The sequence below is a fragment of the Lathyrus oleraceus genome, chromosome 7, assembly GCF_024323335.1.
Source record: "Lathyrus oleraceus cultivar Zhongwan6 chromosome 7, CAAS_Psat_ZW6_1.0, whole genome shotgun sequence".
Lineage (NCBI taxonomy): Eukaryota > Viridiplantae > Streptophyta > Magnoliopsida > Fabales > Fabaceae > Lathyrus > Lathyrus oleraceus.
In genome coordinates this window covers 150,289,127-150,361,215 of record NC_066585.1, presented here as the reverse complement: position 1 = coordinate 150,361,215, position 72,089 = coordinate 150,289,127, and the positions used below count along the sequence as shown (strand labels likewise).

At 40.1% G+C, this 72,089-nt stretch overlaps 1 protein-coding gene and 2 pseudogenes across 1 annotated transcript; all 3 read left to right on the top strand.

The window, feature by feature from the left end:
- The first annotated feature begins 30,804 nt into the window (after positions 1-30,804).
- Positions 30,805-31,518, top strand: LOC127102524 (probable LRR receptor-like serine/threonine-protein kinase At1g06840). Its single transcript, XM_051039884.1, has one exon. It carries the CDS (start codon positions 30,805-30,807, stop codon positions 31,516-31,518), a length of 714 nt encoding a protein of 237 aa, XP_050895841.1.
- Positions 31,519-40,849: 9,331 nt separating this feature from the next.
- On the top strand, positions 40,850-41,568 carry LOC127102522 (2-oxoisovalerate dehydrogenase subunit beta 1, mitochondrial-like; annotated as a pseudogene).
- A 364-nt stretch (positions 41,569-41,932) lies between these two features.
- LOC127102521 (plasma membrane ATPase 2-like) lies at positions 41,933-42,355 on the top strand (annotated as a pseudogene).
- Positions 42,356-72,089: the final 29,734 nt, after the last annotated feature.

Here is a 72,089-nt window from a genome sequence, read left to right as displayed (position 1 = left end):
CCGAAGCGGAATACGTTGTCGCCGGTAGTTGTTGTGCTCAAATCCTATGGGTTAAGCAACAATTATTGGATTTTAATCTCAAACTCGAATGTATTCCCATTTTCTGTGACAATACAAGTGCCATTAATCTTACCAAAAATTCTGTGTTGCATTCTCGCACCAAACATATCGAAATTCGACACCATTTTCTTCGGGATCATGTAGAGAAAGGTGATATTGTATTTGAACATGTTGACACTAAAAATCAACTAGCGGACATTTTCACAAAGTCGCTAGCTACTGAGCCTTTCTTTCATATGCGCCGAGAACTTGGTATTCTCGACATTTCAGAACGGGCGTCATAAATTGCTTGCTTTATCTTATTTCATTTAAAACTATAGTCTTGTACTTCTAACAAGTTAATGTTGTTGCAAGCACAAGTATATTGTTCATCAAGTTATTCCGGCATCGAGGTGATATTGTTCCTTTACCCTTCTCTCTCTCCCAACCTTCATGGTTAAATAGTTGTATTACATGATAATATTGTATATATATGACTTGTTTCTTATACCATATCTGTTTGGATGTTTAATGTTGTGTGGCATTCTATTTATGCATCAAACATGTGAGCATATGTGCATAACAGTGAAAATTTGCAAAATTTGCCTGTATGAGTCGACCATAACAGGGCAATGGTCGACACACACCTTAAAAACTTTCCTTTTTCAAAAAATTCAAACAGTATGCGTCGACGCACGCAGAGGGTATGGTCGACGCATCGCGCGAAAAATCAGTTTCTCTGCATAAAACGTTCAAACTTCCTATGCATTTGCATTTCAAATTCTCATTAAGTGTGCATTTAACCCACTACATTGTGAGTTGCACCTACCTACTGCCTATTTTCTCTTGGCCTCTCCTCTTCCCAAAACCCTAAATCTTCATCTATAAAAAGGGCAAACCTCCTTCTTGCAAATCACTCTCAAAATCTTACACTAAGCTTCACTCTCTACCTTTACAAAAAGCTTCAGAATCATTACCCATGGCTTCCTCATCCCGCAGACCTACCGGTAAGAGATCAAGGGGATCATCCTCTGCCTCCTTACCCATTATCGCTGTCTCATTAGTTCCACCAGCTCTTGTCGACACCTTCAACAAAGACATTGGTCAAAGAGGAGTTGTGAGGCAACATGCCTTCTATAAACTCACAGCAGAACGCATGCATCTCGGAGATATCATGACTCTGCTACAGTATCACGGTATTGTTAAATTCCTGGAATGCAATGCCAAATATAGCGAAGACCTGGTCCGTGTGTTCTACACTTGCCTTCATGACAAATTTCGTGGTCAAAATTTTCACTCCAGGATCGGCACAAGAAAGGTATCTTTCAAGTCTGATGTTTGGAATAAATATTTTGATCTGACATTGGCTGCTGATGAAAATCCTCCTCCTGAGGTAACTGATTCTCACACAATAGAAGGATATGAGTTTAAGAGCGCTTTGAACGCTATGCTGAAACGACCCTACCCAGACCACATTGTGAACAGTGATGCGTTCCCACGAACTGTCATTGCCGATAAGCTGAAAACAGGTGAGCGCATTCTCCAGTGGATTGTGGCGTGCATCCTGCGGCCTAAGAAGGGTGGCCTTTCCCGAGTTGAACAGGCTGAGGTTCATCTCATATATATCCTGAAAAATCAGCGCAAAATAAACTGGCCATACTACATTGCTAGTAGGATGTTCAGTTTACGAGACTCCGGACGAGGCACTGCTCTTGCATATGGATCTTTTATTCAAGAGGTTCTTACTGCAGCCGACGTTGATTATACGTCCTTTCCTTATACCTCCATTTCCTCAGATAAAGAATTCAACCCAAAATTTTTCTCTATGATGGGATACTTTTGGTGTGATGAGCGAAAAACATACAGATTTGTTCGCAGGGCGAATATTCCTAGGATTGTTGAAGAATATGATGAAAGTGAAGAAGAAGACCAAGAGGAAAACGAAGAAGAAGGAGCAGGACAAGCATTTGAGCAGCATGATAGTCCTCCACAAGCAGACACACACGACTACACAAACACCGCCTGGGTTCAGGATACCTATTCGACTGAAGAAGATGCCCCCAACCATGGTGGTTGGGGTGAATGGCAACATATGGGTTGGTCAACACAACGCCAATTCTATCAGTCGTATCAATATGGTGCTGAAGAATCTCCACCGTCTCCTCCGCAGCAAGAAAATTCTTCTGAACTTTTAGATATGATGCGAGATATGCAGTTGGCTCAACAATCATTCATACAAACTCAGGATGAGCGCTATGCTCATATAAGCAGCCAACTTCAAGCACAAAATGAGAGGCTCGATAGCCTCTCAACCATCATGAATGAACGGTATGCAGCATTCACCGAAACATTTGCACGACAGGAGCGGTTCGTCGATGTGGGCCTCAAGTATCTTAATAGTGTTGCTGACCAAATGACTTCTTTAGCAGATCCTTACAGAAACCCGGATGTTTGTTACGGTCGAGGACGAGGCTATTAGGGCATAAAACTGCATGTGCATCTGTAGTTTTGTTGTTTGACTGAACTTATTATCTGTTATGCTTGTTTTTTAATCTAGTTTAATATTATCTCCTTTTCAATTTGTTCAGTAATAATATTTGGTGTGGTATTGTTATATGATTCGATATCTCCAGTTGAATATCATGTTATGTTGAATAATAGTTCTCTTTCTCTTTTTGATGTTGTCAAAGGGGGAGAAGAGCATGTACCAAAGCCAAGCCAAGATTACAAAAGAAAGGGGGAGTGTGTGTAAATATTGCATGTTGTTTTTCTTTGGTTTCACACAGGTTGTCATCATAAAAAAGGGGGAGTATGTAAGGGCAAACTGTCATACAACATATGATCAAAGGTTTCGATGATGACAAATTACCACCATGGATGAATCGGCATTGTCGATTCCACCTCTACAAAAAAAATGCAACATATCACCTATCATATCCTTTTATATGTTCATCTAAACTGTTATATTTCATACAACATATGTGGATAAAATGTGGTCATGACAAAATGCATGAAAACCACAAAAATTTGATTTTTTGCAGATTTGCAGGGTTTGAGTCGACCGCAGGGTCGGCGCATAACATAGTGCATTTTCTCACGGGTCAGCGCACGAAGGCTTGAGTCGACCGCAGGGTCGACGCATGAAGGTTTCACTTTCCCACGGGTCAGCGCACGCCGACCTGTGGTCGACGCATACTGATGTGTTTTTCAGATTGTCCAAAACTGCAGGCTATGCGTCGACGCATAGACCTGCTATGGTCGACCGTTCGCGCGCAAATACAGTTTTTAAGTAATTCCCACTTTGTTTGAAAAGCTGTTAAGTGGGTTGGTTGGTTTATTACTATAAATAGAAGTTCAGTTACTTGTATCAACGAACATTTGACAAATTGATTCAAGTGTACAAAGAACAAGAAAAAGTGAAATAGGTGTCCAAGATTCTTCGTCTTCATCTTCAACATCTCACAACACATCAATTACACACAACCATTTTTGAAGTGCTTTGTGTCGCATCCGCGAAAAACAACCGGCGGGCTAAAACAAAAACAACACAGAGTCGCCACCGTGCGTTATTTATCCCAAAAGAGGGAAAGGAAACGCTCGAAGTAAACCTGGGAAAAGCATGGTCTCGCGACCAAAGAGAAAGGGATCGGGAGTCGGTTACGCAAGGGGAAGGTATTAGCACCCCTCACGTCCGTCGTACTCGACGGGATCCGCGCTCTAAAAGAAAGAAAAGGTTGCTAAACAAACATCACACACACACACAAACTGAAGACAACACAGGTGGGGAAAGAGAGGAGAGGGCTCGCTAGGACATCGCATCCTATGCCTACGTATCTCGTCTGGAACGAGAATCAGAGCTGCCGTAGTTCGGCTCACGCACGCCAAACAGGACACACACAAACACAGGCAAACATGGAACCCGAATGCCAATCGCTGGACTTACATCGGCTTCCGAACCAAACAAACACAATCAGGATACGGACAACCAATCGTCGGGCTTACATCCATATCCTGACACTCAAGAAGAAACAAACAAACACACTCAAAAAGGAAAAAAGTGCCCGGAGAGACCTCGCACGACCTCCTGCCTACGTACCTCATCTGGTATGAGGATCAGGGCGACGTAGTTCCCCTGAACGGGAAAGAAATTCTAACCATATACAAAGGGAGACACACTACTAGGGAGCTGTACTCGAGCCTAGGTGTTATCATGCATCATTGCCCTATGTTATGGTTCTCTATCTACTTGCACAACAGCAAGCTAATCCTAACCAGGAAGAAGCAAAGCATGCAAGCATAAACAAAGCAAAGCAGACATTTCAAATAGCACACACTATATCCAGTCAAGTGAGGCTCAAACAAAGGGTTAGACTGCCAAGGCAAGTCATCTGTACAAGGGTGGTGTTAGTTCTTAACCCTGACATTGAGAGTCAGGGTGAAGTAGAGGAAAGGTGAGTGAAGATGAGACTTCACAGCTCTTATCCCTGGCCAGGGAGAGCTTCAGACAAAGGAGCGTGGGTTCAGGAAGTGGGAACCCTTCTACACTCATGACTCTGACTCAACTGTACTACTGTACAAGATCTTGGGTTAATGTCCCAATGCATCAACACAGTGGTGTGAGCAGAGGGACGACTCAACAGAATAGCGGGAGATAGATTGCGTATCTCTTTTGTCCGCCAATTGCCTTAACAAAGGTCTTTACCTGCTTGGGGACAAAGTTAAACAATCACAAACATCGCCTCTTAAGGAGGACTTCAGACAGTTGCCTGGCCAAGTAACAGGCCAGGTCTTCCAGACTACATGGAGACAAGAGAGTCTACCTCAATTGGTTTATACAACCAAGCAGCAGCACAAGCAAGTTCAAAGATGAACTGTTAGCGACTAAAGTACCTGAAATCAATCTAATTCAGTCAGTATACCAATCACCAAGTCAAAACAAACAGTATAAAAACCAACAGACAATGTGCAATCAAACAATGCAATGTGCAAAGCACAATCAACTCAAGTGAGCCAAGCACAAGCTCAAAGCAAGTGAGCCAAGCATCCTACAAAACACACAAGTTAGTTCACAACAATTAACCAAATTCAATCAACTTGAATTAACATCCTCCTTAAGGCATTTGCATCTTATCCTGAAAAGCCAAACTCAAATATGAGAAACTAGACCACTAGGACAAGCCTAGGGTCACAAGGAGATGAAAAATTCAAAACAGCAAGTGAAAATTATCCAAAATCACAATCAAACAATTTAGAAACAAAACCAATTGGTCCCATGCTCATATCATTCATTATCATCATTTCATAAAAGAAAAGGCACAAAACATGCAATTTGCAACCTCAAAGGACCAAACAGAATGATCTCAATCAAATCAACATCAAAATATTTCAATAAATTCCACAAAAATTCAGGCCTAAACAGAACACAATCAATGAGCATCATATCAAATTTCATGCCATTTGGACAAGAGGAAGTAGGTAAATGAAAATCAGAAAGTCCATACAAGTTCAAGCAAGCCAACACAAGGCATCAAAACAAGCATCAACTTCCATCAATCATAAAACAGTGACAAAACATGATAAATGAATGGGATCAAAGCCAAAATGACCTATAATGTGTCTAGAATGCTCATACCAAATTTCACATCCATCCAATTAATGACCAGAATTTCACAAAGCAAATACAAACATGTGTCACAAAAGAATCAACAAATGACCAAACAGGGGAGAAAATTCCAATCAAATAGGAAATGCCATCAATAAATCCAGAAAAATTCACATGTAATCTCAACATCCATGTTCTCAATCATGCAAAAATTTGGCTCAATCCAATGTCCACAAACATATTAAATAAAATCATGAAATTCACCAAGCATGGTGTGACACAAATTGTCACACCTCTAATCAAAAATTCATATCTCATCAACCAGGGATCCAAAAATTGCAAACTATACATCAAAATCACCAGCAAAGAGTCCAGAACATGCATGCAAAATTTCATCAATTTCTATGGAAGCATCATTATTTTATGAATGATATGGTGAGCATGGTACACAAATGATACATTCAAGAAATCCCTAGGCAATTTATTTTTTCATACGTGCACAAAAATATTAAAATTCATCATAAAAAACTACACATCACAAGGAGAAATATGCAAAAAGTCTCATCAAATTTGGACAAGAAATGAAGAACTTATGAATTTTTGAAGATCATTGATCAAAATGAAATGAAAAATGAAAAAGAAAATGAAATAAAATGAATTAATATTGAAATAATGGCAGTTTTGTAAATAGGAGCAACGAAACCAAAACGCTGCCGTTTTCATTAATTTGCTGGCACTACGCTATTGGTTGGAATCCGCGGTAAACAGAAGATTCAAAATGAAACTCAGGCAAACGGATCAAACACATCTCAATGCGCGTTCTTTACCATGTTCAGCAAACAAATTTCCAGAAAATCACATATGAACAAAATTTCACTAAAACGAACAAATCATACCTCGTTGGAACCGTCTAAGCTAGTACATCATGGATATGGCAAGCATTTGACCTAACTCTAAACATATCAACCGGATCGAGCGAAAAAAGGTTTCACATCCAAACTTCTAATCAAGATATCTCACTCGATTCTCAACCAAATTCAAAACCACAAGTTGCATGCTATTCTATGTTGAGAGATCTATCTAAGCCACATCACAATTCAAGCAATGGTTGAGATCGAAAATTTACCTTATGACGATGGCAGATGAGAATTCGTGCTCCTCAATGTCCAAAACACCAAAACAGAAGCAGTTCAATGATGTGGAAGTTGAATGGAATGAGTAGTTTAGCTCAGTGATGCTTCAGATCCAAGAACCTTCGATTTGCCATGGATGAGCTTGCTTTCAACAGTCCAAATTCTCCACTCTTTTGCCACGAATTTGTGAAACAGATGCACACAATCACTGGTAGATGATAGATCAAGCACGAATTCACACTATGGATGATGAATCTTGATGAAAATGATGAAAAAGTGTGTGAAAGTTTTGAGAGAATTTGGAGGTTTTTGGAGGGAAAATTGGTTAGATCTGAAAATGTGAAGTGTGATTATGCATTTTCTGTTATGATTATGCTTTTATACCTCATGCTAATCCAAGAGTTAATCACAATTAGCAAAATGGAAGTGATTAGTGAAATGTAGTTTTATGCATAATTGGCCAAAATGCCCTTTTCTAGATGCATCCAATGTAACAGTGAAAACCAGTGCAAACAAGTTCTAAATGTCATTTGGAATGTGTTGAAATGAGTTTTGTATGGAAATGCCATGTATTTTGGAAATTGCCTATTTTTCCCACCAATTTTCAAATAGTTCACTTGAAAAATGACTTTTTGCTATGATGATTTTTGAGGAAATGTGATAATGCATCATGAAAGTAAATGTAAAATGTGGTTTGCTCAAAGAAAAATCACCCAATTTGGCCATTCCATTCAAAAGTTATGCCACTTTGAAATTCAACATTTTTGGAAAATGATTTGATCATAACTTGCCAACCATACATGAGAAATGAGTGTTCTTGGACTTTTTGGAAAGGTGAGAGCAAGATCTACAACTTTCATGTTGAACAAATTTTCATTTGAAGCATTTTTGGACACGTAATTTTGAGGAGAAAACTTTCCATTTTTGGCAGTTTTCAATTACAAGTCATTTTCTATTTTTGGAAAGTTTCCACCTGACTTTATTTTCTTCATTCTTGATCTTTGAAATGTCAAATGAAACTTGTTTAGACATGAAATAAGTGTCTCTAACCCTCTCCCTTCTCCAAATCCATCAATTCAGGCCCAGTTGACCACAGTTGACTTTTCTGACTGATAGATGAATTTCAGCTTGACTGATGAACTTGAGCCTCAAACTCCTGATGAAATGGCTCAATGATGAAACCCTAGCTTCCATAAGCTCAATATAATCATATGATGATCCCCATATCCATTGTAGACCCCATCTCCTTGCCAAGCCCTGATTGGCCCAATGCAGATGATTCAACTGATTAGGGTTGACCAGTGGTCAAAACCCTAATCCCAAGGTATCTGATCAATCTCTTGGTGATGACAAAACCATGATGATGGTGATGTACCATTGCAACCAAGATAAAGCTCAATCTCTTTGAGAATCAAGAAACCCTAATTTGTACCACACATCCTCAGATGATTAATGATCAATTCAATCAATGAAACCCTCAGGCTTGCATCTCAACCTCTTTTATCTTCTGATCAAGACTTAGGAGGATGACTTGCTCAATGTAGACACATGATATGCAACATGCTAATGACTAATGACCTACAAATGAAATGCAATATGTTAAGCTAGTCCCAAGAGAGGAGGGCAAATTTTGAGGTGTTACAGCTGCCCCTATTCAATCCACTGTGAACCTGTCGATATGAATAGCCTCGGCTTTCAGATGATCAGGATGAAAAGTGATTGAATACCAAGAACATACGAACAATTTTCACTCTGATGGGAAAATAATTAACAATGCCTGTCAGAATCGGCAAAGAAACAATCTTGAAGAAAAATCCGTCTGGTACGGAGAAAGTCGGCCTGAATACCGAAAAACAACATCGACCTATGTACCAAAATAAATGGTAACACAGGGATAACCATGGCCTGAACACCACATCCGCTGGGGATTATCATCTTTTTTTAATGCTTTTCTTGAACCCCGAAAATTTTAATAATCTTTTTTCATTTTCTTGAACCCCGAAAATTTTCTTTCGCGCAAATGATCCCGGATCACTGCATTAAAACCTCGATATCTTGTTTGCCAAAATAATGAACCCCATTCTCCATTTGAACCCCAGTCGCCTGACGATAACTTGCGATCGCCATTGTGAACCCCGTTCTCCAGAAAATGCCTCAACATTTCCCTTTCTCCATTTGAACGCCGCTCTCCAGAAAATGCCTCAACATTTCCCTTTCTCCGTTTGAACCCCGCTCTCTGCTTTCTTGTGATAATTCCGCTGACAACGTCGGAAATAACACCAAACACCACTCTGAGGGCGACATATCAGAGGGTACACCTTCACAAAAGGAAAGTAACATGTGCATCTCTTCCTCAGAAGACACCCATAACGACCTCCGTTGGCCTCAGCCAAAGTCTAAGGTGGCACATGAACAGAAGACAATCCTGCGGACCTCATCCCGAATTTAATCTTTAACTCCAATCTCCACTTGGACCCCACTCTCCAGAAAATGCCTCAACATTTCCCTTTCTCCCATTGAACCCCGATTGTCGCGCTGATCGCGTAGCGTCCTTTGATTTTACTTCCATCTCCGTCCGACGGAAAAATTTCCTCCAGTATCGCACTACTGGGGAACATTGTTGATCTGACATCATGATGCTAAACTCCTCAGAGTAACACCTTCACCATCCGGCGAAACTAAATCTCAAACGGTAACCACGGCTCGAGTCGCGCTGATCGCGTAACATTCCCATCTCTGTTCGACAGAAAAGTTCCCTCCAGTATCGCACTACTGGGGAAGTACTGTTGATAAAAAAACGGTGCCAAACTCCTCGGAGCAACACCTTCACCCTCATAATGCCACTTCTCAAATGGTAACCACGGCTTGAGACTAGCTCATACTTGCAATATGATGCATGATTGATTTTTTCAGCGTAATGCTCCATAATCATGGAAATGCTACGCGATTTATTATGCAATATGCTATGCCATTTACATGATGCATGTATAAAAAACATCCCCCTCAAGGGACTCTTCTGAGGAGCTCGAGGGACTCTGCTGAGGAACTCGCCACCACTCCAATCTCCACCTTGCTGGGGAACATCACTGCTGCTGAGAAAAAACAACCCTTGCTGGGGAAAAACCTCCTTTGCACCCGATCCGCTTGGGGAATTGCTGGGGAGAGATCCACCAATGCACTCTGTGGGGATACACCAGTCTCTGACTTGCTGGGGATATAAATCCCGACTCTGTTTGAGACACCACCACACACAGATACTTCCACTGGGGAAACTGCAACCTTCAAGCCTGACGACTGGGGAAGCATCAATCTGCAACCTGCTGGGAAAAAACAACCCTTGCTGACCCTGCTAGGGAAGCCACAGACCTCGAATCTGCTGGGGAGTTAGTCGTTCCGACTCTGCTTGGAGAGATGAGGAAAATCTGGTACTGAACACCAGACGACTCGTCGAACCTTTGGTATTCATATCCAACTCCCATGTCAGCTTTCCAATTTTGAGAACTCCCAGACTCGTCTGGACTTTTCTGCTCCATCATCTTGTATTCCAAACCGCCCCGTACTCGACGGAGAACGAACTCCTGGGATTTATACAGACTTTCCAATCTTCCGAATTTGAAGAGTCTTCTTGATTAATTCTCAGGATCGTCGTACGTCCCTCGTCGTCCTATCACCATTCTTCAATTCATTCGTCCCTGATTGGACTCCATGGGGACTGTTTTGTCAACAGCTTCCACATCACAACCTGCAAGTGAGTGAAAAGATCTAACAGTACCTGCAAAAGAGATCGTTAGATAAAAGCATGCCCCAGGCGTGTCAAGATTTCAACACTTGGGTCACTCATCCTTCCAAATAAGATTTCAAGCTTTCAATCTTATAAGCATGCATTGGAAGGGACCTGTATGTCTTAAAATGCAAGATTCTTTATCAAAAATAATCGGATGTTTTTGCAATCAAAGCGGTAATGAAAACAAAAACAAAATTATTTGACTGAATATGCATTTTATTGATTGAAAAAGTGTGGCTCAAATTGAGCAATACAAAGAAGCAATTCCTGAAAAGAGGTAATTGCGCACAAAAGGAAAAATCTATCCTAATGGCAATGTGAAACCCGATCTCATCGAGTTCCAACTCGGTTACACCCCATATGTCCTCAGACTCTCCGTGCTTTCTGCCTTCTGAATAAGACGCTTCTGATTGATCCCTACCGGGGATTATCCATGATGCTTTAACCAAAGCGCAAACGATCATGCCAGACGCAGTTGTTCGTTTCAATCCCTCTTTTGCCTGGACCGCCCTTTCGGGTTTTCAGTCCACCGGGATACCCTTTTTTTCCCAAGTCGCCTTTTCAGGTTTTCGACTTGCCGGGTGTACAATTTTCCTTTTATCCCTAATTTTTGCCCGAACCTTTCTTTCTGTTTTTTTGGTTCGCCGGGATGCCCATTTTTGCCTGGACTATTTTATTCTTTTCGTCCAGCGGGTCTTTTTATACGAAGTATTTTTTAACTGCGTCCGCATTCACAGGGGATGAAAAATCTTCGCCATCCATGGTCATTAGCAACAAGGCTCCGCCAGAGAAAACCTTCTTGACCACGAATGGGCCTTCATAATTGGGTGTCCATTTGCCCCTTCGATCGTTTTGAGGAGGAAGGATCCTTTTCAGCACCATATCACCCACGTGATATACCCGAGGTCGTACCTTTTTGTCAAAAGCACGCTTCATCCGCTGCTGGTATAACTGCCCATGACAGATGGTTGCCAGCCTCTTCTCCTCTATCAGGCTCAGCTCCTCATACCGGGTTCTTACCCATTCAGCCTCTTGCAATTTCACGTCCATCAGGACTCTCAAAGAGGGAATTTGAACCTCAACCGGTAGCACGACTTCCATTCCATATACCAAGGAGAAAGGCGTTGCCCCAGTAGATGTACGCACCGACGTTCGATACCCATGCAATGCAAATGGCAACATCTCATGCCAGTCTTTGTAGGTCACCACTATCTTTTGCACAATCTTCTTTATATTCTTGTTGGCTGCCTCAACCGCCCCATTCATCTTCGGACGATAGGGAGAAGAATTGTGATGCTCAATTTTGAATTCCCGGCACAGCTCTGCCATCATCTTATTGTTCAAATTAGAACCATTATCAATAATAATTCTCTCGGGAACCCCATATCGGCAAATGATGTCTCTCTTGAGAAACCTGGCAACAACCTGCTTCGTCACGTTCGTATAAGAGGCTGATTCCACCCACTTGGTGAAGTAATCAATAGCCACTAATATGAACCGATGCCCATTCGAAGCCGTAGGCTCAATCTTCCCAATCATATCAATGCCCCACATAGCAAACGGCCATGGGGACGACATTAAGCTCAATGGATTTGGAGGCACGTGCACCTTGTCAGCATAAATCTGGCATTTATGACACTTCCGCACGAAATTGAAACATTGGGCCTCCATTGTCATCCAATAATAGCCTGCTCTCAGCAGCTTCTTCACCATTGCATTCCCACTGGCATGGGTACCAAACGACCCCTCGTGAACCTCTTTCATCAATTGGCTTGCTTCTCTATCATCGACACATCTGAGCAAGACCCAATCAAAATTTCTCTTGTATAGGACCCTATCCTTATTCAGATAGAACACCATGGCCAACCTCCGCAGAGTCTTTCGGTCCTTCTTAGATGCTCCCTCAGGATACTCTTGAGTCTCTAGATAGCGCTTGATATCGTAATACCACGGCTTCTCATCATCAGACGCTGTATCAACAGCAAACACATAAGCCGGTCTATCCAGACGACCTACTTCCACACTGGGGAACTGATTCCACCATTGCACCTTGATCAAGGCAGCCAGAGTAGCCAAAGCATCTGCCAAAGGATTCTCTTCTCTGGGCACATGATGCAACTTCACCTTGGTGAAAAACGTCAACAATCTCCTCGTATAATCCCGGTATGGGACTAAATGAGATTGATGCGTATACCATTTTCCGTTAACCTGATTTACAACCAGAGCTGAATCTCCATATATGACAAGGTTCTTAATCCTCAAATCAATCGCTTCTTCAATCCCCATTATACAAGCTTCGTATTCAGCCACGTTGTTGGTGCACTCAAATGTTAGCCGGGCAGCAAAAGGAATATGAGATCCTTTCGGCGTAACCAAAACAACACCAACACCGCTACCATTCACGTTAACGGCCCCATCAAACATCAGAATCCATTCGGATTCAGGGTCAGGCCCCTCCTCCGGGATTGGTTCCTCACAATCTTTCGATTTGAGAAACATGATGTCCTCATCAGGGAATTCAAACTTCATCGGTTGATAATCATCAATGGGTTGCTGAGCGAGGTAATCAGACAATACACTCCCCTTGATTGCTTTCTGAGAGGTATACTGTATATCATATTCTGTCAAAATCATTTGCCACCTCGTAACCCGTCCGGTCAATGCTGGCTTCTCAAAAATGTACTTGATTGGATCCATCTTGGAAATTAACAAAGTGGTATGAACCAGCATATACTGCCTCAGTCGGCGAGCAGCCCAGACCAAAGCACAACAAGTTTTCTCGAGCAGTGAATATCTTGTTTCACAGTCGGTAAACTTTTTGCTAAGGTAGTATATGGCATGCTCTTTTCGACCAGACTCGTCATGCTGCCCCAATACACACCCCATAGACCCCTCGAGGACCGTCAAGTACAGAATTAACGGTCTTCCCTCCACAGGAGGCATCAGAATCGGAGGCTCTTGCAAATACTCTTTTATTTTTTCAAATGTCGCTTGGCAATCATTATTCCACCTGACCGTTTGATCTTTTTTCAACAACTTGAATATAGGTTCACACGTGGCTGTTAGATGAGATATGAACCGTGAGATGTAGTTCAATCTACCTAAGAAACCACGAACCTCTTTCTCCGTCCTCGGTTCAGGCATTTCTCTTATCGCTTTTACTTTCGCAGGATCAACCTCGATTCCTTTCTCACTTACAATGAACCCCAGCAATTTACCGGACCGCACTCCGAACGTGCACTTGTTCGGATTCAACCTCAGTCTGAATTGTCTCAGCCGGTCGAACAACTTGGCCAGATCTACCAAATGCCCCTCTTCTGTTTGGGACTTTGCTATCATGTCATCAACATAGCATTCAATTTCATGATGAATCATATCATGAAACAAAGTCACCATGGCCCTCTGATAAGTAGCACCGGCGTTCTTGAGACCGAACGGCATCACCTTGTAACAAAAGGTGCCCCACGGTGTAATGAACGTTGTTTTCTCCATATCCTCTGGCGACATTTTGATTTGATTATAGCCAGAAAAACCATCCATGAAGGAAAACACCGAGAATTGAGCTGTATTGTCTACCAACACATCTATGTGAGGTAATGGAAAGTCATCTTTCGGACTAGCTCTATTCAGATCTCGGTAGTCCACAAACATTCTCACCTTCCCATCTTTCTTCGGGACTGGCACAATATTCGCGACCCACGGCGGATAATTAGTGACAGCAAGGAAACCAGCATCCCACTGCTTCTGCACTTCCTCTTTGATTTTCATCGCCATATCAGGTCGAGTTCTGCGCAACTTCTGCTTTACTGAAGGACAATCTGCTCTCAACGGTAGCTTGTGCATAACGATATCGGTATCCAACCCTGGCATATCTTGATAAGACCAGGCAAAGATGTCGACATATTCTTTCAACAATGCCACCATTCTGCTCTTGACACTTTCCTCCAAAGCAGCCCCGATTTTCACCTCTTTCTTGACCTCGTCAGTACCCAGATTCACAACCTCAATCGGTTCCTCATGCGGCTGAATCACCTTCTCCTCTTGTTTCAACAACCTGGCTAATTCCCCTAGTAGTTCACAATCTTCTTCGTCTTTTTCTTCAGCATGATAGATTGGATTGTCGAAGTCATACGAGGGTGTAACAGGATTGTTATCAATGAGATCCGGAGAAGAATCGCATCTGCATGAATGTGGATTCATGCATTGCTTTAGAACCGGTGCGAGACAAATCGAAAAGAAAAATGAAAACATTGCCATTTTTATTTTGTTTATTTTTAAACTGCAAAAATAAATGAAAAACAGGGAACACCGCTTTTAACTGAAAAACATCCTTTTATTAATGATGCGAATTTGCAAATTTTAAACATGAGGTGGCCCTTACAATGAACCATTACGTGTCGAGCAACACGTATGGCTTTCATGCATATAAAAATCAAAACAGGAAAAATATTACTCTTCCAACAGAGTGACCCGGATGATCTTTTCAGCCTTCCAGTTCTGGATTCCCATCCCTGGTGCGCACGGCTTTATCCATTGGTCTATTTCGCAGTCGCTATCAGCTTCCTCACTCATCATACAGATGTGATCCGGATCCAGCATTCCGGCACTAGTGAAGGTGACTGACGTACGGCGTCCTTGTCCTGAGCCTCGGCCCGGCTGGTACCCCACTCCGAAGCGGTCTTTCTTTGCAGAGATATCCATCATCCTGCCCCAACCAGGAGCCTCTCCATTCTTCACCACCTCGGCGGCCTGTTTGTACGAAGCGATGGACGGTTTTTCCTCTTCTTTTGCAAACAAAGCATTCTCCACCTTGACGGTTTCAAATGCTTGACTGGGCGTCTCCCATATCTCGCCGTCCATTTCAACGTACTTAAACGAGGACAGGTGGCTGACAAAGATGTCCTCTTCTCCGCACACAGTGACAACCTGTCCTTCCCAGATATATTTCAGCTTTTGATGCAAAGTCGAGGTCACTGCCCCAGCAGCATGGATCCACGGCCTACCCAACAAGCAACTGTATACCGGCTGAATATCCATGACATAGAAAGTCGACTTGAACACCTCCGGGCCTATCTTCACAGGAAGCTCAACCTCTCCAAATACGGCCCGCTTCGACCCGTCAAAGGCCCGCACTATCAGATCAGTAGGAGTCAAAATCAATCCGTCACAATTCAGCTTAGCCAGAGCTTTCTTCGGCAACACATTTAATGAGGAGCCAGTATCAACCAGCACATGCGAAAGCACGGCTCCTTTGCATTCCATTGCTATGTGTAACGCTCGGTTGTGATTCCTCCCATACACAGTCAAGTCCATGTCAGTAAAGCCCAACCCATGGCTGGCATGCACATTGGACACTACTGTCTCCAACTGGTTTATAGTTATCTCTTGAGGAACATAGGCTTTCTTCAAGATCTTCATCAAAGCCTCTCTATGCCCCTCAGAGCTTAACAGCAACGACAGAATCGAGATTTTGGAGGGAGTCTGCTGCAGATGGTCCACCAACTTGTACTCAGACTTCTTGATGATCCTCAAGAACTCTTCTGCATCATCATCAATTTTCTCTTCCGACCCCACAGGCGCCGGTGTCACATCAGGAGTACTAACATTCGCCACTGCTTTTTTACCTTTCGCCCTGGCTAAAGCCTCGGCCTTTTCTTTTTTCTCTTTTTCTCCTTCTCCTCCCCTCAACGCGTCAGGAGCAAACAGTCTGCCACTGCGAGTGAAACCGCTGGGACCGGCATTATCCACCTTTGAAACGGTGGTTTCACTTGCAGTCTGATCTTCCACCCTCTCACCATTACAATACACTTCTCCCCCATAATGCCATGGCACGGCATCATCTTTGTCATACGGAATTGGTCCAGGTACCGTGATGGTAACTGGAGCCGCCTCCGCCAGAGTAGACAAATCCACCGGATCAAAATAAATTGTTATGGTGGAGACTTCATCTTTTCCCATATCAGCCCTCTCAATCAGAATACTCCCATTGTCCATCAAACCCTGGACAGTCCTCCTCAACAAATCACACCCATTGACAGAAATAGGGCACACAGCACAATCAATACCACAGCCCGGGTGAACCCCATTCAACATCAACTACCGTTTAACCTCAGCCAACGGAGTCTTCAACTGATCAACAGTAGACAACCCAACCCTACTCTCCTCAGAAATAGCATTCACCCCCCTTTGACCATGCGCGGGCATGGGATTAGCATTGACATTGGGAGATGGTGCGAAGTTGATTGCCTTCGAATCCACCAGGTCTTGAACTGTGTGCTTAAAAGCTTTGCAGTTCTCTATATTGTGTCCGGGCGCACCTGAGTGAAATTCGCATTTTGCATTCTCATCATAATTGGCTGGCCTTTGATCAGGTCTCAAAGGTGCCAGAGTCCTCAACTGTACCAGCCCCAAGTCTTGCAATTTCTTGAACAAGAAAGAGTAAGTCACAGGTGGTCTATCAAAATGCCGATCATTCATCCTTCCCCTGACTTGATAACCAGCCCTCTGAGGCCTCTGCTGAAATGGTTGTCTTTGCTGTTGAGGTTGCTGTTGTTGTTGTTGCGGTTGCTGATTATCAGCAGGAATAGTTACCGCAGCAGTGTGCTGAAAGTAACGATCCCTACTGGGTCCTCTCTGAGCGTAGACCGCGCTGGTATCACCCTCTTTCTTCCTCTGGCCATTACTGAAAGGCTTCTTCGACCCAGACGACGAAGCATTGCCACCCTGTATTTTTCCGAGCTTCAGCCAGCTCTCTATCCTTTCACCAGCCACAACTATATCTGAAAAATTGGTGACCGGACAACCAACCATTCTCTCGGCGAACGCCCCTTGCAAAGTACCCATAAAGAGATCAGACATCTCTCTGTCCACAAGTGGAGGTTGCACTCTGGCAGCCAATTCCCTCCATCTCTGAGCGTATTCTTTAAACCCTTCGTTATTCTTCTGAGACATACCCTGCAGCTGGGTACGACTCGGGGCCATATCAGCGTTGAACTGATACTGTTTAAAGAATGCGTCCCCAAGATCTTGCCAGTTCTTTATATCAGAGGACTTGAGCTTGGTGTACCACTCCAGTGAGCCTCCGGACAGGCTGTCCTGGAAGAAATACATCCACAGCTTTTGGTCCATGGTGTACGCAGAGATCTTACGAACAAACGCTTGCAGATGAGTCTCGGGGCAGGAACTCCCATTGTACCTATCAAATGCGGGCGCTTTAAATTTCTGCGGGATCACGATCCCCTCTACCAACCCCATATTTGACATATTGACCACCCCAGGAGTGGCATAACTCTCCAAAGCTCGGATCTTCTCAGCCAGCAGCTGAATCTCTTTGTTCTGTGGTGGGGCACCATATTGACCGAACGGTTCGTTGTGTATCGAGAACTGATCAGCTTCTCTATCTTCCTCTCTGTCGTCATCAACCCCGAAGAAAGGCGGGAATAGACTATCCTTCAGATTCTGACCAGGTTGACCACCCGCAGCACCGAAACCAGCAGCGTTATTCACTATACCCACGGTTGTTCTTTTGCCACCATCTCGAGAACCACCCAGCCCCTGGTTGGAGACACCATCCAGGTTCACACCACTATTAGCCGCTGAAGCCCGCTCGAGCTTCTCGACTTTGTCAGCTAGAGCCTTCTGACCAACTGCAAAACCTTGCATGATGTTGATCAGCTCGGTCATCTTGTCTTTCAACTCGAGAATATCTGTGTTCGGGAGATCCATTAGTCTGGGAGTATTGCGTCAAGTAAAGTATCTGTGAGGGCGTGTTGAGTGCAAAGGTACAATTCTGCGAGCACGAGCAATGATTCCTGAAACAATCAAGCACGTTAGAACTGATACCTGCAAAATAAAAACACAAGTTATTATGATCATGCATGAATGCAGTATTTATCCACATGAGGAACACTTTATCTCTCGATCCTGGTTTCATCGAGATAGATAATAACCCGGCAGCAATATTCTGACATTCAACATTCAATTTCATCATACAGATCAGAGATATATGATTTAGCAAAATACCCTCAACCATGTGTGTGCTGTGTGAGTGCATACGGGAAAGCAAATAAAGCTTGAAGATCGATCACTGAATGAAAATAACCATCACATAGCAAAATGCACAATAAGCACCATAGTCATACATCAAATCAGATACAAATCAGATACAATCTTCCAGAATCGGGAAAGAAATACAAGCAAAATGAATTCCGTCAACAAGCCTGACGGTAATCCACACAAATGATAAAGCTAGCCTGATGAGGGTCCCACAAAAGGCCCTATATCATCAACCATCTTCGTGAACTCTGCTGCGAACCTGATCTCGGTATTCTCCTGCTGTAATCTCCCCACCTCCTTCTGATGGATCTTCATCTGCCTGAAGTAATGATCTCTCTCAGCAATGTAATGATCTCTCTCGGCGATGATCTTCACATTCTCTGCTTCCTTAATCTTCAGTTTGGCCTCCCACTCAGCAATGAGAACCCTGACTCTGTCATCCCTCTGATCCCTCACGAGGATTTTCCTCCTCTTCTGATCTTCAATGACCTTTGAGGCTCTAGCCAATTTCTCTTTGGTGATGTCGTGCTCTTTTGTTGAAGATGCCAAAGCCTGACTGACCTTCCCATAGTAGGCAGTATCCATCTCAAAGCGCTTTGCTTCCAAGGCATGTCGCTTGTCTTAATCTTCCATCTTCACTCTAATCTCCTGATTAGCCGTCTGAATCCGAGCAACACTCATCTCCAATTCTGCTTTTTCTGCAAGCAACTGATCTCTGGCTCTCTTCATCTCGAGGAATTCTTCCATACTGACAGAAGAACACGGACCCTCAATCATAGGACACCAAGGATCACCTCCCGGAAATGGTAGATGTGTGATCTCGATCCTCTTCCGAAGCCAATCATCGAATAGAGGAAAATACCGGCTATTGACCTTGCCATAAGGAACCTTACCCTTTCGCTGAATGTCGCGCCATTCATCCAATACTTGCCTTAGCTTGTCCTGATTGCCCTCAATCGGAAAGTAAAAGGACTCCTGAATCTCTCGTCCAAGAGGAGGACCCTCCACAACAAACCCCATCTGTCTCCTGAGAAGCACCGGGTTGTAATTGACGCAACCCTGAACTCCCACAAGAGGCAAATTGGGAAGACTCCCACAACTGCATATGAAATCCCGTCCTGCCATACCATTATGAGTCCACGCTATATCAGCAGCCCGCAAACCCATCAATCTGAATGACCACTTGACAGTCGGATCAAGATGAGCAAAATCACCTCGGGAAGGCAAATACCCCATAAACCACCTGAATAGCATCTGAGCACAACACCTGATCAAACCACCACGCCGCTTCTCGTTCCTGTTATGAACCGAGTAATAGACATCTCCAATCAGAGTAGGAATAGGGTTCCTCTGCATGAACAATCTGATAGCATTATGGTCGACAAAGCTCTTCTGATTAGGAAACAGAATAATCCCATAAATGCTTACAGCAATCAAAGCACAAACCGTCTTCCAATTACCCATAGCAGCATACTCCTTGGCTTTAGCTTCCAAGAAACTCAAGTGAAAACCCGGTAATTTGCCCTTTTCCTTCAAACCCTCTTTGATCATTTCCGGACTCAAATAAAGAGCACGGGAAATCCCAAGGACGTCAGGCTCCACCATAGTAGCATGGAAAGGAATCTGATCACGGATCGGAATACCCAAGATGCTAGCATAATCCTCCATCAGAGGCCCCAACAAATAATCTGGAAACACAAAACATCTCAAGCCCGGGTCATAGAACTGAAGAAGAGTATGAATGGCGCTCCTGTCGCTGTCTGAGAGTCTGAAAACCATATTCAGAATACCACCGTATGACTCTTTGAACATCCCCACATGGTCGGGTGTAATCAATGCTATCATATCTCTCAACACATCAATCTCTGGGTTGAAGAAACTGTAGACAACATCGTCCTTCAAACCGGTCCTCATATCTGAGCAAAGAAATCTCTCAACCAGGATCTCGATCAAAATGTCCCTGCATATGGATAAACATGTGTTAGATGCAGGTAAATGCAAAATGTGATGATGCTGATGAATGAATGCAATGCATAGTGCCATCCTCCAAGTCATCTGAACATCTGTTGCCCTGAATCACAACCCTGATCTCTGAACCGATCACAACCATCTGAGGGAAAATGTAGCCACAACTCCAACTCAAGGGTTCCGAAATAAACGGAAGATACATCACCATCATCATCAAACAATCTCTGAACAGATCACCATAACCAACTGAATCGGCCCGGGGAATCCTGAAATAAACGGATCCCCACTGATAAATAACTCGGACAACGCTCCGGCGTCTCAGAAATAAATGACCATAAATCCGACTTATAAATAGGACTCTGATCAACTATTGAATCGATAGTCACCATCAAAGTCACCATCTGAACATGCATCTGAAAGAATCACCCTCCCCTCACAGGTAAATTATAATCAGGTCATCCTAAGGCGGATAATAGTCTCGACAATCGGGCAGAGATACTCAATGGGTTTGCCCTTTCGGGTGTGCCATTGTAGCTCTCCTGAGATCATCTAAACCAAAGATCCGGGAAATGATCGGTCACCAGAGTCAATAGCTCAGATGAAGTGACTCAACCAGAGTGGAGTACCCCACAAAGGAAGAGCACTGTCAAATGAACCTCGTCCGGCTTGTGGTACATCACATTGCCAAGCACATGTTAACCTAACATGAAGGAGGCAACATGAGACCACACTAATCCTAGGTGTATACTCGGGCCTGGGTTTTAGCCCCACTCAGAACACCCACCCCAAACAGAGGAACCACCTGTACAGAGGACAGCAGAATGATAGTATGATGCATGCAAATATTTATGCAAATATATACACAATCAGAATAATAAATGCAATAAATAAAGCGGCACAAGCAACCTAAACTATCCTAGAACGCTAGGAGAGACCCGCTTAGGGAAGATGGACCAGCATAGGTCAACATCTTTTTTCCCCAGCAGAGTCGCCAGCTGTCGCATCCGCGAAAAACAACCGGCGGGCTAAAACAAAAACAACACAGAGCCGCCACCGTGCGTTATTTATCCCAAAAGAGGGAAAGGAAACGCTCGAAGTAAACCTGGGAAAAGCATGGTCTCGCGACCAAAGAGAAAGGGATCGGGAGTCGGTTACGCAAGGGGAAGGTATTAGCACCCCTCACGTCCGTCGTACTCGACGGGATCCACGCTCTAAAAGAAAGAAAAGGTTGCTAAACAAACATCACACACACACACAAACTGAAGACAACACAAGTGGGGAAAGAGAGGAGAGGGCTCGCTAGGACATCGCATCCTATGCCTACGTATCTCGTCTGGAACGAGAATCAGAGCTGCCGTAGTTCGGCTCACGCACGCCAAACAGGACACACACAAACACAGGCAAACATGGAACCCGAATGCCAATCGCTGGACTTACATCGGCTTCCGAACCAAACAAACACAATCAGGATACGGACAACCAATCGTCGGGCTTACATCCATATCCTGACACTCAAGAAGAAACAAACAAACACACTCAAAAAGGAAAAAAGTGCCCGGAGAGACCTCGCACGGCCTCCTGCCTACGTACCTCATCTGGTATGAGGATCAGGGCGACATAGTTCCCCTGAACGGGAAAGAAATTCTAACCAAATACAAAGGGAGACACACTACTAGGGAGCTGTACTCGAGCCTAGGTGTTATCATGCATCATTGCCCTATGTTATGGTTCTCTATCTACTTGCACAACAGCAAGCTAATCCTAACCAGGAAGAAGCAAAGCATGCAAGCATAAACAAAGCAAAGCAGACATTTCAAATAGCACACACTATATCCAGTCAAGTGAGGCTCAAACAAAGGGTTAGACTGCCAAGGCAAGTCATCTGTACAAGGGTGGTGTTAGCTCTAAACCCTGACATTGAGAGTCAGGGTGAAGCAGAGGAAAGGTGAGTGAAGATGAGACTTCACAGCTCTTATCCCTGGCCAGGGAGAGCTTCAGACAAAGGAGCGTGGGTTCAGGAAGTGGGAACCCTTCTACACTCATGACTCTGACTCAACTGTACTACTGTACAAGATCTTGGGTTAATGTCCCAATGCATCAACACAGTGGTGTGAGCAGAGGGACGACTCAACAGAATAGCGGGAGATAGATTGTGTATCTCTTTTGTCTGCCAATTGCCTTAACAAAGGTCTTTACCTGCTTGGGGACAAAGTTAAACAATCACAAACATCGCCTCTTAAGGAGGACTTCAGACAGTTGCCTGGCCAAGTAACAGGCCAGGTCTTCCAGACTACATGGAGACAAGAGAGTCTACCTCAATTGGTTTATACAACCAAGCAGCAGCACAAGCAAGTTCAAAGATGAACTGTTAGCGACTAAAGTACCTGAAATAAATCTAATTCAGTCAGTATACCAATCACCAAGTCAAAACAAACAGTATAAAAACCAACAGACAATGTGCAATCAAACAATGCAATGTGCAAAGCACAATCAACTCAAGTGAGCCAAGCACAAGCTCAAAGCAAGTGAGCCAAGCATCCTACAAAACACACAAGTTAGTTCACAACAATTAACCAAATTCAATCAACTTGAATTAACATCCTCCTTAAGGCATTTGCATCTTATCCTGAAAAGCCAAACTCAAATATGAGAAACTAGACCACTAGGACAAGCCTAGGGTCACAAGGAGATGAAAAATTCAAAACAGCAAGTGAAAATTATCCAAAATCACAATCAAACAATTTAGAAACAAAACCAATTGGTCCCATGCTCATATCATTCATTATCATCATTTCATAAAAGAAAAGGCACAAAACATGCAATTTGCAACCTCAAAGGACCAAACAGAATGATCTCAATCAAATCAACATCAAAACATTTCAATAAATTCCACAAAAATTCAGGCCTAAACAGAACACATTCAATGAGCATCATATCAAATTTCATGCCATTTGGACAAGAGGAAGTAGGTAAATGAAAATCAGAAAGTCCAGACAAGTTCAAGCAAGCCAACACAAGGCATCAAAACAAGCATCAACTTCCATCAATCATAAAACAGTGAAAAAACATGATAAATGAATGGGATCAAAGCCAAAATGACCTATAATGTGTCTAGAATGCTCATACCAAATTTCACATCCATCCAATTAATGACCAGAATTTCACAAAGCAAATACAAACATGTGTCACAAAAAAATCAACAAATGACCAAACAGGGGAGAAAATTCCAATCAAATAGGAAATGCCATCAATAAATCCAGAAAAATTCACATGTAATCTCAACATCCATGTGCTCAATCATGCAAAAATTTGGATCAATCCAATGTCCACAAGCATATTAAATAAAATCATGAAATTCACCAAGCATGGTGTGACACAAATTGTCACACCTCTAATCACAAATTCATATCTCATCAACAAGGGATCCAAAAATTGCAAACTATACATCAAAATCACCAGCAAAGAGTCCAGAACATGCATGCAAAATTTCATCAATTTCTATGGAAGCATCATCATTTTATGAATGATATGGTGAGCATGGTACACAAATGATACATTCAAGCAATCCCTAGGCAATTTATTTTTTCATACGTGCACAAAAATATTAAAATTCATCATAAAAAACTACACATCACAAGGAGAAATATGCAAAAAGTCTCATCAAATTTGGACAAGAAATGAAGAACTTATGAATTTTTGAAGATCATTGATCAAAATGAAATGAAAAATGAAAAAGAAAATGAAATAAAATGAATTAATATTGAAATAATGGCAGTTTTGTAAATAGGAGCAACGAAACCAAAACGCTGTCGTTTTCATTAATTCGCTGGCACTACGCTATTGGTTGGAATCCGCGGTAAACAGAAGATTCAAAATGAAACTCAGGCAAACGGATCAAACACATCTCCATGCGCATTCTTTACCATGTTCAGCAAACAAATTTCCAGAAAATCACATATGAACAAAATTTCACTAAAACGAACAAATCATACCTCGTTGGAACCGTCTAAGCTAGTACATCATGGATATGGCAAGCATTTGACCTAACTCTAAACATATCAACCGGATCGAGCGAAAAAAGGTTTCACATCCAAACTTCTAATCAAGATATCTCACTCGATTCTCAACCAAATTCAAAACCACAAGTTGCATGCTATTCTATGTTGAGAGATCTATCTAAGCCACATCACAATTCAAGCAATGGTTGAGATCGAAAATTTACCTTATGACGATGGCAGATGAGAATTCGTGCTCCTCAATGTCCAAAACACCAAAACAGAAGCAGTTCAATGATGTGGAAGTTGAATGGAATGAGTAGTTTAGCTCAGTGATGCTTCAGATCCAAGAACCTTCGATTTGCCATGGATGAGCTTGCTTTCAACAGTCCAAATTCTCCACTCTTTTGCCACGAATTTGTGAAACAGATGCACACAATCACTGGTAGATGATAGATCAAGCACGAATTCACACTATGGATGATGAATCTTGATGAAAATGATGAAAAAGTGTGTGAAAGTTTTGAGAGAATTTGGAGGTTTTTGGAGGGAAAATTGGTTAGATCTGAAAATGTGAAGTGTGATTATGCATTTTCTGTTATGATTATGCTTTTATACCTCATGCTAATCCAAGAGTTAATCACAATTAGCAAAATGGAAGTGATTAGTGAAATGTAGTTTTATGCATAATTGGCCAAAATGCCCTTTTCTAGATGCATCCAATGTAACAGTAAAAACCAGTGCAAACAAGTTCTAAATGTCATTTGGAATGTGTTGAAATGAGTTTTGTATGGAAATGCCATGTATTTTGGAAATTGCCTATTTTTCCCACCAATTTTCAAATAGTTCACTTGAAAAATGACTTTTTGCTATGATGATTTTTGAGGAAATGTGATAATTCATCATGAAAGTACATGTAAAATGTGGTTTGCTCAAAGAAAAATCACCCAATTTGGCCATTCCATTCAAAAGTTATGCCACTTTGAAATTCAATATTTTTGGAAAATGATTTGATCATAACTTGCCAACCACACATGAGAAATTAGTGTTCTTGGACTTTTTGGAAAGGTGAGAGCAAGATCTACAACTTTCATGTTGAACAAATTTTCATTTGAAGCATTTTTGGGCACGTAATTTTGAGGAGAAAACTTTCCATTTTTGGCAGTTTTCATTACAAGTCATTTTCTATTTTTGGAAAGTTTCCACCTGACTTTATTTTCTTCATTCTTGATCTTTGAAATGTCAAATGAAACTTGTTTAGACATGAAAGAAGTGTCTCTAACCCTCTCCCTCCTCCAAATCCATCAATTCAGGCCCAGTTGACCACAGTTGACTTTTCTGACTGATAGATGAATTTCAGCTTGACTGATGAACTTGAGCCTCAAACTCCTGATGAAATGGCTCAATGATGAAACCCTGGCTTCCATAAGCTCAATACAATCATATGATGATCCCCATATCCATTGTAGACCCCATCTCCTTGCCAAGCCCTGATTGGCCCAATGCAGATGATTCAACTGATTAGGGTTGACCAGTGGTCAAAACCCTAATCCCAAGGTATCTGATCAATCTCTTGGTGATGACAAAACCATGATGATGGTGATGTACCATTGCAACCAAGATAAATCTCAATCTCTTTGAGAATCAAGAAACCCTAATTTGTACCACACATCCTCAGATGATTAATGATCAATTCAATCAATGAAACCCTCAGGCTTGCATCTCAACCTCTTTTATCTTCTGATCAAGACTTAGGAGGATGACTTGCTCAATGTAGCCACATGATATGCAACATGCTAATGACTAATGACCTACAAATGAAATGCAATATGTTAAGCTAGTCCCAAGAGAGGAGGGCAAATTTTGAGGTGTTACACTTTGTGATTGGTTAAAGGTGATAACGTTCGAAGCCGAGATTGGGGAATCCGGTTTGGGTTGAAGCTTGCGACAGGTTTTTTCTTGAATAAAACCTTTAGGGTTTTGTCCTCCAAGATTGGTTTGATTTTGGGGTTTTTTTTTTGGACGATTTCTTCATCAATTTTCAGCTGAGCGAAGGTGATTGAGAAGAGGAAGTCTTCATCAATCTAGTAGCGGATTCAGTGATATTGAAGGGAAGATTTCGGGTTCGATTTGTTGTAGTTGAGATCAGTCGGGCCGAGGGTTTGAAGAACTGAGAGTTATTCAACAAAGGGGCTGGAATCGAAGGTCTATCAACAACAATCGAAGGACTTGATTCACCTTGAATCAAGGAACAAGGAGTGGAAGCAACATTCAACGTCTTGAGAATTCTGTTGTATATTTGCTTTTCAATCCTTGTATAAACTGTTATACTCAACAGGTGATATCTATTAAAGCAATCTCAATTCTAGTTTTAGAATTGAGGGCAGACGTACCCCGAAGCGAGGACGACGGGGGAACTGCCTCATCAAATCTTTGTCTTCTTTATTTTTCAGCATATTTGTTTTGGCTTAAAAATAAGTGATTTTTGTATAAGCACTTTTATCAAACCTTGATATTAATTGAGTAAGAAGTTAAAACTCTGTTTTTGAATCCAAAGTACAATAAGATATTGTACTAGACTAATTGGAATCACTTACTCAACATAAATATCACTTGGAGTGTTTTTGCACACCAAGTGTTTGATAATTTGCCTAAACCAAAATTATCTTAGTTGTGTATCTAGTTTGGTTTGCTCTTTGATTCATTGGAACTAGGAATCCTAGCAAGTGAAATAAATCATTGATAGTGTGACTAGTGTAGTGATTCTTATTCTACATTATCATTAATCCATAGGCTAGACGCATATCCGGTTTTCCAATAACCGTTCGTTTTAGACTATATTTTCCTCGGCCGCTTCCGCACTTAAAACCAATTTTTAATTGGTAGCGCCGACTCAATTTTTAATTGGGATCTATTCAACCCCCCCCCCCCCCCTTCTAGATTCGTGCCATAGTCTTAACACCTATATCCTTAGTGATGGACAATGAGTCTTCCATGCTTATTATAGGGTTAACCCCTCACTAGCATGTTGAAGCTATCCTCACATGATAGATTTGTGGTTTTAGGTTGAGTTTTCTCCCTTGATAACAAAAGACCTTAAGGCTTTTGGACCAATCAATTCACCCACTCATTTTTGAGATTTTTACCCCGAACTACGAGGTTTTGATCCTAATCTTTTTTAAGATGGTACGTAGGCAATGGGTTTATCCATCCAAACACAAAAATGTAAATAACTTGTATATTCTCTTCTCATCTCTTCAATCATGTTTGCACAAACAAATTTTTCACAAAATAACAACCTTACAACAAGTGTGAAAAGGTCTCCCTAGGAGTACCTAGGATGTTTTAGGTGCCTAACACCTTCCCATTGCATAACCAACCCCCTTACCCAGATCTCTGACTCTCTTTTACTAGTTTTTGATTCGATAAAACTTTTAGGTTTTTATTCGCTTTCTAACCATTCCTTTGGATAAATAGAAGTGCGGTGGCGACTCGACTTGTATGATTTACCTGGGATTTAGTCAATATCTCTAATGGTAACGAATACCCCGCTACAGGATCCTGAAACAATAACATGTAAGCATGCAAAAGGAAATGGTCACTTGAATTCAAAACTTGCCAAAACAAACCCAACAAAGGAACCATGCGCAAGTCCCTCAATTCTTGTCCAAATGAGGCGGTCTTGGAATTTTTAGAAAGGTGACATTAAGGGGAACAAATTTTATGTGGAAATTTTTTCCATTTGGAGCTTGGATAATGATGAATTTTGATGTGGAAGTTGGAGAAATCAAACATAATTGAAAATTTTCTAAGTACAAAGTCAAATGACCACTTCTTCCACCTTGAATAACTTTTGATATGAGCTCCAAATGAAAATGGTTCCTTCACCAAAGTTGTAGCTATTTCATCCCTCTTAAATTTGGTCACATATTTGACATAATTTGGATTTTTCATAAGGTAGTTATGCATTTTAGAAGTTGAGGAAAATTGCTTGTTCAATGGTAATGGCTCAAAATGACCAATAATGTTTCCTCTTGGCGCATGCCCTTGCAAGTAGAATTTGAAATTTATCCAATAATAAAAGTTGGATAAAACATATTGAAATTGATCATGAATCTTGGATGGCCTTCATATTATAAAAATTGAGAAAGTTATGGTCCTTGGAAGTTGACCTCCTAACTAGGGCACAAACAAAATGACCTATAATCTTTCACCATAAAAAATGACTTTCCAAGCAAAAATAGCTCTTGATGTCAACATCAAAGTTGTTTGAAATGTCATAAGTAGTAACTTTTCTCTTTTAATCATTTCCATATGACAAACATTATAGGAGATAGGGTCTAGGGAACCCCAGTTTTGACCAAATGAAAATGGTTCCTTCACCAAAGTTGTAGCTATTTCATCCCTCTTAAATTTGGTCACATATTTGACATAATTTGGATTTTTCATAAGGTAGTTATGCATTTTAGAAGTTGAGGAAAATTGCTTGTTCAATGGTAATGGCTCAAAATGAACAATAATGTTTCCTCTTGGCGCATGCCCTTGCAAGTAGAATTTGAAATTTATCCAAGAATAAAAGTTGGATAAAACATATTGAAATTAATCATGAATCTTGGATGGCCTTCATATTATAAAAATTGAGAAAGTTATGGTCCTTGGAAGTTGACCTCCTAACTAGGGCACAAACAAAATGACCTATAATCTTTCACCATAAAAAATGACTTTCCAAGCAAAAATAGCTCTTGATGTCAACATCAAAGTTGTTTGAAATGTCATAAATAGTAACTTTTCTCTTTTAATCATTTCCATATGACAAACATTATAGGAGATAGGGTCTAGGGAACCCCAGTTTTGACCAGTTGACTTTCTCTAATCAACCTCTCTGAACCAACTTTCAAACTTGAAGTACTTTTGATATTTGGGGCTTATGGAGGATCATATATGCATAAGGTAATGTAAAATGAAGTATCCCTTGATATATTTTACCAAATGTTGAAGAAAGTTGTTAAGGAAATCACACAAGATACCCAGATGAATTAGGGCTTCCAAGACAAACAAGCTTCAAACGCTTGATGAATTCTTGATCAAAATGGTAAATTAAGAACATGGGGATCCATATATGATGTTTAGAACCAATTTGAATCTTTACTTGATTGATCTCTTGCACTAAGGGTCTCAAACCTTAGTTGTGAGCTTTATGAGGCTAATGTTTGGGACTGTGCCCAAACACCTATTTCTTCGTCTGTTTGGCTTTACCCTATAGCGGTGTTCCTACTAGCCCGTGTACTGGTAATAACCACCTTACTATTAGGTTCATATTTTCACCCTTGTTGGAGTTTAAAACATTAATATTTGGTTCAGGCCATATTCCTATCACGCTTCTTTTCACCTCCTGCCTCTAGTTCCTTGAACTACGAAGCTCTGAATTCCTTATTGCACTATGAGGATACGTAGGCATGAGGACCCTAATCCTCACCGAGCACTTTATCTATTTCTCTTCCTTTTCCCATTCTTTTGCGAGTAAACTTTATATATAATACCTATTCGAGCGTGTCATACCCCGATTTTGGTCTTGAATTTTTTATGTTTGTTTAGCATGCTTGGCCTAACCTTACTTTGGTTTTATATGAGGATTGGTCTTGGTCCAAAGTCATGGTGTTTGTTCATGTGATTGTTAATACTCATATGGTCTTGGTCATCCAAAACAACCAACCTTCTTGTGTCACAAGCCAATTGCCAATCATGCCATTTGATTCATAAATATCCCTTTCAAATCCTAATCTTATACCATCATTTCATGGCCCTGTTAACATATATTGCCTGTCAAGTTATGTTCCTTTTTAAAAAAGGGTCAAGCACTCAAGTCATAAACAAAACAATTTGGAAACCAACTTCAAACCATTTGTTAATCCATTTCAATCTATTTCATGTCATTGTAAACCATTACATGTGAGTCCATACAAGAAAATACAAAATTTGGCATTTTTGACCAACTGTTGACTTTGGTCAACAGTTGACTTTTTGGTCAACTTTGACCAAAGTCAACCCAAATCCATTAAACCCTAAATTCACCCATAATTGTCCATTGAATATCCATTTACAAAGAAATCATAAAGACAACACCCACCTCGTTGATTTCCCATCTTGCCCCACGTCTATGCCTCTTTCACTCTCTCTGGGAGAGATATTTAAAGGGCTGTGTTGTGTTGATTTCTACATATTTCAAGGATGTTTCTTTCAGAAGGTCACAAGTATCAAGTTGTTTTCAGTTTATGGTTTTGTTTCTATTTGGTGCTTATTGCTGCACAGGATAATATCACTGACCCTACCGAAGTTGAAGCATTAAAAGCCATAAAAGAAAGGTTGATTGATCCTAATGGAAATTTGAGCAATTGGATACGCGGAGACCCATGTATATCTCGCTGGACAGGAGTTTTATGTTTCAATGAAACATTAATTGATGGCTATTTACACGTTCAAGAATTGCAACTAATGAATTTGAGCTTGTCCGGAAATTTGGCACCAGAAATTGGCAGCTTAGCTTATATGGAAAGATTGAACTTCATGTGGAACAAAATAACTGGGAGTATTCCAAAGGAAATTGGCAATATCAAATCTTTAGTCCTCTTGCTATTAAATGGAAATCTATTAACAGGGTCACTGCCAGATGAGCTTGGCTTTCTTCCGAACCTTGATAGAATACAAATCGATCAAAATCATATATCAGGACCTCTACCAACATCATTCGCAAACCTGAACAAGACAAAGCATTTTCACATGAACAATAATTCAATTAGCGGGCAAATCCCTCCAGAACTCTGGCGATTACCAAAGCTTGCTCACTTCCTTCTTGACAACAACAATTTATCAGGATATCTTCCTCTTGAGCTTTCCAAACTTCCAACCATAACCTACAAAAAACCAGTAAGCAACATCAGGTAGCAGACCTAATTTGTAACAGTAAGGCAAGATGAGAAGATAGAGCTAGCGGGGCTTTTGGACCGTGTTCCCATTCCCGTCAAGGAAGGTTCGGAGGATGCAAGTGCCAAGATTAATGTTTTACTGCAATCATACATTTCCCAGCTTAAGCTTGAAGGACTCTGATTAACATCTGATATGGTCTTTATAACTCAGGTGGCTTGGATCCCAATCTGTTTTACCTGTATCTTTCAGACGCATAATCTTACCTGAAAAGTATCCTCCACCTACTAAACTATTGGATCTGCAGTCACTGCCCGTGACAGCTTTACAAAGTCCTTCATATACAAGTCTTCACAGTTCTGTATAATTCTGATGACGGCGTCTTAGTTGCTGCTCCAACCGGGAGTGGTAAGACTATATGTGCAGAATTTGCAATTTTGAGAAATCATCAAAAAGGGCTTAATAGTGTCTGAGGATGCAGGCAATGACAAAACCAACTTACGCCGCAATTTCTCAACATGCCAAGAATGAGAAACCTGCCCTTGTATTTGTACCTACAAGAAAGCATGTTCGATTGGCTGCTATGGATCTGATTACATACTCAAGTGCAGGCACGGGAGATAAGTCGTTTTATTGCGGTACACAAAAGAACTTGAACCTTTTCTTAACAAGATTAGTGATAAAATGTTAAAAGTCACATTACGTGAAGGGGTTGGCTACTTGCACGAGGGCTTGAACAATCTTGATCATGACATTGTGGCACAATTATTTGTCAGCTCATTTGGTGGTTGTGATGGGCACACAATACTATCATGGGCGGGAGAATGCACCAAAAGACTACCCTGCAGCACCATGAAAAATATGCAAATAAAGGCAGCTCAAAGCAGTTACGGTATCACCTGAAACCAATAAAAAAGGACAAGTTTAAATTTCAAAATTCACAACAACAAAAAGCAAGTTGGCAGCATATAATATAACCGTTTGAAACGCAACAACACACATAAACCTACCAAGTAATGCACCATAACCAAATGCATGAGAATCACGAATTGACCTGCCACAATGAGGCTGCAATCATCAGTAAGCCAGAGTCCAAACACAACAAGTACTTGGCAAGGCAATGGTAGTTCAGCAACAGTGTTTCAAAATCTACAATGCAAAAAAAACTTCCAATCACAAACAAAGTTAACCCACTGTGTTCGGACTATTTTCTTCAAGCTGTGCCGGATAATCAGAGGGAATTGGTGCCTGTCATACCTTATCTTCTAGTACCTATGCAGATTATCATATTAACAGCTCTTTAGCTACCTGTGACAGTGGTTTTGTGCAGTGCCAATATAAGATTGATGATAATGAATTAATGGAAATCCAAAGAAGGCGTTTATCAGATATAAGTGATAATGAACGTAAGGATCAGATCTTCTCTGCGAATCATAAGCAGGCTTTCCATTCCCTTGCCAAGCAAGAACATGCTTTTTCTGGGGCGATGGCTGGAGTATGTGTTAGCTGTTGTCTGCATCCTGTTGACACAATCAAGACAGTCATTCAATCATGTCATGCAAGTAAAAAAGGAACACATGGAGATGAAAAGCATACAAAATTGATTACAATAAGTAGAAGACTCAGAATGCTACTGAACAATAGGAATATGGGCGTAGGTAAGGACGGCCTTTCAAATCCTGTCGGGGGTTAGTATCAAATGTTGGATCACCCCTTCAAGCAGGTGGTCCTCCTTTTCCTCGTGATGATACGGATATGCTAACAAAGATGAAACTGGCTCGGTTACAACACCAACAGCAGAGGAATGCTAATCCACAGCAGCAGCGTGCAATCTTGTGTTTAATCACACCTGGCTTAATTGACCGGTTAAATGTCATGAAGAACTTCATGTTGATTAGCTTATCGGCGCACCATCCTCACACATCCAAACTGAAATCACAAAGAACCCAAAACCGAGTACACCAACAAGGCCGTGAGAACCGAAACCAATGCTTCAGTTTTCACTGCAGTAAAAAACACAAATTAATTAGTAAAAGATGCAGAAATCCAGAAAACATCCCAAAACAGAATAGAGACAAAAACAAAGAAGAAGGCACATGCTCAGGTTACCTGTTCCAGATCCAAGTATCAAACGAGATGGACCAATTTCTGAGCATCAAGAAAGTGCTTTGCAGGAACGCCTCTTTTGAACATCAAAGACCCCCTTGGAAACCCTAATCAAGGAACATAAATAGAGAGGGAGAGAAAATCAACAACAGAAAATCGGAGGCGGAATTGAAAGCTGGCAAACAGAAAAACCCTAACCTTAAAATCAAAGAAAACCTGGTTGAAGAGCGGGAGGAGTTTGAAGCTTCATCATCAACGTCATCACCGCCGAAGGTGAGCTCTTTTTTATCCTATCCATGAGTTCTTGCATGTCCTGTTGTGTTTGAGTGAGAAAGCGCGATTGAGAGAGTTTCGGTGAGATAGAGAAAGCGTGATTGAGAGGGTTTCGGTGAGATAGAGAAAGCGCGATTGAGAGGGTTTTGGTGAGATAGAGAAAGCGCGATTGAGAGGGTTTTGGTGAGAATGAGAGAGAGCGATTGAGGGGGGACCGTGCAAATAAGAGAGATTGTTGAGAGGTGAGCGAATGAGAGGTTGTGAGGGATTGTGAAGGATGAGCGAAGGTTGACGGTGAAGGTTGGGGGCGCGAGAGCAGAGGGAGTTTTCAATGAGAGCGATTGAGAGTGTTTCTTTGTGAAGCAGATTGAGAGAGGAGGACGATTGGGATTCTGGACTTTCTTTCGTGTCCTCACCTTTTCTTTTTTTTTTCCTTTTTTATTATTTATTCATTATTGTTTCCCTTTTTTAGCAGAGCCTTTAAATCCCAATGGTTGAACGTTTAGAGTTTCAAATGATCATTAACTATAGTTTATTGGTATTAGTTTTAGTTAAATGCCATTTGGTGTTCCCAATTCCTAACCATTGAAAAACCCAACAGCCAGGCGGCTGGGTTTAACTACTGGCAGTCCAACAGACTCTTTTTTTATTTTAGTTTTTATTCTAATGTTTAATCTATTTTGATTTATATATTTAAAATAGCATTAAGATAATAATTAATGATAAATGGCTTAGTGGAGAGAGGGTAGTTTCATAATCTTAAATGGAGAGGGTTCAATACTCATGTGTAGCATTTTTTTTGGCATTTTATTTCTTTTAGCTATGTTATTTTCTTTTAGCTATGTTATTTTCTTTTAGCTATTTTATTTTCTTTTAGCTATTTTATTTTCTTTTAGCATTTTCATTTCTTTTTTATGTTTATGCCTTTATTATACTCATAGTTTCATTTGTTAATAATGCAAATTTATTTTCTTTTAATTTCATCATTCATTCAAAACCATTTTTAAACTTATAAAAATCATATTTTTCTCGATTTAATATCGAGCCCATTTTCACACCCTTGTAAGTCGATTGCTTTTTAAGCATCGCCATCAACCTCACATAGCTTACTCTTGGGCTTCCTTACAATGAGACATGTCCCTTGCACTTACACTCATACATTGTTTAATGTTTCATTATTTCATTTCTTTGATTATTTGATTCGATTATATACTTGTTTATATCTTACTTGTTTGATTAACTGTGGCCTACTTGTATGGTGTATGAGGCATGTATTATTATTGTTTGTTTGCCATGAACAATCCCCATTCATAACAAATGTATCCCTCTCCCATGAAATGTATAATATTTTTTTCATTCTTTATTCATCTGTAAATACAAGAATTAAAATGAGCATTCGATAACCATTTCAAAGCAAGATCAAAACCTCGATCCAACGTCGAGTAATCATTTTTTCAAAACCTAACAGAACCAGCACGTATTCATCCACCCTTTTGTAAGTCGATTGCTTTATGCATCGCCATCAACCTTGTAAGTCGATTGCTTTATGCATCGTCATCAACCTTGTAAGTCGATTGCTTCATGCATCGCCATCTACCCTTATCCCTAACACTTCTCCTTGCTCCATTCGTCGATTCTTGTTCCGATTAGGTAGCACCCATTAGATAGAACCTTTTGTATGATAACATAGGTAAGATTCTCATATCCTTTTGTATGATAACATAGGTAAGATTCCCATATCCTTTTGTATGATAACATAGGTAGGATTCCCTTATTCTTTTGTATGATAACATAGGTAGAATTCTCATATTCTTTGCATGCTAACATTAGGTAGATATTCCCATTTGTAAATCCTAACACTTAAGTACATATTGCATGACAACTCTAGGGCAGAGCTCCCCCACTTCTAGACCTTTCCGAGCGTCTCCGATCTTGTGGCATGTAGTCCGTTCTATTGCAAAGAGGTAACTGCCTAAGACTCGATTCAGCGAGCTGCGACACCTACTGCTAGGACATGAACACATTGCCCACTCTCCTTTGACACAACTGGTGTCCTCCTTTGTAAGTCCATGTTCAGATGGCAATCCCTATGTAGCCGAACTACGGCAACTCTGATTCTCATGTTCAGATGAGATACGTAGGCATAAGATGCGATGTCTTGTCGAGTTTGACTAACGACTAACAACTAATCCTTGTTTGCTTTCGCCTTTGTTGCGATCCTTTCTCTCGCCCTCGTTGCGATCGAGACCTTCCCTTTCTCTTGCCCTAGTTGCAATCGAGACCCTTATTCCCGTAGTTATCTGAACTACATTTTGCTCTGATTCTCATTCCCGATGAGATACGTAGGCATAAGACGTGATGTCTTAGCGAGCACACTTATCCTTAACCCATAGGTAGCCGAGCTACGAAGACTCTGATTCTCATTCCAGATGAGATACGTATGCAATGGATGCGACATCTGTGCGAGTCATTTTTCTCTTGACCCTTTTAGTAAATAGTACATTAGATAAACACACACCCTTTAGACAAGAAACAACAAGAGTGGATCCCGTAGAGTAATACGGATGCGTAGGGGTGCTAATACCTTCCCTTCGCATAATCGACTCCCGAACCCAAGATTTGGTTGCGAGACCTTGTCTTTTCCTTTCCTCTCTTCAGGTTTACTTCGAGCGTTTCCTTTCCCTCCTTTGGGATAAATAACGCACGGTGGCGACTCTTCTGTCATTTTTCTTTCGCCGGTTGTTTTTTCGCACCACTGTATTTTTCAGGCTGCGACAGAGCGAGACCAATCAAAACGGTTCCCATGGAGTACCATGGATGTTTAGGGTGATAATACATTTCCCTTGCATAACCGACTTTCTTACCTAGTATATCTCTTTCCCCCGGGTTTTATCGATGTTTTCCCTTCCCTTTAGGGATAAATAAAGTTCGATGACGACTTTATTGTATGTTCGAGCGTGCGATATGTTCGGGTATATTTCCGCTAGCTTCAACTGGTTCATGTGCAGTTGGTGCAGATATTCAATATATTAGGGCAGAGGTAGGCTATGAAGGAGAATTGCCATCCAAGGTGCAGCAGAATTTAAAAATTTCTCCATTTAGTGATCCTTACGAATGGGCATGATCAGTGATAGAATCGTTACCTCATGTGGCGATCACGAACGTTGAACGATGACAACGTCTCTACTCAGTCCACACGAACGGATTCCTTCAATCTCAGTGCTAGCTGGTACAAATGAAGGCTTTGAGTGAGAGAGAGAGGGAAACGAAATTCCAAGTCTTCACTTGAGTGTTAGTCTGAATGGAGTGACAATGCTTCTACCCAAGGGGTTCTATTTATAGAACCACTTGTGTGGGCTTCAAGCTAAAAAGCCCACTTAAGTGTATTTTGGCCCATATCTCATAATATGCCAAAATCACTTAAGTATTTGGTACCTTACCATATTTCGTATTCCACTTAAGTGCACCGTACCTTACGATGTTCCTTAGTTACTCTATCTCTCATCAATCCGTCCTTTGTGTGTGACCCTATAGGTTTTCGCGACGTTGACAATTATATTAAATCACGCATTTAACATAATAAATAGTGAGCGGTATCTAGCAACACATCACTGCTACCCAACACACGAAAATGTCATGTGATCTGACAAAACCTCCTGTGATAATAATTATGTGTATAATTACCCTTTTGCCCTTATGTCTATATTGAACACAAGGTATAGACCGTGCCATCCTTGTCCAGTTCAATATTGGGCCCATAGACATTTATCCTGTTACGCAGGATGGGCAAATTCCATCTAGGTCACTCACGTCCCTCAGCATGCTTCGTGGAGTACCCATCAACTGTCTTTATGGTTATCCAGTTACGGACAACGTTGGATCAGCAATAAAGCACTCGACTCTACATCTAGGATCCATAGTGGTTTCAGGTCGAAGAGTGGTATACACTATTATCACCATGAGAATAACTTATGACACTTTGCATAACTTTCTATATAGTATTCTCATAGCGGGTCAATCCAGTATAAATATTACTCTTAATATTCATACTTATGTTTAAGACTTGATAACTCTTTATCCATGATCCATGAGATGTGATCATCAGTCTACAAACATAATAGTCTTAATGCTTTAATGTTATCCCACTTCACACTAAAGCTCGACTACGGATACTTTAAGAACAGTGTCCTTATGTTTAATGTGCTCTCATGATTAAGTCACACTTAATACATTAAACGGACTATCTATTCCAGGGACTTTGTTAATCAACCATAATAAAGAAAAAGCCTTTTATTAATTAATAAATAATTCGATACAAGTACCAAAAGTATTGGCCTCTAGGGCTTACACCAACAGGCTACACAGGTACAAGCTCTCTCCAGACATAATTCATAGGTGTTATAACAACTTTTGAGCTTGAAGTTGGTGTCGGAGAATCACGTCTGGACGATCATCATCCTATCCCAAAATCCCCATCGCCCTTTATATGAGCATTTGGCTTAACCATTACATAAATCATTATCATGCATAAATCACGTCGATTCACTCATGCTTATCATTCATAAAGCATAACATGAAACCGTGCAAACAAGAAAATCCAAAAATCCAATGTTTATTGACTAACCCAAAACCCAACCCTTGCTTGGCAAACCACAAAACTCTCATCACATTACATCCACTCTTAATGGGTAAATTTTTGGATACGTTAGTATTTAATCCTCTTTTACCTTGAATACCTGAAAAGCTTCCGCAATTCCTATATTCAGGTTCAAGAAGATTAAATAGGGGCAATTGTAGTACCCCAAAATTTGCCCTCCATTTTGCTTTTTCATCTAACACATAACCTGAGACTCATCTAACATCATCCATGTCTCATGCATACTCATCATTCATTCATAATTAAGATTAACCAACAAACATCATAGATTCAAGGTTTTTGGTTACCATAGCAGGTTTGGATTGGGAGGTTTTGGTATTGTGCATCGTATGGGTTGCAACCCTAATTCTTGGTCTTAAGGGATCTTGTTGCTCGGCCTCCGTGCATGAACTGGGCTTCTAGACCCTAGTTATGGGCCCATGGGTTGAGATATTGTTGGTGGAGCTTTGTGCTTAATCTGAAACCCTAATCAGGAATGGTTGTTGTTCAAATGCCCTGATTAGTAGACTTTTGGATTGATGATTAATTGAAACCCTAGCTTGTTGGTTCATAAGGGTTGTGGGTCTCACTACTTGGTGTATGCTTAAAACCTTGATCAGATATACCTGAAGTTATTGGTTTAGGTTGAGGATTGTAAAATCCTAGCATTAGTGGGATTATTTGGGGCATTATGATCTACATCACGTCATCCATTGAGTTCACTATAGGATTATGGTTCCAAAGTACTGATGGTTTAAGTCCTCGTGTGGGTCTTTCAAGACTCATGTCTTGGTTTGAAGGATTGTGGTGCCTGCAAACTTCTCGTGCTTGATTCGTGATTGATCCATTGATAAAGGCTTTATGGTGCCTACATGACCTCTGATCTAAGTTGACTTCAAACCACATTTTTGAAAATGCAAGTTTCATTAATACCTTTCACGTTCAAATTCATTTTCACTTTAAAATTCAAGCATCACATTACAAAAACCTTACAAAAATCCAATTCTATACAAAAATATATAATTTTGATCCGAGTTGACTTTTGATCAACCATTAACTTGTCAACTAACCAAGACTTCTCATCCCACCAAATTTCTTCCAATAATTCTATACAAATTCAAATCATATTACACCAAATCCATTCCATTACATTCATTAACCAATCATCCATTAATTCAAATCCAGATAATAATAATCCATTGTATATCCATTAATCCATAACATTCCAAACCATAAACCATTATCCAATGATAGTTTACATAAACCAACAATATTTTGCATTGAGAGAAAATGAAGAAGTTAAAGAAAAAGAAATCCGGTCAGCGAAAGTAAGCATGACATCCTATGAGATTATCAACTTAGATACAACACCATTAAAATCTATAAAATGGGAGTGCAGGATAGTCGATGAAGGGCACCGCCTCAAAAATAAGGATTCAAAATTATTTTCTTCTTTGAAGCAATATTCTATCAGACATCATATACTCTTAACCGGAACTCCTCTTCAAAACAACTTGGACGAGCTTTCTATGCTTATGCATTTCCTTGATGCTGGTAAGTTTGGAAGATTAGAGGAATTCCAGGAAGGATTCAGGGATATCAATCAAGAGGAGTAGATTTCAAGGCTTCATAAAATGCTGGCCCCACATCTTCTGCGGAGAGTGAAGAAAGTTGTCATGAAGGAACTACCTCCTAGAAAGGAACTTATTCTACGAGTTGATTTGAGCAGCAAACAGAAGGAGTATTATAAGGCAATTTTGACTCGTAAGATATGAACAATGAAAAAGAAAAATACAAACAACTACTAGAATCATCAAGGAAGTTGCAATTGTTAGACAAGCTAATGATGAGGCTTAAAGAGAAAAAGCACAGAGTCCTAATATATTCCCAATTTCAGAGCATGCTGGACAAGCTTGAACAATAATATGGTTACAAGCATTGGCAGTATAAAAGAATAGACGGCAAGGTTGCTGGAGCTGATAACCAAAACCAACGGGTACATATTTGCCGGCATGGATGCAAGTGCAGTTGAGTTTTGCAAGACTGCCAGGGAAACTCCTGATTGGTATCATTGTAGAGTAGCATCGAGTTACAACCGAAAACGCAAGCATGAAATGTGAGCCTTCCAAATGCAAACGCAGAAAAAACCAAAATCTCTTCTGCAGAACTAATCCAACCTGCAATGCGAATGCACTTCGGTTCCACTCCAAAATTCATGAATTTCATTGGGCAGATTGTATATTTCCTGCTTTTGATCAAAGTGTCAATGAAGCTGCTAAATTCAGATATCGAAGTGAGAACCAATTTAACTACGGCGGTTAACAATTAGAACCCCGTATGAAGTTGTTGGTCATGGCTGACATTACCTCTCGCAATCTCCTGAAGCTTCCTTCTGTCACAGGCATGGTACCAAGTTGATCGTCCCGCATAGTCCAAAGGAAGCGAAAGGGTTATTGTTGCCTTGCATGCGTGATCTGAATCCTGTTGTTTTTAACCAAGTGGATTTATTGTTTAGCCGTTGAAGAAACACCGGAAGATGGCAAGATATTGCCATTATTTGGAGCTAAGGTGATTAGGCCGGGAAACGACATTGCACGTGTTGGATGGGGAGCTCAATTATCTGTAATGGAACAAGCTTGCATTGATGTAGAAAAGAAGGGAATTTCTTGTGAAATGATAGATCTGAAAACCATTAATTCACAGGAAGACTTCTTATTGGCCATGAAGCTCCCATGACTGTTGGTTTTGGTGCCGAAATCTCGGTTTTAATTCTTGAACGCTGCCTCTCAAAGTTAGAGACTCATGTAGCAAGAGTTTGTGGCCTAGACACTCCTTTCGCTCTGGATTTTGAACCCTTCTACGTGCCAACCAAACACACCATTTGCAACAAGGCAAGTTTTGGCAGCACACCAACAATAGCAGGATGTGATACTCATGTTGCTGCCCTGTCATCACCACATTCTAACAAGCATAAATTCAATAGCATTTTAACAGTGAAACAAGTTCCCAGAATCGCCAATATGACTCTCGAGCCAGAAATTCCAACTAACAACTAATTTTGGATAATGTTCATTTCTGCTACACTCAAGTTCTAGCAATCCATAACATGTGTCATAAGTTCACAATCGAAAGCATATCATACCGTTAATGGGAAGCAAGACGGGATTGATGAAATACATAATCAGCCAGCTTCCGTTCCTGTAGCGAAAACGCGACGCAGAGAGCGGCAAGAGCGTGACTGTCCATCCTCACCGTAGAAGAGGTTCATCAAGCATATTACTGGAAGTTACTCTTCCATATGTTGGAGCAGAATGTGTGAAGCTACCAATTCTGCCTGTCTCAAAGGCCAATTCAGGTTCAGTCCATCAGATGTGCTGACTAAACTTCCTTTTAAATTCTAAAAATCATCAGCTAGTCCTAATGACACTGGTGACAAAGCAAAGGTATCCATTTTCGTCATGGCTTGGTCAAAGAAAGGATGCTGCCACTGCAGTTCTTCCGGTGGATGAGCGGAATGAAGAGGCTGATAGATTTGCTGGAGTGTATCCTGAACACAAATGGGAAATTGCAGCAAGAGAGGAAACATATATGTGGAATGACGGGTGATGGCGTCAACGGTGCTCCTGCACTAAAGAAAGCAGATGTTGAAATTAAGGTTGACGACGCTACAGATGCCGCTAAACTTGGTCCAAATGATAATGCAGTGCTCACCAGATTTCAATCACCGTTCGTGTTATGGACGGATTCATGTTCATTGCATGGTGCTGGAAGTCTAATTTTGCACCCCTCATGGTGTTGATTATCGCCATGCTGAACAATGGCTCCCTTATGACAAAGGGGTGAGCCACCTCCACCACCAAACATTGGAAACTTCAATTAGACAATTATTGTCGGCGAATCTCCCACTGATAGCTTCACCACAACACTGAATCCTACATCAGTGATGATCATCCAAACAAGGTAAATGATAACAACAACTAAATCACACGAATTCATAGCATCCAATTCAGAATCGCTTTCAACAAAGGATTCCCATGGATTCTACACCACGAACCGTTAACCTGCACAAGAGAAACACAAAAATCAAGCCAAATACTTCACCTGCATTTCTTAACTCATAACACATTAGTGACATTTAACATCTAACAGAAATCCATGGCAGCAAAAAAGTTCAGTCTAATTTAATATATTTCATTTACTAATTAACCGTGCATCCATTTCACATCAGATTTTATCATAGCAAACATGGAACAACACTTCAATTGATAGTCCAAGATTGTTCTCTAGCATTTCGTCAATAACAGTAGGTGTGTTAACTCACCCATATTCCATTACAAAATCAACCAATAATTTCAATCATCCAAGTTCAGCAATCTCCATGTCATCAACAGGATCTCAGCTCAATAAACAAATCAACATAACCTGCAAGAACCAAATTCAAAAATCAGCTTAACACTAATTCACAAATTTTATAATAATATAGTTCTATTAAACTAATTACTAACTGACGGTAAGACCTCAATTTTGACCCTAAAATTCCTCATGCAATCTCATTATATGCATTAGCATTGGGATCATACCTTGGCATCCTCATTACCCCTCTTTCATTAGATTTGTTTTGGGAGAGATCACTAAACACCATGTGATTGTATCATACTTGTATTTTATCATTTCACTAACCAAAATACCAAAAATAGGTCTTTGTATTTGCCTAACTCTTTTGTAGGTAGGGCATGATCATTATTGATCTATCAAGTTCACATATACGGTTTAAGACCCTCATTGCTAAGAGCACAACCAAGGAATGATCCATAATGGCTCTAGGAATTATATATGAGTCCCCATGATCTCTACATGTTATTTTGATCAAGATTTCTTCAAGAGTTTGGAGTTGGTTTACCTTGGAAACCCTAATTCATCTGGGTATCTTGAGTAACTTCTTCAACAAGCTTTTTCACCAATTGACCAACTTTCTCAAGGGACACTTCAAATTTCATCATCTTATGCATATATTATCTACCATAAGCCTAAAAAGTCAAGATAATTGCAAGTTAGCAAGTTGGTTGATGGTGGTTGGCCAAATGAATTCATCTAATCAAAACTGGGTCCCCCTAGACCCTATCTCCTACACTTTTTATCATATGAAAATGATACCAAGAGAAACGTTACTATAAGTGACATTCAAAAAAACTTTCATGTTGAAGTCTAGAGCTAATTTTACTTGAAAAATCATTTTCTATGTTGAAACATTATAGGTCATTTTGTCTAAACCCTAATTTGAAAGTCAACATCCCAAGGCCATAACTTGCTCAATTTTTATGAGATGAAGGATTTCCAAATTTAAAAATCAAATTCAAGGTGTCTAATATAACTTTGATGTTTGTAATAATAACTAATTCAACTTTTATGAGCATGTGATATGAGGATACATTATAGGTCATTTTGGACCAATACCATTGAACAAGTGATTTTCTTCAACTTCAAAAATGCATAACTCACTCATCCCAAATCCAAATGATGTCAAATTTGTGACCATTTTGAATATTTTTGAAAGAGCTACAACTTTGATGAAGACACTTTTCTCATTTGAAGCTCACATAAAAAGTTAGGAAAGGTGGAATAATTGAACATGTGGCTCGACACTTAGAAAATATTTTGACATGTTGAAATTTCCAAACTTCCACCTCAAAATTCACCATGATACAAGTTTTAAATGGAAAAGTATTCAACATAAGAGTTGTTCCTCCTGATCTAAGCTTTCCAAAGAGTCCTAATTCATTCATTTTGAACAAAGTTTGAGGGGTCTGCGCATGACTTAAACAGGGTTGTATCAGTTGGCAAGAATTATGCTTCAAACATTCAAATATATTTGCCTTGCAATCCAAGCTTCATTCAGACCTCATTTCAGTTGATTGTGGACCTAATAGAGTTGCTTCATGGGCCTGCACAAGCCCATGCAAGCATGTACATTGCATTGCCAATTTTGAAAGTATTTTCAAGTGTGCAAATAACACTCATCTTTTGCTATAAATAAAGGTCTAATGCTTCAGTTTGAAGGGTCTTGCGCGCCAACTTTGCCTCCAACCATTGAAACTCTCACCATTCAAAGGAAAACCTGATAAATTTCAATTAAAATTTGATTTTGAATCTCACTGTTTGGAGATTCAAAACCTCCAGGATCCAAAGCTTTGCATCACTCTTAATCCACTTCCACAAGCTCCATAAGCAAGATCAAGCAAGAACTGAAGCAAGATAGATCCATTTTTGTACAGCATTGAAGGTATTTTTCCAGATTTTTCTTCTCTTCGATTCTCTCTCAATTCTCATCAATTCTCTTGGATCCTTGGTTGTCTGAAGTCCTACCAATGTAGGTAAGAAGATTGAGTTGCTTTGAGGTCAAATCGAAGCAACTCAGTTGACACACCTTAAAATTCAACTCGACGTATCTCTCTATATATTTGGAGTTAGGTTAAATTAAGGTGATATTCGTGATCTACGCCATTTTTTCTTTAAGATCATGTCCTCCTTTTTCATTTATGATATGGTGATGAATGAACCAGTCCAGCCAGGGTCATTGGAGAAGATGATCGGCCTTTGGCTCCGGCGATGAGCTGGAAGTGTTCATAGCCATTGATTTGATTTAAAACGTTCTAATTTGAAGCGCTCATTGTGATTACCAAACATGTGGAATGTTGACTAGCGCGCACCATGGAACGCGCTCTCTCCACCACTTGATTTGCCACCTCAATTAATGAGGGAGATCAAGTGGTCCACGTTTTTTTGATTATCTGATTTTTATTTTTATTCCTTTGTTTTTCATTAATTCATATTAATTTTAATATTGATCCAAAAAATATGAGAGTTTCACCCAAAATTTTAAATAAAATCCTCTTTCATTTTCTGAATTAAAATTATTTTTTGTTTAATATTTTTCATGATTTAATTGATTTTGTGAGTTTAATTGATTTTTTGTTGTTAGGCATTGCTCAAGGTTGATTTGACTTTGTCAGGTTAAGATCATTGGATTTAGGGGATTGATGGAATGTATATTCCATCTCCCAAAATGAATGAATGATCTTAACTTGGTAAAAGTCCTCCTTTGTCCAATTTGTATTTGATTCATTCCCCCTCCCTCTTCATCTCATTCCCCTTCTTTATGCATTCATGTCATGGACCTATGATATCTTAATATCCTAAGGCTAGTTGATTGCAAAATCAACATAAGTATGGATGAGATTAGGCCTCCCACTTTGCATATTCTTTTTGTGTGTGGTATGTTTTCATGAGCATAGTTCATCATACTATGTCTCTAACATGCATTAACACCAAAATTCGATTGTCCGGCCTCAAATAGTTATGACTTCTACATAAGTCCAATTACGATTGTTTAACATAGCGCTAAATTTTGACACAAAAGGCATAACGTTCTAGTTAGTGAGATTGTAAGTCTCCCCTCTTTCATGGTATTGTATGGAAACTTGGCCTTTTTGTTGGTGTAAGCCCTAGAGGTCAATACTTTTGGTACTTGTATCGAATTGTTTATTAATAATAAAAGGCTTTTTCTTTATTATGTTTGTTTAATAAAGTTCCTGGAATAGATAGTCCGTTTAATGTATCAAGTCTGACTTAATCATGAGATCACATTAAACATAAGGACACTATTCTTAAAGTATCCGTAGTCGAGCTTTATTGTGAAGTGGGATAACATTAAAGCATGAAGACTATTATGTTTATAGACTGATGATCACATCTCATGGATCATGGATAAGGAGTTATTAAGTCTCAAACATAGGTATGAATATTAAGAGTAATAGTTATACTGGATTGACCCGCTATGAGAATACTATATAGAATGTTATGCAAAGTGTCATAAGTTATTCTCATGGTGATAATGGTGTATACCACCCTTCGACCTGAAACCACTATGGACCCTAGATGTAGAGTCGAGTGCCTTATTGCTGATCAAACATTGTCCGTAACTGGATGACCATAAAGGCAGTTGATGGGTACTCCACAAAGCATGCTAAGGGACATGAGTGACCTAGATGGAATTTGCCCATCCTGCGTAACAGGATAAATGTCTATGGGCCCAATATTGAATTGGACAAGGATGACACGGTCTATGCCTTGTGTTCAATATAGACATAAGGGCAAAAGGGTAATTATACACATAATTATTATCACAAAAGGATTTGTCATATCACATGACATTTTCGTGTCTTGGGTAGAAGTGATGTGTTGCTACATACCGCTCACTGTTTATTATGTTAAATACGTGATTTAATATAATTGTCAATGCCGCGAAAACCTATAGGGTCACACACAAAGGACGGATTGATGAGAGATAGAGTAATTAAGGAATACTGTAATGTACGGTGCCCTTAAGTGAATTATAGAACATCGTAAGATACGGTGTACTTAAGTAGAATACGAAATATGGTAAGGTACCATGCGCTTAAGTGATTTTGGCATATTATAAGATATGGGTCATATACACTTGAGTGGGCTTTTTTAGCTTGCAACCCACACAAGTGGTTCTATAAATAGAACCCTTATGTAGAAGCATTGTTACACTTGCAATTTCGTTTCTCTCTCTCTCTCTCTCACACTCAAAGTCTTCATTCGTAGCAGCTAGCACTGAGATTGAAGAAATCCGTTCGTGTGGACTGAGTAGAGGCGTTGTCAACGTTCAACGTTCGTGATCGCCATAAGAGGTAACGATTCTATCACTGATCATGCCCATTCGTAAGGATCATTAAAGGAGAAATTTTAAATTCCGCTGCGTTTTGGATCGCCATTCTCCTTCAGTGGTATCATAGCCACTTACGAAACCATGCATCTGATAACTGTTTATTTTCTGTATTTTCTGTATTAATACGATTAAAAGACAGAATGAATCAAAGAATAAACGAGTAATTAAATTGAGATCGATCAAGTTATATGTATGATATAAGTAATCCTGATGCAAAATACGGTATATATGATATACTGTTTCTGTTTCATTTATTCAAACACTTAATGGTTGTTTTCCTTTGAGCGGTCAATTGTCGTTTGCTTCTTAATCCGACATTAGTTTGGTGAAGCAATGACGTGTTGATCAATCATACTGAATCAACAATCGAGGTGTGTTTGACGGTCTGAAATTGGTGTATTAGGGTTAATGACGGCACAAGGGTTGTGTTGTCAAAAAGTTATGCATTAGGGTTGTGACTGCGCAAGAGTTGTGCTTTAAAGTATCAAGTGTTGATGCGAAAAACGACGTAGATTTTAAATGAATTGTTCATTAAAATTTTCGGACCCCCGGCTAACTCTGTGTAGTGTGATCGGTCGCCGAAATTTAATTTGGTTTTAATTAATTAAAAGAATTAAAATTAATAATAATAATGTGTTTATTATTATTGTCTTGTGGTGATCGGTTATGGCCTTAGTTTTCCTTTATTTTGTTTTGGGTTTTAAAATACGACCTGCGTGTCGTGCCTCTCTTTTAATCTCTTAATGTAACTTCTTTTCTCATCTCACTCCCTCGTATATAAAACGAGTTTCTTTTATGTAATGTAATGTTATGAAGAAAGAGAAGAATTCAATATCAAAGGAGGACAACCTTGAAGATCTTGCTTGGAGAAGCTTAGATCGTTATTAGGTTAACTTAGGTTCTCTCATTGGCTTGGGAGAACAATTGCGCTAGGGGCCATAACTGTTTCATTATATATGTATGTTGATGCATGTGAATATATGTTGATGCATGTGAGAGACGATTTATATGATAAATAAGCCGGTGAGATCAGAATAATTGCAAATTCCCTCAAATTAAATATTAAGTTTATGCTTTCCAAGTTTTAGCACTCATCAAGACTAGTATCGGATAATGTAGGTTTCGCCTACGCGAGGTGCATATTCTATATTAGTAAGGTGCGATGGGATAATTATAATATTCAATTGCTAATACAATGGGTCAAACTTAACTAAACAAATTATAATAAGATTATATATCTTTAGAAGCAAGAGTTGGAAATGATCCATGTGATGGATTGGAATAAGGAGTTATTCACCTAACTAAAATATTCGAGAGTTGTATTAGATACAATTGGAAGGAGTTCCTACCTAAATAACCTAGTTTTGTGTAATCCGCCTACACGGACTTAAAACAAAGTGAAATGTGGATCTTGACCCACTAGAAAATCTTCCAACGGGATTTTCCGAATCAAATGGTGAGGGTCATTTGTTTTGAGTAAAATAGTGGGAGCATATTTAATTAAAGGCCTAATTAAATATGTTATTGATACTTATATTTTCATTATTTTCATGTAGGTTACCATGACAGCAAACACCTCTAACAAAATTTTACAATCAATCCTTGATAAGGAAAAATTGTCTGGGACAAATTTTCTGGATTGACACCGAAATCTGAGGATTGTCCTCAAACATGATAGAAAGTTGTATGTCTTTGAGAAACATGTTCCTGAAGAGGAACCTCCTAGTTCTGCACCTAAGGCAGAAAGAGATGCTTATAAGAAGCATGTCGATGATGCCGATGAAACTGCTTGCCTCATGCTAGCTACTATGAACTCAGAGTTGCAAAAGCAATATGAGAACATGACATCGTTGGATATGATTGAACACCTGGAGATGCTCTATCAAGAGCAGGCAAGACATGAAAGGTTTGAAGTTTCAAAAGCCCTTTTTCAAGACAAGTTAGCTGAGGGAGCCCCTGTAGGTCCCCATGTGCTCAAGATGATTGGGTATGTGGAGAACCTTGAGAGGTTGGGTTTTCCCCTCGAAAAGGAACTTGCGACTAATTTGATCTTGCAATCGTTGTCAGATAGATTCAGTCAATTTGTCCTTAATTTCAATATGAATGATGTGGATAAATCTCTCCTTGAACTGCTAGTCATGTTAAGAACTGTTGAGCAGAATCTGAAGTCAAAAGGGAAGTCCATTCTGATGATCGGAAATGGAAAGAGACAAAACAAAAGACCCACCAAGCAGGGTGATAAAGGGAAAGGCAAGGAAGTTGCCAAACCCAAACCCATTGCTCATACTTTGAAGCCTAGTGGAGGCATAGCAAAGGAAGGCACCTGCTTCCATTGCGGTAAGACCAGACACTGGAAGAGAAACTGCCCAAAGTACCTGGAAGATAAGAAGAATGGAGTAGAGACTTCAACTTCAGGTATTTTTGTTATTTAAATTAATTTATCTACTTCTACATCATGGGTATTAGATATTGTATGCGTTTCTCACATTTGTACCAATGTGCAGGGGCTAAAAAGGAGTAGAGATTTAGCAAAAGGTGAAGTTGACCTACAAGTTGGCAATGGAGCAAAGGTTGTTGCTTTATCCATAGGAACTTATGTATTGACTTTACCTAGTGGTTTAATAATTCAGTTAGAGAACTGTTATTATGTACCTGCAATTAGCAGGAATATTATTTCTGTTTCTTGTTTGGACAAGTTTGGTTTTTCATTTATAATAAAGAACAATTGTTGCTCAATTTATTTGAATGATATATTCTATGCTACTGCACAAATGAACAATGGACTATATGTCCTTGATCTTGAAATGCATATTTATAACATTAATACTAAAAGGATGAAACCTAATGAGTTAAATCCAACTTACCTTTGGCATTGTCGATTAGGCCACATAAATGAGAAACACATTTCCAAACTCCATAAAGATGGAATCTTGGACTCTTTTGATTATGAATCATATGAGACATGCAAATTTTGTTTAATTGGAAAGATGACAAAGTCTCCATTCACAAGAAAAGGTGAAAGAGCTAATGATCTTTTGGCCCTCATACATACTGATGTATGTGGACCACTGAACATACCAGCCAGATGAGGTTTTCAGTACTTCATCACATTTACTGATGATTTCAATAGATATGGTTATGTGTATTTAATGAAACACAAATCAGAGTCCTCTGAAAAGTTCAAGGAATTCAAGAATGAAGTACAAAACCAAATAGGTAAGAATATTAAAACTCTTCGATCAGATCGAGGTGGTGAGTATTTAAGCCTAGAGTTTGATGACCATCTGAAAGAGTGTGGGATCCTATCCCAACTTACTCCTCCTGGAACACCTCAATGGAATAGTGTATCTGAGAGAAGAAATCGAACCTTGTTAGACATGGTCCGATCCATGATGAGTCGCGCCGATCTTCCAAACTCCTTTTGGGGACATGCACTATTGACAACAGCTTACACACTTAACCGTGTTCCATCCAAAAAGGTTGAGAAGACACCATATGAGATATGGAGTGATAAGAAACCATATATGTCTTACATGAAGATTTGGGGTTGCGAAGTTTATATGAAACGACAAATTTCAACTAAGCTTGAGCCCAAATATGACAAATGCTTATTTGTGGGGTATCCTAAAGAAATAAGAGGGTATTACTTCTACAATCCTTCTGAGGGCAAAGTGTTTGTCGCTCGAACTGGAGTTTTCCTAGAAAGGGATTTTATTTCCAAAGGAATCGGTGGGAGGAAAGTAGAGCTTAAGAAATTCAATAATCACAAAGCATTGATACACCTATGGAGGAATTAGATCAGGAAACACAAGTAGTTGTGGAAGAGCAACCTGCTCAAGTAGAACAAGACCAACGTAGGTCAAGCAGGATACGTCAAATACCTAGGAGATATGGATATCTCATAACTGATCAAGGTGATGTATTACTCATGGATCAAGATGAGCCTGTGACCTACCAAGAGGCCATAACTGGTCCCGAGTCTGAGAAGTGGCTAGAAGCCATGAAATCTGGAAGGGATTCCATGTACACAAACCAAGTTTGGACCTTGGTAGAGCCTCCTGTAGGAGTTAACCCTATAGGATGCAAGTGGGTCTTCAAAAAGAAGACTGACATGGATGGTAAAGTACATACCTATAAGGCAAGACTGGTTGCAAAAGGATATAAACAAATTCATGGGGTTGACTATGATGAAACCTTTTCACCAATTGCAATGCTTAAATCTGTTCGGATTTTACTTGCTATCGCTGCATATCATGATTATGAAATATGGCAGATGGATGTCAAAACTGCTTTCCTTAATGGGAATCTTCTTGAGGATGTGTACATGACATAGCCTGAAGGATTTGACATACCAGAAGAAGCCCAAAAGATATGTAAGTTACAAAGATCAGTCTATGGATTGAAGCAAGCTTCCAGAAGCTGGAATCTTTGTTTTGATGAAACAGTAAAACAATATGGATTCATCAAGAACGAAGATGAGCCTTGTGTCTACAAGAAGGTTAGTAGGAGTATGATCATTTTCCTGGTATTATATGTAGATGACATATTGCTCATTGGAAACGATGTCCCTACCCTGCAACAAGTAAAGTCTCGGTTGGGGAAATGCTTTTCTATGAAGGACCTATGTGAAGCAACATATATATTAGGAATCAGGATCTATAGAGATAGGTCACAAAAACTGCTTGGCCTAAGTCAGAGTACATACATAGACAAAGTTCTGAGACACTTTAATATGTATGATTCCAAGAAAGGATTCATACCTATGCAACATGGCTTGTGTCTATAAAAAACACAATCCCCTTCAACTAAGGAAGAAAGGAATCGCATGAATAAGATTCCATATGCATCTATAATAGTACCTATCATGTATGCCATGTTATGTACTCGACCAGATGTCTCGTATGCTTTAAGTGCAACGAGTAGGTACCAATCTGATACCGGTGATGCTCATTGGGTCCGTCAAGAATATCCTAAAGTATTTGAGAAGGACTAAGGACTCATTCTTGATATATGGAGGCCAGGAAGAGCTTGTTGTAATTGGATACACCGATGTTAGCTTCTAGACAGATAAGGATGACTTTAGATCTCAATCTGGTTATGTGTTTTGCTTAAACGGTGGTGTTGTGAGCTGAAAAAGTTCAAAGCAAGATACAATTGTTGATTCTACAACCGAGGCCGAGTATATTGCTGCCTCAAGTGCAACAAAGGAAGTTGTTTGGATTAAAAAGTTCATTAGTGAACTTGGCATACTTCCTAGCATTGTGGATCCCATTGGTTTCTATTGTGATAACAATGGTGCTATCGCACAAGCTAAGGAGCCTAGATCTCACCAACGATCCAAACACATACTTAGGCATTATCACCTCATTCGAGAGATAATAGATAGAGGAGATGTGAAAATATGCAGAGTACCTACACTTGACAATATTGCTGACCCACTGACAAAGCCTCTTGCGCAGCAGAAGCATGATAACCATACTAGATCTATGGGCATTAGGGGTATGCCTGATTGGCTCTAGTGCTAGTGGGAGATTTTTGGGGTAAGCCCTAGAGGCTAATACTTTTGGTACTTGTATCAAATTATTTATTAATAATAAAAGGCTTTTTCTTTATTATGTTTGTTTAATAAAGTCCCTAGAATAGTCTGTCCGTTTAATGTATCAAGTGTGACTTAATCATGAGATCCCATTAAACATAAGGACACTATTCTTAAAGTATCCGTAGTCGAGCTTTGTTGTGAAGTGGGATAACACTAAAGCATTAAGACTATTATGTATATAGACTGATGATCACATCTCATGGATCATGGATAAGGAGTTATCAAGTCTTAAACATAAGTATGAATATTGAGAGTAATATTTATACTGGATTGACCCGCTATGAGAATACTATATAAAATGTTATGCTAAGTGTCATAAGTTATTCTCATGGTGATAATGGTGTATACCACCCTTTGACCTGAAACCACTATGGACCCTAAATGTAAAGTCGAGTGCCTTATTGTTGATCAAACATTGTCCGTAACTGGATGACCATAAAGACAGTTGATGGGTACTCCACGAAGCATGCTGAGGGACATAAGTGACCTAGATGAAATGTGTCCATCCTGCGTAACAGGATAAATGTCTACGAGCCCAATATTGAACGGGACAAGGATGACACGGTCTATGCCTTGTGTTTAATATAGACATGGGGGCAAAAGGGTAACTGTACACGTAAGTATTATCACAAAAAGATTTGTCAGATCACATGACATTTTCGTGTCTTGGGTAGTAGTGATGTGTTGTTAGATATCGCTCGCTGTTTATTATGTTAAATATGTGATTTAATATAATTGTCAATGTCGCGAGAACCTACAGGATCACACACAAAAGGTCGGATTGATGAGAGATAGAGTAACTAAGGAACACCGTAAGGTACGGTGCACTTAAGTGAATTATAGAACATCGTAAAGTACGGTGTACTTAAGTAGAATACGAAATATGGTAAGGTACCACGCGCTTAAGTGATTTTGGAATATTATAAGATATGAGCCACATACACTTAAGTGAGCTTTTTAGCTTGCAGCCCACACAAGTGGTTCTATAAATAGAACCCTTGTGCAGAAGCATTTGAGCAGTTGTAATTTCGTTTCTCTCTCTCTCTCTCTCTCTCACTTAAAACCTTCATTCGCAGTAGCTAGCATTGAGATTGAAGGAATCCGTTCGTGTGGACTGAGTAGAGGCGTTGTCGCCGTTCAACGTTCGTAATCGCTCCGTAGATCTGCATCAAAGGTTTCAATCGCCATAAGAGGTAACGATTCTATCACTGATCATGCTCATTCGTAAGGATCACTAATGGAGAATTTTTTTTAAATTCCATTGTATTTTGGATCGCCATTCTCCTTCAGTTTCATCCTTAGCATGTGGATATACACTCAAATCTAACCATTTTCTGATTATAACAACTGTCTTCCTATTCACCTTCTTCCATTCGGCATCAGACTTATCATTTAGTTTACCTTTTCCCCCCTTATTAGGATCATACAAATCTTTGTTGTATAACGTATATTCCGTGAGTGTTTTCCCAAGTGTATAATTAGTAGAGTTACGCTTAATCATATTGGGCTCTTTATTTTTCTCCAGTTAAAATTGTAATACCCAAAAATTTACCTTTCATTTTTCTTTGAGGCATGGTATTGTGTTTCACATTGCATTAGCACCATACTAGATCATACTCATTGCATACTGCATCAGTGACTTGGGAAATCAGGGTTTTATTGATCACTCATTAACAGAAGGAGCCTACACAGAGAAAGACTGAGAATTGAGTTTCATTCTCCAAATATACAAGTCTCAAGGGTCTCAAGGGGTTCCATATGTCTTATTATGGACCTCAGTTCATCAGTGGAAGATTCAAAACCCTCAGAGTGTGCATATGGATTTAATCAAAAAAATCAGGGTTTCATGGCTACCCGCAACAGGCAAGGTTTGGTTGGAAGTAGAAGGGCTCATTCATGTCGTGATTATAGAGGCATCTTGGCCTAAGAAGATCCACAATTATCACAGAAAGATCCATTGGCAATCAGTGCAATCAGATCCTAGTCATTTTTTGCCCTAAAACTAGGTTTTGGTATAAAATCCGTTTGTTTCAGATTCCTTGAGTGAAACTCATTTCCATGGCCCTCCACATGTCCACAAGGATCTACGTGCAAAAAAATCAGCTCTTTATTTAAGTCAGAGGTGCTTCAATTGATCAATGGAATCGGAAATCAAACAGATTGGGAAAAGTCAACTGTGGGGTCAGAAAAGTCAACTCCTGACATTTTGAAAGCGGAATATCAAAATTCATGCCTAAGGGAGCCTATATGTGAAATTTGATTAAGGTTGGATCATGGATTCATCATTTAATCAGGAATTGGAAAAGTTACCAAATTTGGAAATAGTTGACTTTCCATTTAAGGCAAGTTTTATGGTTTTTTGCACCCACTTTAAGCCTATATTACATCAAGATGCAAGCGCCATTTGAAAATTTCTCCAACATGAAAGTTGTTCCTCTTGTTCCAAGCTTTCTAGAGATATAAAGTTTGTTTCATTTGGATTAAAATTGAGAAAGTTATGTTTGGTCAAAGTAGGACTTTATTTTAGGACACTTAGAAAATTTTCTAAGTCCAGAATTTGCAAAATTTGTCAAGACTTATGGGTCAGATTTCTTGCACTTCAAGGCATCTTTTGGAAACACTTTCTTCATGACAGTTGTACCTTGTTATGTCCTCTTTCACACCTTTTTGGAACCACCCCATTTGGATCATTGGTTTGGAAGATACACTCATCTAAAGTTGGTATCATATGCTGAATTTTTTGACAGCATTTTGGCCAGCCATTTTGCAGCCATGAGACCTAAACTTTATGGCCATTTTTCACCTCTTTCCACTCACCATTTCAAGATGTGTTCAACATGAAAGATGTTAAGCTCCCTACCCTCTTTCTACTGTTTGCATTACCTTGTCATTTGGTCATGTATTCATCAAGTTACAATGCCTTAAAGTCACCTAGTTGGGTTGTTTTCATGTTGCACAAGAAAAGCCAAGCCAAACCCCAAAACGACCAACACATCTTTTACCTCATTTGGCTATTTGCTTTTGGTTCATTCACTTAAGTTTTGCCACTTTTAACCATTTCTTTTCACACCTCATGTTTGCACAATTGGTCCATGACTCAAAAACCAACATTTAAGCCCATACACACACTTGAAACCCTACATACATAAACTCCTAAAACCCTAATCAGAAAAAAGAGGTTGCTACATCTTCAACCTAAGCAAGAGCAAGGCAAAGGCAAAGTTGTTTCTCACATTCATTTTCCATTCTTCAAGTTTGCAACACCATTGAAGCATCTTCCTTTTCCATTCCTCTCATTCCAACAAGAAGCAGTGGACTTTCTCCACTAGGTAATCATTTTATTCCAACCTCCCATGGCCATGAATGCTTTGCTTGTTTATCATACTTCCCATGTTCATTCTATGATATTTATACATACTTTATGTATTACTCTATTATGCCATGCTCTCTTTTTCTTCATGCTTTTTTTTATGCTAATGATATGCACTACTTGTCCATAAAACTCTCACCATGAGGCCTTGTTTTAAACTCTAAGTTTTTTTTTGGCATTTATTTTTTTTGAAAATCTTTGCACGAACCTACCTTGTAGTCCATATTTCTCTATGATAAAGTCATCATTTTGCATTAAATAAAATACCATGTTGTTCCTCTCAGTTAGTACTAGAACTTTGCTTTTTATACCATGGCATTTGGAGCACTGTAGTGAGAGAAATTTGTTGTGGAAGATGAGTAAAAAAAAAATCCGCCTGGGCCTGGTGTTCAATGCTGAACATGAATTGTTGTTGGCTGCATGGGGAGGGCGATGAGGTGTCGCGCTGTGCGTCCGTTGGATCGTGCAACACCATTGAAGCATCTTCCTTTTCCATTCCTCTCATTCCAACAAGAAGCAGTGGACTTTCTCCACTAGGTAATCATTTTATTCCAACCTCCCATGGCCATGAATGCTTTGCTTGTTTATCATACTTCCCATGTTCATTCTATGATATTTATACATACTTTATGTATTACTCTATTATGTCATGCTCTCTTTTTCTTCATGCTTTTTTTTATGCTAATGATATGCACTACTTGTCCATAAAACTCTCACCATGAGGCCTTGTTTTAAACTCTAAGTTTTTTTTGGCATTTATTTTTTCTGAAAATCTTTGCACGAGCCTACCTTGTAGTCCATATTTCTCTATGATAAAGTCATCATTTTGCATTAAATAAAATACCATGTTCTTCCTCTCAGTTAGTACTAGAACTTTGCTTTTTATACCATGGCATTTGGAGCACTGTAGTGAGAGAAATTTGTTGTGGAAGATGAGTAAAAAAAATCCGCCTGGGCCTGGTGTTCAATGCTGAACATGAATTGTTGTTGGCTGCATGGGGAGGGCGATGAGGTGTCGCGTTGTGCGTCCGTTGGATCGTGCATGCGCTTGGAAATCCTAGCCACCAGTTCCGTTTTGTCTTCTAGTGACTAAAGGTTTAGCTGCCCAATTGATATACATACCACATGCATTTTTGTTGAATGAATATTTATTCATTTTTCTGGGCTGTCACGCGCCAGCTTCATAGGCCGAGCTTTTGTGTGCCTGGCCCAATTCCTTTATTTCATTATTTATTCATAAGAATAACACAAGGATGATTCGAACCCACGCACATCCAGTTATCGGCCCCTTGTTTCATCCGCTAGGGCATAAGCAGGAGTTGTCAAATTAATGCTTTTCATTTTTTTTTATTTTGTAACGCTGGCAATTCCGTGGACTGGGCCTTGGTATCACACTGTTGTTCCCACCCCCTGCACTGGCCCACTCACATCTTTCTATTCACATTTATTTTCATTCTTTTTTTTTATTTCCATATTATTTTCTGTTTAGATTTTAATTATTTTAAAATATTTTATTTGTTCATAAAAATACCAAAAAATATTTTTTATTTTGATTAATGTTTTATTTAATTTATTTAATTTTTATTTTCATATTTTATTTAATGTTAATATTTTATTTTAATTATTTAGTACAAATAGTCCATTTTAACACACATTTTTTCATTTATTTTATTTTCATAACTTAAAATTATTTTTAGATTCTGATTTTTTGGATGAGGGTTGACCGATGTCTCATGGTCAACCTGGCCTTTTATTGGAATTTTATTTCACATTTTCAATTTATTTTGAATTTATTTTTGACCTAGTTTGCTTGGTTGACTTTTCATTTGATTTCTGTTTTATTTCAATTAATTTATACACCAATTTTCATTATTTTTGAAATCTTTTTGGGGGATGATGATGTCCTGGCCCCACCTTATTTAATTTATTTTTTCATAATTTATTGAATTAATTTACTATTTATTTGATAATTTTTAAGTTGACTTGACTTTATAGTTGACTTTTTTATGATTGATGTTTGACATAGGGATTGCTTAGGGCAATTGAAGAGATCTTTTGATCCTCCCTTATTCATCTCATATGCCATATGTTAGAGGCATCTCATCTTGATTTTATTTGATCCTTGCATCATTTCCCGATTAAATTATTCATTGATTCTTTGTGTGCATAATTTCACTTGTCTTATTCATTTGATATTTTTTATACTTGTTTCTTTGATCCATGTTTTTATTGTTTGATTGTTTAATATATTTATACTTCTCATACATTGTTTAATGCTTCATTATTTCATTCTTTGATTATTTGATTTGATTATATACTTGTTTATATCTTACTTGTTTGATTAACTGTGGCCTACTTGTATGGTGTATGAGGCATATATTATTATTGTTTGATTGCCATGTACAATCCCCATTCATTACAAATGTATCCCTCTCCCATGAATTGTATAATGTTTATTTCTCTCATTCTTCATTCATCTGTTAATACAAGAAATAAAATGAACATCCGATAACCATTTCATAACAAGATCAAAACCTCGATTCAACGTCGAGTAATCATTTTTCAAAACTTAACAGAACCATCATGTATTCATCCATTTACCTTGTAAGTCGATTGCTTTATGCATCTCCATCAACCTTGTAAGTCGATTGCTTTATGCATCACCATCAACCTTGTAAGTCGATTGCTTCATGCATCGCCATCTACCCTTATCCCTAATACCTCTCCTTGCTCCATTCGTCGATTCTTGTTCCGTTTAAGTAGCACCCATTAGGTATAACCCTTTGTATGATAACATAGGTAGGATTCCCATATCCTTTTGTATGATAACATAGGTAGGGTTCCCATATTCTTTTGTATGATAACATAGGTAGAATTCCCTCATTACTTCATATGCTAACATTAGGTAGATGTCCCCATTTGTAAATCCTAACACATAGGTCCACATTGCATGACAATTCTAGGACAAAGCTTCCCCCACTTCTAGACCTTTCTGAGCGTCTCCGATCTTGTGGCATGTAGTCCGTTCTATTGCAAAGAGGTAACTGCCTAAGACTCGATTCAGCGAGCTGTGACACCTGCTGCTAGGATGTGAACACATTGCCCACTCTCCTTTGACACAACTCGTGTCCTCCTTTGTAAGTCCATGTTCAGATGGCAATCCCTAGTTAGGCGAACTACGACAACTCTGATTCTCATGTTCAGATGAGATACGTAGGCATGAGATGCGATGTCTTTCCGAGTTTGACTGACGACTAACAACTAATCCTTCCCTTCTCTCGCCCTCGTTGCGATCGAGACCTTCCCTTTCTCTTGCCCTAGTTGCAATCGAGACCTTTGTTCCCGTAGTTAGTTGAACTACGTTTTTCTCTGATTCTCATTCCAGATGAGATACTTAGGCATAAGACGCGATGTCTTAGCGAGCACACTTATCCTTAACCCATAGGTAGCCGAGCTACGAAGACTCTGATTCTCATATTCAGATGAGATACGTATGCAGTGGATGCGACATCCGTGCGAGTCATTTTCTTTTGACCTTTTCTTTTAGTAAATAGTACATTAGACAAACACACACCCTTTAGACAAGAACAACAAGAGTGGATCCCGTAGAGTACTACGGATGCGTAGGGGTGCTAATACCTTTCCTTCGCATAATCGACTCCCGAACCCAATATTTGGTTGCGAGACCTTGTCTTTTCCTTTCCTTTCTCCAGGTTTACTTCGAGCGTTTCCTTTCCCTCCTTTGGGATAAATAACGCATGGTGGCGACTCTTCTGTCATTTCTTCTTCGCCGGTTATTTTTTCGCATACTATATTTTTTAGGCCGCGACAGCTGGCGACTCTGCTGGGGACCCGGTTTCCCTAAGCGAGTCCCTCCTAGCTTTTGTAGGTTTCTTGTTTGTGGGGTGTTTATTCTTTTGTACAGTTATTTACTTCCAAGCATTTATCTGCTTTATCTTTTGCATTATGTACATATCATTGTTGTGTCTGTTGGCTCTATTGGGTTATTTGTTTGTTGGGGTAGGGATATTCTATGAGAGATAAGCCCACTACCAAGGCTTGAGCGTACACATAAGTGTTAGAGTGGATAGTCATGAGGCTTGCGTGGCATGTTGCTACGTTAAGTCGTTCATGAGACCCACATCCAGACGAGGTTTCTTTGGATATATTTTGTCCTATGGGTGTTCCATAATGTCATACCCCAAAATTTGCCCGTTAATCTTTCAAGACATTCTTCAAGGCACTCCAACTCATTGTCCAAGGCATTGATCTTAAAAGAACAAAGACCCAGCACACAGGTGGCCAAATCCAGAAAATGGCCCAAACTGGCATGCTCGCTAGGCGAGCAACTCCTTCGCCTAGCGAACCCTTCGCTACGCCACTCGCCTAGCGAAGCTTGCGAATACCAGAAAATTCTGGGCTTCATTCTGAGCCCATCATGTTACAAAAATTATTATAAATAGCAGAGCTTCATTCAGAAAAAAGGGGACAGAGGCAGACGGACAGAAACCCTAGCAAGGAAACCCTAACAGAAGCAACACAGCAACCCTGGAGGCTAACCCAGAGAATTCAGAGCAACCCTAAAGGAAACCCTAAAGGAAACTCATCTGCACCAAGGTTACCTCCGCCCAACTCAATCTGGCACCAACCCTAAGAGTGACTTGCCAATTCAAGGTTGCAATTCAGTTGCAAACAGGTTTGCATTACTATTACCGCTTTATGTTCTTAACTTGCATGTGGCGTTATGATTGAATCTATAAAAATATCTTAAGTTTTTGCATGTGAATTTAAGTATGTATGAATATCTTGAACGTTTAACCATGTAATTTCTGTAATGGATGCCATAAGGTTTGGAGCTTTCTGGAATTGTACTGTTACCAAAACCAGAACCCGCAGCCGCTCGCTAGCACGTCGCTAAGCGAGCATGTAGCGAGTATTCGCTAAGCCTTCGCTAGGCGAGGCAGGGGCGAACGTGACAGTCGCTGATTTTTCTGTTCTGTTCTATGCTTATCTGATCTGTTTTATTCTAACCATGTGTTATTTTGCCTGACATTCCTACCGCTGTATTTCTTTTGTGGTGTAATTCTCGATTGCACCCTGATTTGGTATTCTGACCTGTTTGCTGAATTTTGTAAGGGTTCACATACTCCCGGAGAAAGTAGCTTGCTAGGTATTCCACTTTATTTGTGGGATACCCTTGTGGAGATTCACACTAATTACCTAATTGATTATAACGTGGACCTAATTACCTAATTGATTACAACTACCTAATTGATTGTAAAATGTTGCCTTTGAATATGTGATCTTGGACCGCTCTTTGTTGCCTTACGGTATTACGGTATTATGGTCATGTCCCGCGAATGTGGGGATACACTTAGCAAAGACCCTTCGATTAAATCATCATGTCCCTATAAAATAAATCATCGTCCCTCGGATGTTGCCTGCGAATACATGATTTTGTCCCTCGGTGACCCGTCGTTGTAGCCTACGGTTAAATGATGATCGTCCCTTCGAATGCTAAGGTATCCTTACAGATGTTGCCTTCAATGACCAATCGATGACCCTACGATGTCCCGTTTACATCCAAAGGATAAAACTACTTACTTCTCAATAGAAAGGAAAGTTTTACCCTCATAAGGATAGGAAATGCCCATAAAGACCTTGGGTAGGTATAACTCTTAATTGCTAACTCACAACCTAAAACGTTTTCATACATCACACTTTGCAAAACATCTACTAGAAAATCACCACTTGGTATACATTCATACTAGAATCATTGCCAAGTTATATTTTTCTAAACAGCTTTCAAAATTAAACGAGATAAATACTTTGTATACATTCGTACAAGGATCATTACAAAGTTAAACTCTCTTTTCAAAACATTTTCTAAGCAATTCACAAACACTTTTTTTCAGACAAGGAAAATAACATAAGTGATCAAGCAATTAAGAGCCCATGGATAACCATGGATACAAAGGGTGCTAACACCTTCCCTTTGTATAATGTACCTCCCGAACCCAAAATCTAATTAAGGTATTTCCTGTTCTTTTCCGCCTTTCCTTATTGGATAAAAGAAAAGTCGGTGGCGACTCTTGCTATCCGCGACATTTGCTTTCCAAGGCAAAAGCACACAAAGTCAGTTCACCGTATGACAGAACTGGCGACTCTGCTGGGGACAACTTAAAAAAGAGAGGTTACCTTAAAAACAAGATCACTTATTGTTTGATTTACTTTTAAGGGATTGCTTGGGTATTTTATGCTTGAGTGAAAGATCCTACACCCGGATCTAGTGTACCTTAGGTAAGTAGCAAGAGATCATCGCGACTATCCGGCGTATACTGGAATGGTCAAAGTGATGGCTACGGTTAATGTGACACTTTGGATGTCCTGATGTTCCTCATGTTTACTTGAGGAAAAATTTGGCTTCCGCGTGGTGTCATCAAAGCATTAACCAGACCTTTAGAACCCTAATTGACTCATCCTAGCCATTAGAAAGTAGTGAGATAATTGACTTCGGTTCCGACTGGGGTTGGTTGAGACTCGATACTACACTCTTTGAGATTGGACTTTAGGGAAGCTTCGGTCAACCACTTGGTGTTGCACTGAAGTGGACTTAAAGGAAGGTCAATGATTTGAGATCCTTCTAGAACCCGGTTACTATTCTAGGACAGGTGGAACCAACCAAACTTCAGTGGGGAGGGTACTTACCTATGGAACTCATGCAGGCCTTAAAACCTAAGAATGATTGTTGTGTGACTTGTGTGTGCTTGTTACTTATTTAACATCATAACATCATAACATCATAACATCATAACATCATAACATCATGGCATTGTACTAACCATTTCAAGGACTTAGGGATTTAACGTTGCTCTGTTTTGTAAGGCTATGGCTCCCAGGAAGACCATCCGGATCAATTTTGTAGCCATCTCTCCTCAACTCAAGGATTTAGTGTCAGAACTTCCCGATCAGGCTCAGTTCATCAAGAAACATGGTTCTCTCCTCAATTTGGTTACCACTGGTTTCAAAGAAGATACAATGAGAGTTCTATTCCAGTTCTTCGATCCTAAACATCATTGCTTCACTTTCCCAGATTATCAGTTGGTACCCACATTAAAAGAGTTTTCCAGGCTGCTTGGGATACCTATTCTTGATTAAACACCTTTCAGTGGTTTAGAAAAGATTCCGAAGTATGAAGAAGTTGTCGCGGCTTTACACATGACAAAGTCCGACATTGAAACCAATTGGGTAACAAGAAGTGGAATTAAGGGTTTACTTGCCAAATTTCTGGTAAATAAGGCCCGAGAATTCCTAAAAGATATGAATGTCCATGCTTTTGAAGATGTCCTAGCATTACTAATCTATGGTTTGGTGCTATTTCCTAACCCGGATCAATTCATAGACATGAATGCTATTAAGATATTTCTCACTCATAACCCTGTGCCGACCTTGCTTGGAGACATTTTGCATTCCCTTCACACCCGTACTATGAAAAGGCAAGGGACTCTCATGTGTTGCATACCTTTATTATCTAGGTGGTTTATTTCGCACCTTCCTCAATCAGTCTTGAAGAATGAGCAGAATTTGAAATGGTCTCAAAGGATAATGTCACTCTCCCATTCAGACATCCGTTGGTGTCCTCATCTCGAAGAAAATGTTATCCTCATTGACCGTTGTGGAGAATTCTCTAACGTACCACTCTTGGGGATGAGGGGAGGTATTACTTATAATCCTGCTTTAGCCCTACGTCAGTTTGGTTGTGCTCGAAGAGATGGTCCACATGAAATAATTATCCAAGGCATTGTGTTCGACTATGACAACGATTCCCAAGGTCTCCGTCAAAGATTTGTACGAGCTTGGGGCATGGTGAAAATAAGCGTTTTAGGACAGAAGAACTCTATTCCTGTGGAACCTTATCTCAGATGGGTACGCGCAAGAGCTCGTGAACTTGGCATGCCATATCTTGCATTCGGACCGCTGATTGTTGAACCAGAAGTTGAAGGAGGTACTTCTCAGATCATTCCTTATCCAGATATGCCTACCGATGTTGAAGAGTTGAAGAGATCCTGGATCCAGTTGAGAGAGGAAAGGGATACTTTTGAAGCTCAGTTCTGTGTGGAAAGGAAGAAAGTGTTAGAGCTCACCAGCCAGCTTAATGAGGAACGAAGACTCAATGCATATCTTCGCCCGAAAAGAAGCCGTCCCTGGGAAACTTGAGCTTTTATTGTATTTTATTATTTTTTGTAATAAACGTTGATTAACAAATTATTAATAAAAGTTCCTTTCTTGGTGGTTTACGCAAAGTTAAATTCCAAAAGTCCTTGAAAACATTCCATACATTGCATAGCATGACATAACGTTGCATAACAGGTATTCTAAAGGATCTATGTTCTCACGGTCTTCCTATTGCAAACAGAAAAATGGCTCTCGAACAAACTGTCAAAGATCTCCAGGCTCAGAATGCTCAATTCCAGGAGATGATGCTGAGCTTATCCAAGGGGCAGGAAGAACTGAAGGCTCTCTTGCTCGAGAAGAAGAAAGACCAGAAACCTGTGAGTTACATTAACCCGGGAAGAAGGCGTAAAGGACAGGCTGCGGGAGTCAAGATTAGATTTCCGAAGGATCAAGAAGAGGGGATAGATTCAGAAGATGAGAATGCTGATCCTTTCAGCCAGGAGGACGAAGATGAGAATTATGAGAATGAACAGTACTCTCCAAAAGAGGATAAGTATAAATTGCTGGAAGAACGTATGTTAGCTATGGAGGGGCAGAAGGCGCCCGGTCTGGATTTCGAAAGCTTGGGTCTAGTCTCTGATGTGGTCATTCCTCGCAAATTCAAGATCCCCACGTTCACTAAATACGATGGGGCATCTTGTCCTCAGATGCATCTGAGAGCTTACGTGAGAAAGATTCAGCCGTATACCACTGATAGGAAGCTATGGATCCATTTCTTCCAAGAGAGTCTGTCTGGCACACAGTTGGAGTGGTATTATCAGCTCGAGAGCTCTAACATCCACACCTGGACTGATTTAGCGACAACTTTCTACAAGCATTACCAGTATAATTCTGAATTAGCGCCTACTCGGCTACAGTTGCAGAATATGACTATGGGCTCTAAGGAAAGCTTCAAAGAATATGCTCAAAAATGGAGAGATTTAGCTGGCAGAGTCAAACCCCATATGACTGATCGAGAATTAGTGGACACGTTCATGGGTACACTGACTGGTCCATTCTACAGCCATCTACTGGGAAGTTCTTCATCGGGTTTCACTGACCTGATACTGACAGGTGAACGTGTTGAAAGCGGTATTCGAAGTGGAAAGATACAGGCAGCTACCTCTGCAAGCACCAGGAAGACCCATCAGGGAAAGAATGAATCAAATGCTGTGTACGATGAAAGGGGTCATAACAAGAAAAATCGTGACCATACCATTGGAGCAGTTACAATTGCAGCACCGCTAGCTCAAAACTTCCAGCACAGACAAGACAGGCCGAGAAGGCAGTTTACCAAGATCAATATGACTTTAGCACAAGCACTGCAAGGTATGCTAAAGGCAAATTTAATCACTCTCAGAGGCCCTCCTGCAAATCTCAACACTACTTCTCCTCGTTATAATCCCAATGCCAGGTGTGCATATCACTCCGATAGTCCCGGGCATGATACAAACGATTGCTGGTTGTTGAAGAATAAGATTCAGGATATGATCGACGCTGGAGAAATTGAATTTGATCCTCCAGAGACTCCTAATGTCATCACTGCACCTATGCCTAATCATGACAAGGCTGTTAATGTTGTGGATGACAATTCTCACATTACTAATGTAGCGGGCTTAACATCTCCTCTCCTGATCATCAAGAAGAATTTATTGCAAGCTGGTTTACTTCCAGGTTGTGCTGAAAATTGCGATCTCTGTATACTCCGACCCAATGATTGCCTGAAATTGAGGAATGGTATTCAACGGCTGATGGACGATCGTACAATTCTATTTGAAAAGATTCCTAAGGTGGAGAACCCTGTTGAAGAAATATCTGTGATTGCTAGGTCCAACGTTCCAGTGAAGATTACTGCTACCAGAGTACCTGTGAAGATTACTACTGAGCCCAAGGTAGCTCCCCTAATCATTACTGCACCTGGCCCAGTACCGTATTCCTCAAGCAAAGCCATTCCTTGGAATTATGGAGGTGATGTTTACATCCATGGCGTAAAGCAAGTTGGTAATTCTGCTAATCCTAATGACATTGTTGGGACTAGTAAAGTTACTCGAAGTAGAAGGATCTTCTCTCCAGAAATCTCACCTCCCGCCCCTGAAACTCGAGGAAAGGAACCAACGATCAACCCTTCTCGGTCAAAGACACCGGTCGAAGTTACTACTGAAGATGTCGCAAAGCAGGAAGTGGAGGAAATGCTGAAAATCATTCGTAAGAGTGATTTTGATGTGGTAGAACAGCTGGGGCATACTCCGTCTAAGATCTCGATGTTATTATCTTCTGAATCTCATTCCAAGGCGTTGATTAAATTCCTGAAGACCGCTCATGTACCTCAGGAGACATTTGTCGATCAGTTCGAAAACTATGTTGCTAACTTGGCTGTTGACAATGGCCTAGGCTTTTCCGATGCTGACCTGACACCAGCAGGAAAGAATCATAACAAAGCTCTGCACATCTCCATTGAGTGTAAGGGGACCACCTTGGCTCATGTGTTGATCGATAATGGCTCTTCTTTGAATGTGCTACCGAAAGTTGTGCTCGATAAACTTGACTGTAAAGGCATTGAGCTGAAGCCTAGTGACGTTGTGGTGCGTGCTTACGATGGTGCGAAGAGCGTTGTCCACGGCGAAGTGGTCCTCCCTATCAAGATAGGACCTCAAGTCTTCAACACTATCTTTCACGTAATGAACATCCGTCCTGCCTATTCCTGCTTGCTGGGACGCCCTTGGATTCATGGGGCAAGTGTCGTAGCTTCATCTCTCCATCAAAAGCTGAAGTATCCAATAGAGGGTAAGATTGTCACTGTGTGAAGAAGAAGAGTATATTGTCAGTAGTGTGCAGGCCTTCAGATACGTCGAGATGGATGGCGAATTCTTTAAGACTCCCTCTCAGTCATTTGAAATGGTTCACCCGACTAGTCCTGTCCTTAAGCCAACCTCCCTTGTACCCGAGGTTATTCATGCCCCTCCTGCTATGATTTCTCTGAAAGATGCTCAAGCCGTGGTTGAAAACGGTGGTCGTACTGGTTGGGGTCAACTGATCAACGTACCGTACAAATCCGACAAGTCTGGTCTGGGGTTTAACTCTGAAAAGATGGTCCAAGATCAAATTAATGTTGTAGAAGATGCTGATAGCGATTGTGACTTGGATAGCTGGATTTTCACAACAATTGGTGACGGACTCAATAATTGGAAGGCTGAAGACACTATCCCGATTTCCTTTAGTCAGGAGTAATTGTTATTTCCTATTTTTGTAAATTTTTAATTTTTACAATTGAACTTCTTGAAAGCATTGTGTCTGTGCCCGGGGCACAATAGCTAATTTGTTAAGGGTTTTGTCATCTTCATACGCATATTCATATTCAATAAATCAATGGACCTTTTTGCATTCAAATATTGCGCTCTTTATCTTTCCTGTCATCTTTCGAACAAGCTATGTTTTCTTACACACACTCACATAACGAACTGCAGATCCACACCCACTCTGGAGCCTGTTGATAATAGTTCTGCTACTGTTAATTATGACTTCGAAAATCCGATCTACCAAACCGAGGATGGAAGTGAGGAAGATTGTGAAGTACCTGAAGAGCTTGCCAGACTGGTACTGCAAGAAGAAAAGACTATACAGCCGCATGAAGAGTCAATCGAAATTGTAAATCTGGGTACTGAAATGGACAAGAAAGAAGTCAAAATAGGAGCAGGCCTGGGAAGCAGTGTCAAGGAAAGATTGATTCAGATGTTACATGATTATATTGAGATTTTTGCTTGGTCGTACGAAGACATGCCAGGACTAGATACCGATATAGTAGTGCATCGTTTGCCGATGAAGGAAGATTGTCGTCCTATTAAACAAAAGGTTCGTCGCATGCGTCCTGAAATGTCTGAAAAAAATCAAAGCCGAGGTGATGAAACAGTTTAATGCCGGTTTTCTAGCCGTTAGCTCTTATCCTCAATGGGTTGCTAATGTGGTACCGGTGCCGAAAAAGGATGGTAAGGTGCGAATGTGTGTCGATTACAGAGATTTGAATAAAGTGAGTCCCAAAGATGACTTTCCACTTCCGCACATCGATGTTCTGGTAGATAACACCGCTCAACACAAAGTATTCTCCTTCATGGATGGATTCTCGGGTTATGACCAGATTAAGATGGCACCTGAAGACATGGAGAAAACTACGTTTGTGACGCAATGGGGCACTTTTTGTTACAAAGTAATGTCATTCGGTTTAAAGAACGTCGGGGCAACATACCAGCGTGCTATGGTGGTTTTGTTCCATGATATGATCCATCATGAAATAGAGGTATATGTGGATGACATGATAGCCAGATCTCATACTGAAGAAGAACATCTCGATCATTTATACAAACTGTTTGAGAGGTTGAAGAAATACAAGTTGAGATTGAACCCGAACAAATGCACCTTTGGAGTAAGGTCCGGTAAACTCTTGGGATTTATTGTCAGTGGCAGAGGAATTGAGGTTGACCCGGCCAAAGTGAGAGCTATTCAAGAAATGCCAGTTCCCGGTACAGATAAAGAAGTCAGAGGTTTCTTGGGACGTTTGAATTACATTGCCCGGTTTATCTCCCATTTGACCGCTACCTGCAAACCCATCTTCAAGTTACTGAGGAAAAATCAAGAGATGATATGGAATGATGAATGTCAAGAAGCTTTTGACAAAATCAAGAAGTATCTCCAAGAACCTCCAAATTTGACGCCCCCAGTTGAAGGAAGACCTCTAATCATGTATTTGACCGTATTAGAAAGTTCAATGGGGTGTGTGTTGGGGCAACATGACGAGTCTGGTCAAAAAGAGCATGCCATATACTACCTTAGCAAAAAGTTTACCGACTGTGAAACAAGATACTCACTGCTTGAGAAAACTTGCTGTGCTTTGGCCTGGGCTGCTCGCCGACTAAGACAGTATATGTTGAATCATACCACTTTATTGATTTCTAAGATGGATCCTATCAAATACATATTTGAGAAACCTGCCCTCTCCGGAAGAATAGCAAGATGGCAGATGATTTTAACAGAGTATGATATCCAGTATACTACCCAGAAGGCAATCAAAGGAAGCGTGCTAGCCGATCATTTGGCTCATCAAGCAGTGGACGATTACCAATCTATGAATTTTGAGTTCCCAGATGAAGATGTCATGCTTGTTACTGATTACGAAGAACCTGGACCGAATGAAGGACCCGAAAGGGAATCCCGATGGACTATGGTTTTCGATGGATCCTCTAGTGCACTGGGCAATGGTGTTGGTGTTGTAATTATTTCTCCCAAGGGTTGCCATACGCCTTTCACTGCTAGACTGTGTTTTGATTGTACCAACAACATGGCCGAGTACGAAGCGTGTATTTTGGGACTCAGAGCTGCTATAGACCTAAGAATCAAGTTTTTGAGTGTGTACGGAGACTCAACATTAGTAATCAGTCAGATCAAAGGAGAATGGGACACTAAACATCCAAATCTCATCCCTTATCGAGAGCGGGTGATGACATTAATCCCATGCTTTGAAGAGATTATATTCGAACATATTCCACGAGAAGAGAATCAGTTGGCAGACGCATTGGCTACCATGTCATCTATGTTCAGAGTCAGATGGGATGATGAAGCTCCCAGGATCACCATTGAACGATTAGATGAACCAGCCTATTGTTATGAACTTAATATTGATGGAGTAGAAGAGAAACCTTGGTTCCACGAAGTAAAAAGATATTTAGAAACTCAGGAATACCCAGAAGGGGCATCCATCAATGACAGAAAATTTCTGAGGAAGTTCTTCGCTAAATTCTTTTTGAGTAATGGGGTATTATACAAATGTAATCATGACTCGACTCTGCTACGCTGTGTGGATAAAAGGGAAGCAGAAAAGATTATGGAAGACATACATGACGGTGTTTTGGGGACTCATTCTAGTGGTCATACAATGGCCAAGAAGATTCTGAGATCAGGGTATTATTGGTCTACCATGGAAGCTGATTGCCACCATCACTCCAGAACTTGTCACAAGTGCCAGATCTATGCGGATAAAGTACATGTGCCTCCTGCTCCATTGAACGTGTTGACAGCCCCTTGGCCCTTTGCAATGTGGGGCATTGATATGATCAGAGAGATTAAACCTACTGCTTCTAATGGACATCGTTTCATCCTTGTTGCTATTGATTACTTTACAAAGTGGGTAGAGGCAGCCTCATTTGCTTCTGTCACCAAGAATGTGGTGGCACGGTTCATCAAGAATAGTCTTATTTGTCGATATGGCGTCCCTGAAAAAGTTATCACTGATAATGGTACTAATTTGAACAACAAGCTGATTACTGAACTCTGTACGCAGTTCAAAATAAAACACCATAACTCTTCTCCGTACCGGCCAAAGATGAACGGCGCCGTGGAGGCTGCTAATAAGAATATTAAGAAGATTATACAAAAGATGACAGTGACGTACAAAGACTGGCATGAAATGTTACCATTTGCTCTTCATGGTTATCGCACTTCAGTACGAACTTCGACAGGGGCAACTCCCTTCTCTTTAGTCTACGGAATGGAAGTCGTCTTACCTGTGGAAGTTCAGATTCTCTCTCTAAGAATCATGAAAGAGGCAGGTTTAGACGAGGATGAATGGATTCAGACTCGACTCGATCAAATAAATTTGATTGATGAAAAGAGACTTGCGGTTGTTTGTCATGGGCAGATATATCAGAAGCGCATGACCCAAGCATTCAACAAAAAGGTCAAGAGACGGGTGTATCAAATCGGCGACTTGGTGATAAAGCGTATCATTCTACCACAAGGTGATCCCAGAGGCAAATGGACCCCCGCATACGAAGGGCCATTTGTAGTTAAGAAGGTATTCTCTGGTGGAGCCATGATACTCGCTACAATGGATGGCGAAGACTTCCCACATCCCGTGAACGCAGACATAGTCAAAAAATACTATGCATAAAAGAGACCCGCTAGGTCGACGTATCTAGGCAAAAGTAAGGGCATCCCGGCGAACCAAAAGGGTTCGGGCAAAAATTAGGGATAAACGTATAAAAATGTACACCCGGCAAGTCGAAAACCTGAAAAGGCGGCTTGGGCAAAAAAGGGTATCCTGGTGGACTGAAAACCTGAAAAGGCGGTCCAGGCAAAAATTAGGGATTAAAGCGTATGACTATGTCCTGTTCTCGGTCAGCTTCACCCAAGTTTGAAGGACTGGACAAGCTATCACTTTTATCCGACAGCAGGAGATGAGAGGCTTGAAGACATAATGACAGTAATGGAATTAAAATCAATAGGACTTTTTCTGCATAGCTTTCTCTTCGTTTTCTTGGCAATTTCCTCTTACTAGGATTTCTGTCTCCTTGTACACAAATTGCCTGTTTATAGGCCCTCTTTCAAAATCAATACAATTTTATTTCCAAAAAAAAAATGCTTTTGTTTTACTTTCTCTGTTTTGTTTGCGTAAAATGTCCATTGATTTAGTTTGAATTAATATATATTTGAATATGATTGATGTTTATCGAAAATACATGCATAAAGTAGCAATAGCAATTACTAAAAGACTTCAGGATCGAGGAGAAGGTCTAATCATGCGTTCCAATGAATCCGGTTGCTAATTCTATTCCCCAACAAAAACCAGCTATTTCCCGGAAGAGGTTGGCATCAC

What these genes read in the sequence shown, in the direction of transcription:
- LOC127102524 (XM_051039884.1), top strand. Translation starts at nt 30,805, where the DNA reads ATGTTTCTTTCAGAAGGTCACAAGTATCAAGTTGTTTTCAGTTTATGG.